The sequence below is a fragment of the Ipomoea nil genome, unplaced genomic scaffold, assembly GCF_001879475.1.
Source record: "Ipomoea nil cultivar Tokyo-kokei standard unplaced genomic scaffold, Asagao_1.1 scaffold0848, whole genome shotgun sequence".
NCBI lineage: Eukaryota > Viridiplantae > Streptophyta > Magnoliopsida > Solanales > Convolvulaceae > Ipomoea > Ipomoea nil.
In genome coordinates, this window is record NW_017617276.1 from 437149 (window position 1) to 509237 (window position 72089).

General features: G+C 41.3%; 1 protein-coding gene and 1 pseudogene across 1 annotated transcript; one reads left to right on the forward strand and one right to left on the reverse strand.

The window, feature by feature from the left end:
* Positions 1-19662: 19662 nt before the first annotated feature.
* Positions 19663-23003, reverse strand: LOC109178448 (annotated as a pseudogene).
* LOC109178483 (cytochrome P450 CYP736A12-like) lies at positions 20856-30826 on the forward strand. Its single transcript, XM_019328115.1, has 5 exons — positions 20856-20859; positions 21345-21353; positions 23997-24547; positions 29682-30012; positions 30132-30826. The coding sequence occupies exons 3-5, from the start codon at positions 23997-23999 to the stop codon at positions 30744-30746; spliced, it is 1497 nt and encodes a 498-aa protein (XP_019183660.1). The 5' UTR covers positions 20856-20859; positions 21345-21353; the 3' UTR covers positions 30747-30826.
* The last annotated feature ends 41263 nt before the right edge of the window (positions 30827-72089 follow it).

Here is a 72089-nt window from a genome sequence, read left to right on the forward strand (position 1 = left end):
TTGACTTCAACTGCACTTATTTTTGTGCAACATAAACATGAGGAAAAACAGGGAATTTTCCATTACACATTTCTTCCCTGATATTGCCTTTTGAAGGAATTTTTGATTCCTTTATTTTATAGTCTCAACATGATATTCGTCACTACGAATACAAATTTCTATGAGACTTTGGAGAGAACAATGCATTTCAATTTTCAATGCATTATAAATTTTGTTCCTCCAGGCAATAATATATTGGCTCTACCGGAGCTCAATTATTTTTGTACTACCAAACTTTGTAGTAACAAATTTCTCATTCTTTTCAATGTGCATAAATAATTTACACATCGATTGTATGTGTGGTCACATTATCCACAACACATACATGTTTCTCATTTTTCTTGAATTCAATCAAGAGTGATGATGTATTCATTTGCTTCTTTCAAGCACATAGCCTTTAGGCATCACATGAAAAATCATGACTCACATCCAATCCATATGATATTTGAAAATAGCATATACCAACATAAACATAATTATACATATTTATCCCATGATTTTGATAAGCATATCAAAATAACTTTCATTTATAATATATGGGATATATTCAACATTTATGGCATATAGCAAATAATTATTATGATGATTCACATGATCATATTGCCTACGAGAGCAAATTGTGACACAAAAACAATTGTCATATAATGTTCACAATATTCACCATATAATATGTGAAATGGTGATTTTGTCATAATATTGTATATTTCAAATGCTCTCAAAATTTAAGCACAATAGTATGCAAAGACATAGGGCATAATTTATCTAAGCTCAATCATCCAATAATGATGCTTTTAATTAATGTCCAAATATATGACTAGTGCATAAAATAATTATTTGCACATAGTAGTCACTATCACATGAATCGTATTAAAATATGAAAGAACAAACCTCTTCGGAGTACGGTCAAAGCTCCGATATGAATCCAGTAATTATTTTACGTTGTACTCCCATGGTTAGAGGTTTCCACGTATAGCAGTCCACGTTGGGTTCGTTGCCACCAGGGATCTTGCTACTGCTACTTAATTACAATTGCAAATTAATGCAAATTGCAATTAACCGCCACCGTCCAAAGTTAGTATAATATATATATAATAATTTCATTCTTGGCATGTGAAATGGATCCCTTTTGTCTTTCTCTCCATTTCCTGTGAAACAACACTGCAGCCATTCTCTCCTCTCTTTGTTTGTTTTTTTTTTTTTTTTTTAATTTTTTATTTTAAAATTTTTTTCGTTCTTTCTTTCTTTCTTTTCATTTTGTTTTTGTTTGAACGAAAGAACAACACCAGCCAAGAGATCTTTCGCCTTGCGTGAAGGAGACGGGAAGTCGGCAACGTCGATGTTGGGAACCAGCTCCGCCGCCGTCTAGACCCAACTCCCCAGTCTGCCGGATCTCTCCGTTTTCTCTTCCAGTTCGTTGCCGGCGTCATCCTTTTCCAACTAGGAGCCAAGCCGGATTAGTGTAGATCGGAGGTCTCCTCCGTTATAGCCAGCGCCACTAACGGCGTCGCCTCCAAGATTTCGTCGTTGGAAAAATTGACCGCCGCCTCTGCTTTGCCGGTTGCATTGCCTTCATCTTGTTCATGGTGAAATATTGCTACGAAGAAGAAATGAACAAACAAAGTTGTGCCAGCCGAGAAAGACAATCTATAAAAGAGCATTATCGTGCTGATAACGTGTTGTGAATTTAATAATAATAACAATGTATATAATATGTAAGAACTACAGAATGAAGAGGGGAAGACAGATGGACTTTATATATATTCATTCGTGTATTTTACAGGGAGAATGGGGATCACATTTATAGGATTGAAGGGAGATTAAATAAATATATCTTTTACAAGATAAGGATAATAACAATGCAAGCTAGGCAGAATGGCTTGTCACTTGCTCATAGCATCCAGCATTGCAAGGAAATATGTGTTCAATTTTCAGCACCTACTTCCTTGAAACTTGTAGTCAACTTTTTGGAATCTGTAGTCTAGCTGATTGAGTAGGAGAAAGAGCATGCATGCATTCTCATGCTGAGGGGTCTCATGCTCCTCCTACAGCATCATCTTTAACCTGTACAATCACATTTCCTTTTAGTTCATAACAAATTTATTATATTCACTACATTGTCCATTGCCTTCTTTTTACATTATCTTGTAATTAAATATCAAAGTTATAATACAAAATATGTTATATATATTTATTTACCAAGTATTTTATAAAAATGTAATAAATATTACGGAGTAATATTTTGTTCAATACTTTCACGTGATAACCTACGACACACATCTCACAACGCATGAAACACGTAGGGGGAAAACTACAACTACCAAATATCAATATGTGTTTCTAAGGTAAAGAGTTGTACAACTCAGATCCTATCATATATGTGACACCCCAAAAATCCACACTCCAAACCATGAATTAATTGAGTAATTAATTCTATTTCTTTTGAGGAATTGATTCCTAAAATCCTGATTTTTGATACTCAAGGACTAGTATTTGACTAGTCAATCTTTAAGTAGTGTTGTACCTTGAGCTTTGAGAGGAGTTCCCTTGTTCCTTACACTTTCTAAGAGTTAGTAAGGGTATCCTTATCTTTTCACCAAGAGCTAGTTTTGTAACCTAAACCTAGAAGACTTCTTCATTTCATTCCCTTACATTTCCTAGAAAATATCTCTACCTTCTCTCTAGAAAACATGAGTAGCTTGTTCTTCAAGCCAAAAGAAGCCTTTGTCAAGATTCCAAGTTTTGCTTCCAAAATTCAATCTTTCCTCTATTTTGGCATCTAGAAGGGTAAGATCTAAGCTTGTTTAGTCTTTTTGGTTCCATCTTAGTTGTCTTTTTCTTAAAGGTTGGATCTTTATGATCTTTTGGTTTGATCTTGAAGTGGGTTTGGCTAGTGAGCTTAGTGGAGAGCTTGTTGTGGTGTAAGAAGAGTCTTTTGGTCTTCAAGAGGTAACCCATGCTCTACAAAACCTATTTTGCTTACCTATATATGATTTCTTGGCTTCTACTTGTTCTTTGATATGAAATGTGAGAGTTTATGCATTTATCTTGTGATATTGCATATCTAGAGCTTGTGTTTAGGTTTCCTTTGTGCCATTGCTTGGCATTTTCCTTGGTTCAAGTCATTTTGTTGTGCTTGGTGAGATTTGGCATGTTTTGGACTTGAATTTGTGTTTGGAGGAGAAAATCCCCGAAGGGATTTGTTGTGGTACAGGGACGTACCCGCGGGCGGAACGGCGGGCGGGGCATCACCCGCCGGCCTACCCGCGGGAACGTATGCCTTGTGGGTATTGTACCCGCGGGCGGGACCACGGGTGGGGCACTACCCGTGGGTCCACCCGCGGGGAACACAGTGATGTTGGAATGGGATTTGTTCCCCGTGTTTCGTTTGTCTTGGTCTTTGATCTTTTGGCCTTCCGTTGTTCTTTTGTGGAACTATTTGAGCGTCTTCTTGATGTTTCATAGGTCTAGAGCTTTATGGTAGGTATCCATGTAGGATCTTTGGTGTTGTGTATCGTGCTAAGTGTTCAACATTGTGTTTCGTTGAACCGTGTGGTGTCTTGTGTGTTCCTCGGAACTATCTTGAGTTTCCTCGTTGTTGAGCTTGCTAGTTATTATCCTAATGCTAGCGTCGTTGTTGTCGATGGGTGGTGACCTGTCTCTTATTTGAGTATGTTTCGTACCTCTGTTGCAATCCGTTGCTTGTTTCGTGTGAGTGGTGGTGCGTGTGTGGCTTTACCTGGATTGCACGATTAGTGGTATGGGACGCTAGTCACCAAGGTATTGCAGCGGTCCTCGTGGTGGCCGTGACGTGATTTCATGGAGTTGTGGCTGAGTCCACGTGTTTGGGGGATAACATTGTGTTATCCGGGCATGTGTTGCCGTGAATTGGTGGGTTTTCGTTGGTGGTTATAGGTGGGGGACGACGGTCCCGGAGGAATAAGGTTGGACTTGGCTGTACAGGGGCTTTCTGGAGGTAATGGTTGGCACCGAAGGTACAAGGTTGGGGGTAGCCATAAGGTTGGAACAGGGCATAAGGAAGGCATATCAACTCGTGATGGGTGATGTCACGAGGGCTTGTGAAGCCGTTGTTGTGGTGAGTTCTCTTCTCTCGTGACGTGTGTAGTCACGGAGGCTTGTGGTGTGGTGTTTTGACATGTGTTGCCGTTGGGTGAGTCTTTATCCTTGTGTGTGGTTAACCTTTGTGGTTTGGGATGTGTTCCCGGTTTTGTCCTTGTGAGTGGTGAGTCTTGTGTTGTCTTTTGATCTTGGTTTTGACTTATATATATGTATTCCGTTTCGAAAATGGTTTTCATATTATATATCTACCTATTTATGATACTTAACGGTATTGGTGGGTTACCAGCATCTTTCGCTGACCGGGCGTCGCCCCGATGTTTATCTTTGTATCTTTCAGGTGATGCGTAGTCGAGCGCGATGTCTAGAGCCGGTAGCTTAGCACCTGTATCTTTAGACAGTGTTGTTGAGGCCTGTGTGCCAATGTCTTTAGATTGTTCTAGTTTGGTTGTTTTTGGGATAGTGTTACACTTGCAGATTGTCGCCGTAGCGTTTACCTAGTGTGGTATACGTGACATAACACCCCGTTTTGGATTCCTTTTATCCAGTTATCTTTTTATCTTCCGCTGTGCTAGTTTTGTGCTTGATCTGCAGGTGTTAAGACTCGTTTTAAGTAGTCTTGTTTTGGGGGTGTTACAATATACGCAACAAGGCAAATCTAAAACTTCCTACACCATAATCTCATTGCACGATGAATCCATCTATGCTACCACCAGTAACCCAATTGCACATGACAAACTACTAATTAAAAAAAATAAGAGGACATGTACTGAAGATGAAGACAATGACAATGCTATCCAAAAGAGAATTAAGAAGAATAAGAGAGATTAAAAAACCAAAAGTAGTATTTATTTAGATTATCGTTTTTAGACTAAGTATTTAAATTAGCGTTATTACAAAGTTGCAAACATTTATTTTAGTGACAATATAATCAATTTCTCATATATTATCTTGCATTTATATACTTTAAATTATCGATTTAAATAAACAAATTCAATATTTATTTACCTATGCATGAACATCTCCAATATAATATTCGATACAGTGTGTATCTATATCTGGGGGATGATCATCGAGGTGTCCAATCCACTAACTCATAATCCAATGTACAAAGGTAGAGAAACAACAATCTTACCCAAGTGCCCCACACAAGGTACGTACCCAGTCTACAAAGGTTTAGTGGATTGTTGAAGTCGGAGAGCCACGCATGAAGAAGTCCAATGAAATCCCTTCAATTGGAGAGCTAACTCTGATGCAGTCCGCATCAATGACGCAGTCCCACGTTGTTCCCACAACTGAGTGATCTTCGCGTCCTTTCGTTTAAGCAACGATAGTTCTTCTCAAGTTCTTCATCATAATCACCAAGAACTTATTGTCTTGAGAAGAGGCATGATAATCAAAGATATATGTCTCTCTGTAGCATGAAGTGTTTTCGTCTTCTTAAAACCGTAACCCTAATTCTTGACTGAATAAGGATACTTATACTTCCTTGGTAAGAGCACTCTCCAAAAATATCTTTGATTGTAGATGGTAGGACAATTTGTGAAGAATGAAATCTTACAAGATTCGGTCCATACCTTCCAAAACAGATCCGTTGATATTCTTTCCAAAACTGTCTTCTCAAACCGTGTTCAGCATTTTGGAAACATCTCCCTTTATCAGATCTTCAGTGTCAATGCGTCTGTTGATGAACTTGATCAATCGGTCTTCTGTAAGAGTAAACAGACACCAAGCTAAACCCTATCTTAGTTTGCCATAATAATATTGCCAATTATATGTTGGGGGTTTTTGGACAAAAATAAAAACACTAACAAACTCCCCCTTTGGCTATTATTTGGCAAAATAACTCGACTAAGTACCAAAACGTTTAGCTAGAGATATAAAATATAATAACTGATAACTGTCGCATAAAAGGGAAAAAGTCTGAAATACAACCCATAAAAGAAATAACAGCACACAAGCTGTGCTGGATAAAAGCAAGTAACATTCTTCACAAAACATGGGGTCATCACAAAAAAAACACGCCTAGACAGGGCCAGAAGATACTAGCAGTCATACAAAAACTCCCCCTGAGTTTAGGCACTCCCCCTTTTTGCCAAAGATAGACAAAGGAACGATTAAGCATTCGAGGGACCTTCACTATCAGACTTCACGTTCTCAGCAGCAGCAGACTCAGTCAAGCTTAATCGAAGCAGAACAGTCGCAAGTTCAGTACGGGCTGCATTGAGCTGATTTGAGATAATGCCATTAACAGTCTCTAGCTCAGACACCCGAGCCTTCAGTCGTAGGGACAGCTGAACATCTTTCGCATGTGGCGAGTCCTCAACAGTAGGGTCAGTGTAAGATGATGGAGGAGCATTAACTGGTGTAACATCACGGATATGCTTGCCAATCAAGAGCCGCGGATCAACAGTATAGAGCAGAGACGGAGTAATAACCTCACTTGGAGTTGGTACTAGGCCCTGTGATGTTAGAACACCAAAGATAAGATTAGGATAAGGCAGTCGTACCTTCTGTTCCCTCGGATGAATCAAGGTAAGAAAATGATAGAAGATCCACTTCCCCAAATCAATGGACATTCTGGTGCCAATGCGAAACAAGAGAGCAGCCAGTTGTTTCCCAACAGTATGAAAATGTGCAGAGGGAAGCCAATTGTGCAGTGCAATACGGTGGAGGATAACATATTTAGAGGTAAGCACCAATCTGGACAGAGTGTCAATATCACTTGTAGGCCATACTGGAGTCTGACCACCAATAAGAGTCCTTGCAACCAAATCCCAATCTGTAATTTCTTCTTCGTCAATAGCTTTCAATGATCATGTCTGGACCAAAAACATACCACTTTCCTCTGATGAAAATCTGCTGGCACGTGGTCCCCGTAAGGTTGTCAATTTCTTCATTCAGATTGCAGTAAAACTCGTAGGTCAACAGCTTCGAGTAGGGGCAAATTGATGTTACAGTCTTTAGGAGGCCAACCTCACTCAGTAAGGGTAATATATCTTAGACAGAACTTAACTGATTCTCATCAACTAATCGCTAAACAATAAGCTCTCGTCTCACCATAGTAGACCACTTGCATTGAGCTGTAGCAAAAACAAATTGTGGCTGGTAAATGGTGGTGTCAGTACTATCAGAGGCAGCTTGCACATTAGGAGTCACACTCCTTCCTCTTGACCTTGTTGAAGCTTTCAACTTTCTGGTAGCAGTGGTGGTAACAGTCGCAGGGGCCTTATTCTTGACAGACGATCTCAAGGTTTTAAACACTATCACTTTCAGCCTTCACCGACTCAGCTGATCTTCGTCTTTTCTCTGGTTGAACAGTGTCAATATTATCATCACCAGTTTCCACAACCACTCTTTCTGGAACACCTTTGCGTTTTGGATTTTCTTGTTTCTCTGGCAGGAGAATGATCAGTAGGACTTGGTGAAACCGAATTTCTTGTCTCAGACACAGGAGCAGATGAAGATGCAAGAAGTTTGGAGACTTCTCTAATTTTGAATGTAGTGGAGTCTGGATGTGCTGTCTCTTCCACTGTAAGGGGTCTAATGGAGTCAGACGATGAGGCTTGTGAACTATACACTTCAGCCAGAATTTTCTCATCATCACTGTCTATCTGCACAGTGGGATCATTAGGATGAATAACTCTGTATGGCTCAGGTACTGAGGTAGAGGGTAAACCAGCAAAGTGACGAATGTGATCAAGACTTTCAGCCAAGGTAGTGGATGTATAAACTGGAACTCCATCAATCGAACCAGAGGGACGAGGGCTTGTAGATTTTTCAGCTTCAATCTCAGCAGATAACTTAGGTGGATCAACAACCGGGAAAACCTCAACCGAGGACTTAACAACATCAGATACAGGAACAACAGAAATTACAGATTGCTCAACATCAGCAGAGTAAGCAACTAGACTCAAATTATCTATCTTATCAGATTGTTTAACTTTTTCTTCAGACTCACTGTCAAGAACAACTTTTGTAGACTCAAAATTTTCAGAAGATAAACGGTGTGGATCATCAGACAAAGAGGACTTCGTAGACAGTAATGCATTCTCATTATCAGATTGTGCAATAGGCAGAGCAGACTCAATATCATCATAAAGTAAATCAGCAGGCTTATCAGGGGAAATCTCAATAGGAGTTTCAGAAGTATTAGACCTGGTTCGTAGAATCTCAAGACGATGTTTGGCTTCGTCCTGTGCAGCTTGAAGGTAGAGAGGTCGAGCTTCTGCCATTCGACGCGAGACTTCTTCCGATTCCAGAGCTCTTTGGGCAAAATATTGGAGGAAAGCCCCAGCACAGTTCCCATATTCAGGTTCAGCAATGGAGGCAGGGCTAACATCGTCACTCGCTTCAGAGGCCAACATAAGAAGATCGCTTGTATCATCGTCCGGCCAGTCCGCATAGAACTCCGGGTAGTCTGAAATCACCGTGACTATGATCTCGTCGCGGAGAGCAGAGTCTAGTTTCAGCTTCTTTTTCATTGCGAGTTGGAGGAGTGTTTTCACATGCTTCGTTGCAGTTTCTGGTGAATGGATTTTCCTTCCCAACTTGATGATAATATTCCTCACTGCATCAGCCATAGTTGTGAGGTTTTGGAATGTGAAGAGAGAAACCCTAGGTAGAGAATCAGTAAGATATTAACTGAGAGCAAAGTAGTGTTTAGGACTCTTTTCCTATCAATAATGACCTGATGAAATATATAATCCCAAGGGTGATGAACACTATTCAATGCGGCTGTCAGAATCCATGCAGCTGTGATGTGATTGACGCAACGGTATAGCTCCTTTTTAGGGATTAAACGGAAGATTTGAATTTTGAATGGCAAATTAATTTTGGTAACCAAGGTTAAGATATTATCTTAACAGAAACAGAAGAGAGATTAAAAAGGAAGTCAAAGATGTAATTTTGACCCGAGATTGAGACCATCATACAGTTCCTTCTGTATTATTATTCTGCCTTACTAATCAATCCTGCAGATTCCCAGAGCAGATCTGAGAATCTCAAACCGATTTGCGTCCAGAGGCTTAGTTAGTATGTCAGCCAATTGCTTGTCTGTTTGAATATATTCCAACTCTATCTCCATTGATTCTACCAAATCTCTGATATAGTGATGCCTTATATCAATATGCTTCGTTCTGGAATGTTGAACTGGGTTCTTTGAAATGTTTATTGCACTGACATTGTCACAGTAAAGTGTCATTGTCCTTTGAGTGAGACCATAATCTAGAAGCATTTGCTTCATCCAGACCAGCTGAGTGCAACATCCTCCAGCTGCTATATATTCTGCCTCTGCAGTACTTCGAGAGATAGAATTCTGTTTCTTGCTTAGCCATGATACTAAATTCTTACCCACAAAGAAGCATCCACCTGATGTACTCTTTCCGTCGTCAATATTTCCTGCCCAATCAGCATCACAATATGCAATCAGACTGAGTTCACTGTCCTTGGAATACCATATCCCATATTGAATTGTTCCCTTGATGTATTTCAAGATCCGTTTAGCAGCTATCAAATGTGACTCTTTGGGATCAGATTGATATCTTGCACACATTCCAACACTGAACATTATATCTGGTTGATTGGCGGTTAAGTAGAGCAGACTTCCAATCAGACTTCGATAAACTGTGTTATCAACTGATGGACCAGTATCATCTTTTGATACCTTTGTGGAGGTGTGGAAATAGGAGTCCTGGGTGTTTTGCATGATTCCAGATCGAACTTTTTGACCAAATTCTTAGCATACTTTTCTTGTGAGATAAAGTAGCCTTCAGGACTCTGTTTAACTTGGAGTCCTAGAAAATAAGTCAGTTGACCAACCATGGACACTTCAAATTCTTCCTTCATAACCTTCACTAAGTCATCAGTATATTTCTGTAGGGTAAATCCGAAGACAATATCATCTACATAAATCTGAGCTATAGTAACATGACTTCCAGTGGTTTTAACAAACAAGGTTTTATCGACACTCCCTCGATTATACCCATGATGCAACAGATACTGTGTCAGACGTTCGTACCATGCCCTTGGAGCTTGTTTGAGCTCATAGAGAGCTTTTCTGAGCTTGTAGACATGCGTTGAATGAACTGGGTCTTCAAATCCTTTAGGTTGTGCTACATAAATATCTTCATGCAGGTACCCATTCAAGAACGCTGTCTTAACATCCATCTGAAACAGTGTGAATCCCAGAATACACGCTACTGCCAATAAGATTCTGATTGACTCCAGTTTTGCAACAGGAGCAAACGTTTCATCATAGTCAATTCCCTCTATTTGGGTATATCCTTGAGCAACTAAACGAGCCTTGTTTCTTGCAATGTTACCGGCTTCATCAGTTTTATTTTTGAAGATCCACTTTATTCCGATTATGTTAACACGGTCAGGTCTTGGTACCAGATCCCATACATGATTTCGTTCAAACTGATGTAGCTCCTCTTGCATTGCCTTAACCCATAAGTCATCCTGCAAGGCTTCCTTCACATTTTTTTGTTCTATTTTTGAGGTGTAGCAGGCAAAGTCGGATATTTCTATCAGATTGCTTCTCATCTGACTCCTAGTGTTCATTTTATCTGATGGATTACCAATTATGTTGTCTGATGGATGATTTTTCTGAGTTCTGGTGGGCTTATTCTTACCATCACCATCCGAGAGAGAGTTCTCCTGTTCAGGGCTATCTTTATCTTCTTCTGATGAATCATGTGTGTCAGACAGTTTGGTTTTCTCAGTTGTTTTTAACGACTCACTGATAGGGAGATCTGTCTCTGGATCAATCACCGACGTTTCATCTGATTCTTCTGGATTATCATCTACAAAAACATTCACAGATTCCATGTCTGATTGAGTTCTTTTGTTGTAAGCTCTATAAGCTCGACTGTTTGGAGAGTATCCAAGAAAGATGCCCTCATCACTCTTGGGTTTAAACTTTCATCTTTGTTCCCTATCGATTAGAACATAGCATCTTGTTCCAAACACATGAAAGTACTTCAAATTTGGCTTCTTCTCTTTCCATATCTCATATGGTGTCTTAGACGTACCTGGTCTGAGATAGACTCTATTCACTGTATGGCATGCTGTGTGCACTGCTTCAGCCCAGAAACGCTATGGCAGATGCGATGCGTGTAACATCACTCTAGCCATTTCCTGCAAGGTCCGATTCTTTCTTTCCATCACACCATTCTGTTGTGCTGTTCTAGGAGCCGAGAACTCATGAGCTATCCCATTTTCGGAACAAAAATCTGAGTATAAGGAGTTTTCAAACTCTTTCCCATGATCACTTCTCAGTCTTTGGATTTTTATAATGGGCTCGTCCTTTTCTTTTTGTACTCTTATGCATAGAGTTTTGAAAGCATTGAATGCCTCGGATTTTTCTCTCAGAAAGTATATCCAACTGAAACGAGAGAAATCATCTACACACACAAAGATGTATTTCTTTCCGCCAATGCTTTCAGTCTGAGTTGGTCTCATAAGGTCTATATGAACCAGTTCTAGACATCTCTCAGTAGTGATTATCTTTACTGCTTTGTGAGGAGCTCTTATTTTCTTTCCAATGGCACATGCACCACAAACTCCTTCCTGTTCTATTTTGAGCTTAGGTATCCCACGTACAACATCTAATTTGATCATTTTGTCTATATCTCTGAAGTTTATGTGTCCCAATCGTCGATGCCATAGTTTTGATTCGTTTGTTTTAGATATTAGACATGCAGATTCATTTGTCAGAACATAACAATTGTCAGAAGATCGTGTTCCTTCCATCACCACTTGATCTGCTTTATCACGGACTCTGCAGCAGTCACGATTGAAGCAAACATTCCAATTCTGATCACACAGCTGGCTGATGCAAATAAGATTTGCTTTTAGACCACTGACTAAGAGAACTTCGTCCAGATGTGGCAAACCTGGTACATTTAGGATACCTTTTCCAACTATCTTTCCTTTTTGTCCGTCCCCATACGTGACTGATCCACTGCTAGGTTGAATAGCCATGAGACACTTGACATTCCCAGTCATATGTCTGGAACATCCACTGTCGAAATATCATCTTGCTTCAGTCATAGAAGCGGTCAGAACTATTGTGGGATAGCATATTACTTCTGATTTCCTGACCCAAACCTGTCTTGTGAAGGGGGTAATAGACTTGTTCTGATATTTCTCCTTCCTATGATCTCTGTAGAAGAAGTAACATTCAGGTCGAGTGTGTCCTTTTGTTTGACAGTAGTGACAGATGGGTACGTATTGTCTAACTTTTACAAATGTAGTCTTGAACCTTGAGTAATGAGATTGAAATTTGACTATGTCAGACTTAGTCTCAGCAATCCGAGTGTGCATGATTCCTTTCTACTTTATCTGTACTGACCATGATGACTGACTTTGTTCATAACTATGAACCGGTTTACCAACTGATGTACCTTCTTTGATAAACACAGGTGCTGTCTTCGAGGACTCTCCTCGTTCAAAACTGAGTCCCTTTTTATCATTGGAGTTTCGACCAAAATCCAGAATTTTGTCTAAGGTAGAAGTGGTATCCCTCATCTTGATGTTCTTCTTTGGATCCTCCAGTTCTTTTATCAATTTTCCCTCTCGAGATCTTATCTGAGTAATAAGATCTTCTTTTGTGACTAGTTCAGTGTTTAGTTTCTTCAGGAGCTCATATCCATGCTTCAGATCTTCATTCAGATTCTTATTGACTTTCACCAGTTGTTCCCAACTTCCAACTAGTTTAGCAAATTCCATTTCTAGTTGAGTATGCCTCTCTTCAAAGTCATCTGATGATATGTACGATTCTTCATCGGTTTCATTCTCTTCTGATTGATTCTCTGTAGCTGTGAAGAAGGCCACGAAGTTTCCCACATTGTCATCGGACTGGTCATTTGATGCTTCCTCCTCATCATCACTTAGGGTTGCCACAGACATATCTTTCTTCCTTTTGAGATACGTTGCACATTCAAATTGTATATGTCCGAATCCTTCACACTCTCGACATTGCACTGATTGGTTCAGAGGTCTAACTGTGTCAGTTGAATTACTTCTGATTTGTCTTGTTCGACCAGTCTGGGACTGACTATTCTGTGTGAAGGAGGGCGTTTCTGTTTTCTGATAGGAGGAGTTTCTACTTTTGTACTGTGTCCTGTTAGGTTGTCCTTGACTCCTTCGATTGAAGCCTTTCAATATTTTCTTAAAATTCTTTGTTAGCAAGGCCAAAGCTTCATCATCTATGTCATCTGTGTCAGATTCTCGATCAGCTTCAGCAACAAAGGCCACTAACTTGCCTTTTCTACTGACTGCAGGTTCATCATCAGCCAGCACTTCAAGTTCATAAGTATGTAAACTTCCCATAAGTTCTCCCACACTCTTCTTCTGCCATCCTGTGTGTTACTGAATTGCAGTCACTTTCATTCGAAAACGTTTTGGTAGAGATCGAAGGATCTTCTTGACCACTCTTTCATCAGTAAACGGTTCACCAAATATTGAAGCTCTATTCATCAAATTCTGAACCCGACTGTGAAAAATTGAGATCGTTTCCTCTTCACCCATTCTGAGAGCTTCAAACTCTGATAGTACCAACTGAAGCTTTGACTGCTTGACATCACTGGTACCCTCGAATCTGGTTTCAAGGATTTCCCATACTCGTTTTGCTTCTTTTATCCCGGTGACTAAGGTAAAGACTGATTCATGCAGAGATCCTACAATAGAATTCAGTGCTTTATTGTTCAGATCAGAGGACGATATCTCATCTTCAGTCCATGTCTCTATAGGTTTGGCCCCAACAGTTCCGTCAGCATTCTGAACAGTCGGAGGACTCCATCCGGTGAGAACAGTACGATAAACTCTGGTACCTTGTGCCTGAAGGTAAATCTCCATTCGAGCCTTCCAGAAAGAATAGTTGTGACCATCCAATTCTGGTGGTTTTATACTTGCATCCATCCTGAATCAAAAGACAACTAGCCAAAACACACAAGCAGAGAGCAGACAAACTGCCAACAGACAGCCAAGTAAACAACTTCTTAAAGAGAGAACAATGCAAAAAGTTGTTCCCACAAGGATCAAGTCACTGTGTAGACTTAAAAGCTCTGATACCACATGTAATTTTGCATTTCCTCAGTTTAAGATTATTATTAGAGATAATCGACTGATGTATTGGACTGACTGATTCGGAGACCTGAATTGTCAGTCAGTTAGATAGATTGCAGATTAGTTTGTGGAGGAAAAACTAGAGCAGATAATAAAACAACACATACAATGTTTACCCAGTTCGATACAGTGTGTATCTACATCTAGGGGACGATCACCGAGGCGTCTCATCCACTAACTCATAATCCAATGTACAAAGGTAGAGAAACAACAGTCTCACCCAAGTGCCCCACACAAGGTACGTACCCAGTCTACAAGGGTTTAGTGGATTGTTGAAGTCGGAGAGCCACGCATGCAGAAGTCCAATGAAATCCCTTCAATTGGAGAGCTAACTCTGATGCAGTCCGCTTCAATGACGCAGTCCCACGTTGTTACCACAACTGAGTGATCTTCGCGTCCTTCTGTTTAAGCAACGATAGTTCTTCATCATAATCACCAAGAACTTATTGTCTTGAGAAGAGGCATGATAATCAAAGATATATGTCTCTCTGTAGCATGGAGTGTTTTCGTCTTCTTAAAACCGTAACCCTAATTCTTGACCGAATAAGGATACTTATACTTCCTTGGTAAGAACACTCTCCAAAAATATCTTTGATTGTAGATGGTAGGACAATTTGTGAAGAATGCAATCCTAAAGATTCGGTCCATACATTCCAAAACAGATACACTGATTTTCTTTCCAAAACTGTCTTCTCAAACCGCGTTCAGCATTTTGGAAACATCTCCCTTTATCAGATCTTCAGTGTCAGTGCGTATGTTGATGAACTTGATCAATCAGTCTTCTGTAAGAGTAAACAGACACCAAGCTAAACCCTATCTTAGTTTGCCATAATAATATTGCCAAATATATGTTATGGTTTTTGGACAAAAATAAAAACACTAACAGAATTAAAAAATAAAAATAATGATAATTGCTAATTACCAGAAGGTCCCGGTCAAATATGCTTAATTGTTATTTGAGATTTTGAATTTGAAATTGTCATTCTTAATTAACAATGGTACTTGTCAAATGAGATTTAGGAATTAGGAACCGTCAAAAGTAGAGAAGGGAATCAAAGGATTATGAAATATATATATATATATATATATATATATATATATATATATATATATACACACACACACACACACACACACACACACACACACACACACTTTTTTTTAAAGCAATTGCTAATTGAGCTCAATTTTACATTATCACAAATTGGTCCAATCTTGTTGCACTTAGTCTGAAATCATGTATACTATATATACATATTATTTTATTTTTTTTAAATATGGAGCCCCCAAAAATTGGGGGCCCTGTGTGGTCGCACATGTTAGACATGCTCAGAACCGGCCCTGCTAGAAAACATGCAGAAAAATGGAACTTTCAAATAATACGATGCGGCTTTAATTTCCTTGAAAGAAGAAACATAATATTTTGATAACACCATACATCACTTTTACAAGAGATTATGAAGTTATATATAAGTTGTGATTAAATCTCTACTTATAAACTAACTTTTGTAGTAGAGTTAAAATTTTAACTTGAACATAGTATCATTTGGGCTCTCGTTGCGCCAATGCTTAGCAAGAACAGTCGTTATATCGTAGATCGCGGTGTACATGCAGCACCGCGGTAAAAAACGACGCCGTTTCTTTAAGTAAAGAAACGGGCTGACATTACCGTTAACGGAGTCTGCATGTTTGGTGTATTAAACACCAACTGACACTATAATACATCTAAACCGACATTCCCTTACGTATTATTTTTATATTATGAAATAAAACTGCAGTTATATCGAAATGATACTGTAGTTGTGGTGAAATGAAACTGCAGTCTATATAAAATGAAACTGAATAACATTTCACATATTTTAGTATATATTGTAAAATGAAATCGTAATTACATCAAAATGATCATGTAGTTGTGTTTTAATAAAACTATAGTGTATATAAAATAAAATTAAATAACATTTTCACATATTTGAGTCTATAAATATCGAATGAAACTGTAGTTATATCGAAATGAAACTGTAGTTGTGTTGAACTGAAACTGCAGTGTATACAAAATGAAACTGAATAACAGAGTTACTTTTTGCCGAAGGGTGCGGAAAACAAATGCCGTTTCTTTTCATTTAACAAAACGACGTCGTTTTGATGCGCGGTGCATAATCGATTATGCACTGCGGTGCATGATATAATTTGCTGTAAATGACTACTTGACAAAGGCAAATTATGGACCAAGGTTCACCTTGCATGGTGGACCTTGGTCCAAAACAACGTCATTTTATAGAGTGTCAACTAGTGCAACATATTTAATAACATCATTATGTACTATGTTCATAATATTTGTTCTATATGTCTATAAACTTAAACCTTAATGTTCATAAACATTAAACTAAACATATATCATATGTATTTTCGTTCACTCTATAGTAGGTTCATAATGTTTATTTTATATGTTCATAAAAATAAAGTTTAATGTACATAACATTATGTTATTTAAGCATAACGTTCAATAACAATCAACTTGTACTATATTCATAATATTTGTTTTATATGTCCATAAACCTAAGTCTTAATGTCCATAAACACTAAACTTAATGTACGTAAACATTATACTGTGGATGCGTCACATTTAGTAACATTTATTTTATACTTTGTTCATAATAAACTTATTAATTCGTTTAGAACTAAAAATAATAAGAAGTTCTATAAATTTGTATAATTAACTACTTACTAGTACTTATTTGACACACACACAGACATGGTGGCCCGGGTGTGTTTCTAGGTGGGTTTTGTACATAAAACCTGAACCCAACCCAACCCACCACGGGTTTAATTTTTTAAGACCCACCCTGACCCACCCCACCCACCAATCAAAAAAACCTAATCCATGTGAGGTAAATTCGGACGGATTGAAATTGTCATCCATACTCTTGAGAAATATGGATTGAATCGGCCTTATTGCTTGCTTGTTTGTCATGTTGAAAGGTGTTCCATGTGAAAAGTTGAGTGGTCTTTGGAGTTATTTATTTATTTATTTATTTTTTTAGGGAAAGAAATTAATTCATTAAATCAGAAAAAAAGAACAGCAACAAGGTAATGGGGAGGATAATCAAACTACTCCCCGCAACCTGATAAAGAAACGGCTTCCCTAACAAGAGTGTGGGCAACACGATTCGCAGATCACTTAAAAAACTCAAAGTCAACCCCATTAATCATAGAGGCAACTTCTTTAACATCATCTACTAAAAAACCAAAAGCAGAATAAAAGGAGTTCAAATGTAAAGCATAAAAACATAATTGCGAGTCCGTTTCAACATCTACATCCCCAAGTCCTGTATCTTTAAGCCAAGTTAGAGCTTCTTGGATACAAACCACCTCCGCTTCCAGCACACTATATTGACCAGGGATACGAAGACTTTTGGCCGCCAAGAAGCGACCACCGTCATCCCGTAATATCCAACCAAGACCCATAACATTATTCTCCACATCAAAGGCAGCGTCCGTATTCAACTTCAACCTTTTTGCGGCTGGCAAATTCCATCCAGCCGAATTAACTTGCATTCCACTGTTATTGCTATCCACAGTATTCACCACTTTCCAATTTGCCCAAAAGGATAGAGCAATATGAACAATTGGATCACTGGCAAAAGGTACTCCTTTCCAAACCCAATCATTTTTGCTACCCCAAAGAGGCCAACAAAGTATTACAAACTTGCATCGCCTATCATCTTTTAGCTTAGTCAAAAGGTCAAAAAACCAATCCACTATATTACCTTGAACATGCAGAGTATTCGGCAGTTGGAAATTGGACCATATGGCAGCGGCATAATGACAATCTGTAAACAAGTGGGTAGTTGATTCCTCTTCAAGACCACACATGTGACAAAAAATGGTGCACGAAATATGCTTCATGCTTAGAGCATTCCGCGTTGGCAGAATGGATGAGCCAAATTGCCAACAAAACATTTTTACTTTAGGTGGTACCTGCAGGTTTGAAACAAGATGCCAAGGCCTAATATCATGGATCTCATCGGCCAACATACGATAGCATGACTTAACTGAATATTCTCCCTTAGTTTCCCCCTTCCAAACCCATGTATCAGGGGGTTGTCATGTACTTACTGGGATATTAAGAATGCAGTTTACATCTCGCTCATCAAAAACATCTTTAACACAATCAATATCTCAACCGGAACCTTGGTCATTAAAAAGGGAGCTTACCGGAGCCTCCTTAATTGAATGATGCAAATCAGTTCGGACATAAGGATCATCAGCAAATGCGAGCCAGGGATCATTACCAATTATTGTAGTCCTACCATCTCCAATGCTTCTTCGACAAGCCCTCTTAATCATATTTTTCGCTTCTAGAATACTATGCCATATATACGATGGATTACTCCCAGGGGCTGCATAAAAAAAACGAAGAATGAGGATAGTACCTGCTTTTATAAACACGAGCAACAAGCGAATCCGGGCGAGTAAGTACGCCAAGCCTGCTTACCTAAGAGAGAAAGATTCATTTCCCGTAATTTCCGGAAACCCATACCTCCTTTCAGTTTTGGTGCGCACAATCCATGCCATGATTTCCACCTCAGGATCCTCTTGTCACCCATCGTGCCTGTCCACCAGTACTGATTAAGGATTGATTCGATTTTCTTACAAAGACTGACTGGTAAAAGGAAGACCATCATTGCATAACACGACAAAGCTGTAAGACATTCTTCAATAACACTTCACGGCCAGCTCTGGAAAGGAATTTAGAGTTCCAGCTACGGACACAGTTCAAAAATGTATTCTTTAGAAAGCCCAGAATCATCTTCTTATTTCTGCATGCCGACTAACGAAGGAATTGAAGCCGAAAGTACTTCCCCGCTGTGTCCCCTTGACTAACACCAAGAATACGGACTACATCATTTCTACTTCTTTGGTCAATGTTAGAACTGAAACAGACCACGGATTTATCGAAATTAATTTGTTGTCCCGAAGCTATACCATATGACTGCAAAACCCCTTTCAATTGGTAGCTTTCCACACTGTTCGCACATAGGAAAAGGAAGCAGTCATCTGCAAATAAGAGGTGTGATATTGGTGGTGCCCCTCTCGCGATACTTACCCCATGCAACAGCCCTCCGCTCATTTTATTGTCAATCAACGCCCTTAACCCTTTGGCAACCAATAAAAAGAGATACAATTATAAATGGTCGCCCTGTTGTTGGCCCGTCCTGGAATGATCGGCCCCAAATGCCTTTGGTCATAGAGAATAGGATTTTTGACTGAAATGGGAAGGGACAAATGGTTTTGGATAATAATGGAAAGCCTTTTTTTTTTTTTTTTTTTTTGACAGGAATAGGAAAAACGAGTTTGGGAAACGCGGTTGGGGTTAAAACCACATTTCCCAAACTCGGTTGGTTTGCGAATATACGGTCATGACAACCGCATTTGGGAAATGCGGCTGTCGTATAATATACGACAGCTGTATACGACAACCGCATGGCTGTCGTATACGACATTCAAGTTTGCTATCTCACCCACAAATTCTTCCACCTTTTCTTTCTCATCTATCCCTACGCAACCCCTCAGCATCGGCGTCGCCACCTAGTACGGCGACACACAGTTCACTCTCACCCCATACCTCCCCATCTCCACCCCCAAATTCTTCGCCAACCCCACCACGGCGTGCTTCGACGCCGAGTACTCGTGCGGCACGTTGCCGTACGTCACCGAAGCCACGCTGGAAGTGAAGATCACGCTGCCGTTCTATGAAGATATCTATCCCTATAAGGGAAATATTTCAGGAGTCAACAGTGAGTCTCAACATTTTAATCCCTCTCTGCCTTTAATTCCTGTTTCAGTTGATACAGATGCTACAGGAAGGCAAATGTATTTCAACACTCAAAATGTGGAACCACACTCTGTTGAGATGAATGACTCACCACCAGATATTGAGCTACATCCAGCTGACTTTGATCAGGTTTCACCAACTCTTGAATTCAATCAGCCTTCACTTCCTGATGAGCCACATCCCACTGAAATTGATCAACCACCAGTGGATGTTCAGCCACATTCTATTTAAGTTGATCTCACCAATGGAACAAATGAGACCACAGAGATCAGACTGACACATCCTAGAAGGTCTGGGAGAACCAGGAACATCCCCACTAAGCTGCATGACTACTATTGCCAATCCATGGTGAAAAATAAGGACAGCACATCCCCACATTCATTAGACAAAGTCATATATTATGATCATCTCCCTCCTGGTCATAGGACATGTGCTATGTCTATTTCTTCTACTCATGAACCACAGTCCTATCAAGAAGCTGTTCAACATGAACCTTGGAGAAAGGCAATGCAGACTGAGATAGATGCATTGATTGCCAACAACACTTGGACCCTAACAGATCTTCCAGCAGGAAAATCTCCTATTGGCTGCAAGTGGGTATACAAGGTTAAACATAGAGCAAATGGCTCTATAGAAAGATACAAGGCTAGATTGGTTGCAAAAGGGTATACTCAACAATTGGGAGTTGATTACACTGAAACTTTCTCACTTGTGGCTAGGATGACCACCATTAGAACATTCCTGGCTGTAGCAGTTGCTAAGAATTGGGATATTCAACAGTTGGACATCAACAATGCCTTCCTACATGGGGATCTAAAGGAGGAAGTTTACATGGTTCCACCTCCTGGTTTCCAGATTGATAGTCCTAGACAGGTTTGCAGGCTTCTAAAGTCATTATATGGCTTAAAACAAGCTAGCAGGCAGTGGAATGAAAAGTTAACACAGGCATTAATGCTAATTGGTTTCCATCAGTCCACAGCAGACCCTTCTTTGTTCACAAAGACTTCAGGCAACTCTTTTACTTCCTTACTTCCTTACTTCAGGCAACTCTTTTACTTCATCACAAATCAATGAGCTGAAAAAATTCCTGGACATGTCTTTCAAAATAAAGGACCTTGGTAGTCTGAATTATTTCCTGGGGATTGAGGCTCTCAGAAATTCTGATGGCATCAATATTTGTCAGAGGAAGTATACTCTAGAGATCTTGAGAGAGAATGGTTTTTTGGAGGCCAAACCAGCCAAAACTCCTGCAACCACAGGTCAGAAACTAACCAGTACAGAGGGGATTCCATTGAATGATCCAGAGGTTTACAGAAAGTTGATTGGGAAGCTCCTTTATCTGACTAATACCAGGCCAGATATTTCACATTTAGTTCAACAATTGAGTCAATTTGTTGACAAACCTACACACATTCATCTAACAGCAGCTCATAGAGTACTCAGGTACCTCAAGGGATCTTCAGGAAAAGGTCTATTCTATCCCTCTTAGGCTGCAAGGCTTTTCTGACTCAGATTGGGCTACATGTTCAGAGACTAGAAAGTCCATCACTGGCTACTGCATATAATTTGGAGAAGCCTTAATTTCCTGGAGAACTAAGAAGCAAGCTACTGTCTCAAGGTCTTCCTCTGAGGCAGAATACAGAGCTTTGGCTTCTACTGTATGTGAAATCCAATGGCTGCATTATCTGCTAACAGATTTGGGTGTGCCATGTGATAGTCCCACTTCCCTCTTTTGTGATAATCAATCTGCAATTGCCATTGGTGAGAACCATGTCTTTCATGAACGCACCAAGCACATTGAGATTGATTTCCATGTTGTCAAACAGAAAGTACAAGACAGAGTGATCAGATTGCTCCCTATTTCATCACAGAAGCAGATTGCTGATGGATTTACAAAAGCTTTATCGAAACCAATGTTTGAAATTTTTCATTCTAAGCTGGCTTCAGAATGTCCATTCCCCAGCTTAGGGGGGGGGGGTGTTGGAGATTACAAGCTGATGCAGTCATAAGAGGAGTCAAGGCAGTCAAGGGATCATGGTTGTTCTTGTCATCTTAAGCCCAAAGGGCATTCTTGTCTTTACACTCATATTTTCTGTTATAACCATTTTTTGAATAGACCAGGCTTTCATATATAATGCTTCTTGCTGCTGTAATGAACGACTGACACACAATAATGAGAGTACTTCTTCTTCTTCTCTGCAATGTGTTCAGCTATCAATCATCACCATCTGTTTTTCACATAATCTAACAGGGATCATGACCCGCGCCGCGTGTTTCACGCACAGGAAGGCTCCGAACACGTTGTCGTCGAGCACGGTTCTGAAGTTGTCGCGCGTAGTCGGCGTCGAGGATCGACCACGACGACGACTCTCCACCCTTTCCGGGAACTCCGGCGTTGCTGAACATGATGTCTAGCTTCCCTTGCTTGGACACGGCGGTGTTCACCGCGTTTTCGACATCGGCTTCGCGTCTCACGTTGCAGTGCACGTAGGACACGTAGTCTTCCCCTGGATATCCGCAATGATGACCTTCGCCCCGTGCCGGACAAAAAGCCTCGCCGAACATTCTCCGATGCTGCTGGTGCCACCCGTTATCACTGCAACTTTGGGAAATGCAGCCAGCGTATGATATACGACAGCCGCATATCCCAAATGCGGCTTTGTGTATATGACAACCGCATTTGGGAAATGCGGTTGTCATGACCGTATATTCGCAAACCAACCGAGTTTGGGAAATGCGGTTTTTACCCCAACCGCGTTTCCCAAACTCGTTTTTCCTATTCCTGTAAAAAAAAGAAGGCTTCCCATTATTGTCCAAAACCATTTATCCCTTCCCATTTCAGTAAAAAACCCTAGAGAATATGATATTTGATAGAACTGACCGTTTCTAAAAGAATATTTATCCATTTTTGCTTGAACCCCATTTTAACCATAATAGCTCTTAGAAACCTCCACTCAACTCTATTATATGCTTTGCTCATGTCAATCTTAAGGTCTGCCACACCATCCTTTTCCCGAGTCTGCGTTTCAGATAGTGTGGTCTTTGGAGTTTTTATTTCTTTAAATTTTCACTTAAATGAACTTGCCACATTCACTTCACCACATTTTCAAGATAAAAAGAGTAACAACACATTCTTGGTTTTGTTTAATTTGCAAAACCTAATTACATGCATGACCATTTGACTTGTACGATTATTGCTCTATGGGTTGCATATATACGAAGAAAAATGTTGGGTTATATATTTGGCTACTAGAGAGTTTTTAGGTCATTGGTCAACATTTCTTTACAAACCTCAACTGGAGACTGGGGTAATATTTGCGTCACAACAACTAAATAATGTTTTCCATGACTTCCCCTCTATTTTTCTTTAATTTGTTAGTAGAAAATATGAGTCTGGATTAACATATAAATGTTTTGATCATATCACTTTTAATAAATGTGAAATATATTATTAAAAGATTTGTTATGACATGCATAACCAACAATTAAGTTACAACATAGATCAATTTTGATTTTCAAGTTTTTCAAATGTGCGGATGTACCTATTACATGAACCCCATCTTGGCAGATCTCAGCCGCTAGTCGGACATGTCACATGCGTGGATAGCAAATAATAACGTAACTATGTTCACTATTCAGGACAATTAGGAATACCAACAAACATATATGCAAAAGCGAATAAGCAATGTTGACAGATCTACGTACTGTACGTATAGTACATGAGTGGTTGTTGAAGACTTACATAGAATTATAACTAAGCAATATAATATAATGTTGATAAAATATAATGAATTACTATATACACATTATACTTTAATTACTTGAACAATTTATGTTTGATAGATGACAGTAGTACAGCTATAAATCTCTTCCAAGCTAAGCCACTTGATGATACATAAACACATTTAATTTGGAGATGGCATGGCTTTGGACAACACTTGCTGTGTTTGCAGCTGTGTCTCTCATTCATGGCCTTGTAAAGAAGATGAAAGCCAAGAAATTACCGCCAGGTCCAAGAGGGCTTCCCATTTTGGGACACCTTCACTTGATGATTGGTAAAAATAATCCCCATCGGCATTTGAACAAGCTAGCCAAACAATATGGTCCTATAATGTATTTGCGATTTGGGTACGTCGACAATATTATTGTTTCATCTTCTCAGGCTGCAGAGCTCTTCCTCAAGACTCATGATCTTATTTTTACAAACAGACCACCCAATGAGGCAGCTAAGTATATATCTTATGATCAAAAGAATTTGAGCTTTAGCCACTACGGTCCTTATTGGCGCAACATGCGCAAATTGTGCTCATTAGAGTTGCTTAGTAATCATAAGATCAATTCATTTCAAGCAGTGAGAAGAGAAGAATTGTGTTATCATATTGAGTCACTCAAGGAAGCGGCTCTGAATCATGTGCCTGTTGATTTGAGTGCTAAAGTTTCTGAATTAGCTGCAGATATAAGTTGCAGGTGTTGAAATGGTTCAATTCAAGCAAAAGTGATGGTGAAATTCATTGATTGAAGATGGTGGTTACAGAGAGAAGATGAAAAATGAGCTGTGATATTTGTGATAGATGAAAGCCTAGGCGGGAAGTTCATTTTATATGAATATACACTGAAGACTTGAAGCCTTTATAACTAAAAATGGGAAAGGACAAAAAGGCCCCTGGCCGTTATAACTGTTTGATATCCTTCACTGTGTTGCCTTCACTGCCTTCTTTACTGATGGTGTTGGTGAGAGTTTTAGCTTGCTTCATCACCCCCGTAAGCTGGAGCATGGAGGTCCTGCAAGCCCAGCTTAGCATGAAATCTATCAAATAAAGGTTTTGATAAAGCCTCTGTGAATCCATCTGCTGTCTGATTTTGAGAAGTGATACTCAACAGTTTAAGGACTCCTTCTTGAATCTTTTGTCTCACAACATGGCAGTCGATTTCAATGTGTTTTGTACGTGTGAAACACATGATTTTCTCCTATAGCAATAGCAGAACTGCTATCACAAAACAATGCCACAGGCTGGATTACTTCTACCCCCAAATCTGCCAGTAAATACAATAACCATTGTAGCTCACAAGTTGTTGATGCCAAAGCCCTGTACTCTGCTTCTGAGGAAGATCTGGAAACAGTTACTTGCTTCTTGGTCTTCCATGAGATTAATGAATCTCCAAGATAGACACAATAACCAGTCAAGGACTTCCTAGATTCAATGCAAGATGCCCAGTCTGAATCAGAGAAACCCTGCAGTCTAAGATGGTTGTTAGAGGAGTAAAAAATGCCTTTTCCAGGGGACCCTTTAAGGTATCTCAATACCCTATGACCTGCCATTAGGTGACTATTCCTTGGTTTATCCACAAATTGACTCAGCTGCTGGATTGAATATGTTATGTCTGGCCTGGTGTTGGTTAGATAGAGGAGCTTACCAACCAGCCTTCTATAATCCTCAGGATGCTCAAGGAGGTTGCCTTCACTGGAATTGAGTTTTTGGCCACAGACAGAAGGTGTTGGTGCAGGTTTTGCTTCTAAAAAACCATATTCTTGCAAGATGTCCAGGGTATATTTTCTTTGGCATAGGTTAATGCCCTTGGGAGTTCTAAAGGCTTCAATGCCTAAGAAGTAGTTCAGATTGCCAAGATCCTTGATCTTAAAAGCATTATCCAATAACTGTTTGAGAGCTTGTATTTGAATAGAGTCTGTCCCTGCCACCAGAATATCATCCACATATATTAATAGGGCCATGAAAGAACTACCTGTTTGTTTAGTGAACAAAGAGGGATCTGTTAAGGACTGAGAGAAACCCATGTTCTGCAAGGCTCTGGTTAATTTTGCATTCCACTGACTAGAAGCTTGTTTTAGACCATACAATGATCTCATAAGTTTGCATACTTGATTTGGCTTGCTGTTCTGGAATCCTGGTGGTAAAACCATGTAAACCTCCTCTTCTAGATCACCATGGAGGAAAGCATTATTGATATCTAGTTGCTCAATTGCCCAATTACTAGCAACAGCTACTGCCAGAAATGTTCTGATTGTAGTCATCCTTGCTACAGGTGAAAAAGTTTCAATATAATCCACTCCAAGCTGTTGAGTGTATCCCTTGGCCACCAATCTAGCCTTGTATCTTTCTATGGATCAATTAGCTTTAAGTTTGACCTTATACACCCATTTGCAACTAATTGGAATCTTTCCTGCTGGCAGTTCTGTCAAGGTCCATGTATTATTGTGGACCAAGGCTTCTATCTCAGCTTCCATGGCCTGCCTCCATTCAGCACTCTTGATGGCCTCCTTATAGGACTGAGGCTCATGTACATAGGTTATGGAAGAAGCACAAAGCCTATGATTGGGATGTAAGTTGTCATAGGATATGACTTTCTCAAGATAATGTGGAGATGTTCTGTGTATCAATTTTGACTGGCATAAGTAGTCTTGGAACTTAAGAGGAGCAACCCTCTCTCTTGTTGATCTTCTAGGTTGTGGCCGATCAACATGATCCATAGGTAAGAGAACCTCAAGCTGCAAAGATTCATCAGAGTCCCTATCATGGGAATAATGTTCAGCAGTTTCCCAGGGATGGTTTCCAGTGTTTGACTGATCTGGAGAACCTGAGTAGTGATCATGATTGGTTTCCTCAAAGATGTGACTATGGTCTTCCTCAATAATGTGTCTATCCACCTGTTCCAGACTAGTGGTGTCCATTTTAGTAGAAATGGGGACCAGAGGCAATGGGAGATTGAACATCTCTGATATACTCTTATCATCATTATTTCCTGAATCACCATTGTTGCAAGGAAAAATATGCTCATAGAATGTAACATCTCTGGATACAAAGGTGACTTTGTTATCCAAATCATGTAAAAGGTATCCCTTCACATCAGCAGGAAAGCCCAGGAAGATACTTTTTCTAGCCCTTGACTGCATCTTGTTTCTACCTTGTGATGGTGTAGCAGCAAAGCATAGACATCCAAAAGACCTTAGCTGATTATAATCCACCTCCTTATTAAATAAGATCTGAAAAGGAGAACTGCCATGGAGAACCTCAGTGGGTAACCTATTGATCAAATATGATGAATGCAGAACACAATGACCCCAAAACTCATCTGATAAACCAACTTGAAATTTCAAGGCTCTGGCAGTGTTGAGAATGTGCTGATGCTTTCTCTCAGCCACCCCATTCTGTTGGGGAGTATAGGCACAAGACCTCTGATGGATGATGCCCTTCTCTTTAAACAAGTTGTCTAACATGAATTCTCCTCCATTATCTGTCCTGACCATTTTGATTCTGGTTGTGAACTGAGTCCAGACATAATTGTAGAAGTTCTGGAAGACAGTTCTAACTTCTGACTTATGCTTTATCAAATGTAACCATGTGAACCTACTATGATCATCCACAATGGTTAGAAAGTAATGGCTTCCTTGTAGAGATGGCACAGCAAAGGGCCCCCAAACATCCATTTGTAGCAAATCAAAAGGCCTTTCAGCTTTGCTCAGACTAACAGGAAAGTTGGACCTCTTATGCTTAGCAAAATGACAAATGTCACACACAAGAGCAGGAGATTTATGAGGGGAAGCAATTTTTATTCCTTTCAACAAATGCAACTTGTTCACAAGATAATGTCCTAGTCTATTGTGCCACAATTCTATAGAAAGAATGTTACAAAAAAAAGTTGACAAAGTTTTCTTCCTGGAAGGAGGTTTGGTAAGCAGGTACAAGCCATCTCTTTCCCTAGCAAAACCATCCACTATTCCATGCTGCCCCTGAAGCACACAAGAGTCAGCCCTCACAACAATCTCATAATTGGACTGTCTTGTTAGCTTACTTGCAGAGATGATATTAAAAGTGAAAGCTGGGATGAACAACACATTATTCAACACAAGATCCATGTGCAATTTGACTTGTCCTATGTGTGTGACTTCCACATTTTCTCCATTTGGCAGTTTAACAAGAACTCCACACACATTATAGAAATAATCAAAATAATCCAAAGAACACACAATGTGATCAGTAGCACCTGAATCTACTATCCAGACATCAGGTGAATTTAGCACATTATTAGCAAAAAGATTAGAAATAGACTTGCCTTTGTTGCCTTTATCCCAATTCTTGAAGTCTGATCTGAGACCAGTGTTATTCATTGCCACAGCTGCACTAGTTGAAGCATGTCCAGGCTGGTTTTGGCCTTGCAAGAGAGTGAGAAGTTTCTGAAACTGCTCAACAGACAGCCCTGCTTCCCCAATCTGATTCACAGAAGCATTGAGAGACTGTTGACTGTCCTGATTATATTTATTCTTGGATTTAAAACCTGGAACCCACCCAGGAGGGTATCCATGTTTCTTATAACATTTCTCAATTGTGTGTCCCATCATTCCACAGTAAGTGCATTTAGGCACATTTCTTCCTGAACTACCACTAAACTTCTTCTTGTTATTTGAAGTTGCTATTGCCACCATGACCTGTTCTTCTGCTTCTTGCTGATTATTCACCACTGCATTTGCCTGAACCAGATCAGTACTCTTGGTGTTAATTGAGCTCCTGAGCTTCCTCTCCATTTTCAAAGTCATGTTCAAGACTTTCTCCATAGCTGGCGTGGGATCCATAACCAGGATTCCAGATTTGATGTTCTCATAGTCCTCATTCAGACCTTCTAAGAACCTGATAATCTGATCTTCCTCTTTCTCTTTCTGAATTTTGCTTACAAGATTACAACAACCTTTTGGTACGCATTCATAAGCAGGAATAGGCCGCATAGCATTCAACTGCACCCATAAACTGTTACTTTTAGTGAAGTACTCATTTATGGATAGATTACCTTGAGAACAACGGTAGATCTCGTTCTGCAACTCAGCGATCCTATGAGGATCAACCTGGGAGTATCTCTTCCTGAGAGCGTTCCAAATATCCGCATCATCTTCCAAATAAAGGACTCCTTCTGCGATGGTAGGACTTAGGGACTTATATATCTAGGAGCAGACGATATTATTACATTGCCTCCAAATTGGATACTTACGATCAGTTTCAGCCGGTTTCATGATGCTTCCATCCACAAAACAGAGCTTATTTTTGACTTCTAAAGCCATTTTCATCGAACGAATCCAGGAAGCATAGTTAACTTCTGAGAGAGGTGGGGAGACTAGAACCAAATTTGGATTCTCAGTCACATGTATGTAATACGGATCCTCTGATTCACCAGTGCGCTGAGCTAGATCTGGATTCATCGAACTCTGAATCGGTGGACCTCCTCCTTGCTGTCCAGACGAACTTCTTGCATCGTTTTCAGCCATTACCGCTGCGGCATAGCTTCGATGCAGCTCTGATACCATGTTGAAATGGTTCAATTCAAGCAAAAGTGATGGTGAAATTCATTGATTGAAGATGGTGGTTACAGAGAGAAGATGAAAAATGAGTTGTGATATTTGTGATAGATGAAAGCCTAGGCGGGAAGTTCATTTTATATGAATATACACTGAAGACTTGAAGCCGTTATAACTAAAAATGGGAAAGGACAAAAAGGCCCATGGCCGTTATAACTGTTTGACATCCTTCACTGTGCTGCCTTCACTGCCTTCTTTACTGATGGTCTTGGTGAGAGTTTTAGCTTGCTTCATCAGCAGGATGGTGTTTGGGAAGAAGTACGAGATTAAGGATATTGATGAGAGGGGTTTTAAAGCTGTGATTAACGAAGCTACACAGCTAGTATTTAAGCCAAATCTTGGAGATTATTTTCCTTATCTTGGAAAGCTTGACCTTCAAGGACTCACTGCACCAACCAAGGCCATTGCCAAAGTCTTTGATCGGTTCCTTGAGAGGATCCTTGATGACCATGAACACAGTGGAAGCAGTGGTAAGAAGACAAAGGATTTTGTAGATATCATGTTGTCCATCATGAAGTCTGAAAAAAGTGAATTTCAGTTCAATCGTCAACATATCAAATCTGTTTTGTTGGTAATCATTCATATTCATTTATCTATATATTTTCAAGTATGATAATTGTCATAATTTTTTCACTTTTATTTAGAGTAATTATTATTATTAATTTTTTTTAAATGCTTATATGTATGTAGGATATGCTTGTGGCATCAATAGATTCTTCAGCAACCGTTATTGAATGGATAATGTCAGAACTATTGAGACACCCACATATAATGAAGAATGTTCAACAAGAATTAGAAAGTAAGGTAGGTTTGGATCAGATGGTGGTGGAATCAGATTTGGATGGCTTGAAATATTTAGAAATGGTAATTAAAGAATCATTTAGACTTCATTCTCCAGGACCGTTACTTATTCCTCGCGCAGCAAGGGAGGATTGCATAGTTGACGGCTTTCACATACCAAAAAGAGCACGAATTATTGTAAATGTTTGGGCAATTGGACATGATTCAAATGTTTGGGTTGATCCTGATAGATTCATTCCAGAGAGGTTTGAAGGGAGCAATATAGACTATAGAGGGTGTAATTTTGAACTCATTCCTTTTGGTTCTGGTAGAAGAAGTTGTCCAGATTTACAACTTGGAATGGTTGTGGTTCGACTTGTGGTGGCACAGCTAGTATACTGCTTTGATTGGGAACTTCCTAATAGCATGTCTCCCAAGGAGTTGGACATGACAGAGGAATTTGCTCTTGTGACAACTCGTGCTAAGCACTTGGTGACTATTCCCAACTATCGGTTAAATATTTAAGTGAATGAGTGTTAGAATGCTGCTTTCTTTATATATATATAATAAATAAGTAAAATACCAAATTTATTGTAATGCTGTCAATATGGGAGTCATAGTTAATAATGTGTATATTTGATAAGGTTAGGACAAAACATTTAGTTGTTTTATGTGCACAAAGAAGGCAAATGTATTGCCTTCTTTTCACTTTCTTTTTTCAAGTTAAAAGAAGAAGGTAATAGTATTGCCTTTTTTTCACTCTCAATTTTTTAAAAGTTGAGAAGAAGGCCGGCAATAATATGAAATTTTTATCAATTCGAATTTATTTTTTAAAATTTTTATTTTATTAAATATTAATTAATAAAAAAAAGTTTTCAAAAAAATAATAATAACATAAGCAAAGATTTTTAAATTTTAAATAGTACGATGGATTGTATGATACTAATAACATATTTTTAAATATTTTTACTATGTATTTATTTATTTATTTCGTTATTTGTATTGTGGTGAACTTGATAATTATAAATGTGTAATCAGGGGCGGACCCAGCATGGGGGCAGCTGCTCCCACTCCCCCACCCTACCCCTATATTATCCTTGTATGTATATATGTATATATAGAACAGGTTTTAAGTATAACTACAATAAAACACAAAAATATTAACAAGTGTTGAATTGGTTTAGTTGGTAGGGCGTGTATTAAACCTTTGGTTAAGTCAAGTGCACAAATATTGGTTTAATAGTTAGCCTATATATATTGAGATGTGTAATTTATAATGCATTTTCTATTCTAATTATTTTATCAAATTAATTATGTTTCAAATTTTATTATGAATATTTTTATAAAGTTTTGATATGTTTTATTTTTTACTCATATCTAAAAATATTTATGATTATATTTTTTAAATGTTTCATCTTTTTTTTTTTCAAATTATCTTTTCGTTGTAATGTTCCGTCCCCACTGACGAAAAATCCTGGGTCCGCCACTGTGTGTAATTAGTGCAACTATATGGTAAATTTTCATGATATTCATATTAACAAAGGAGCAATAAATTACATAAAGGACATATCGTCATCAACAAGGGTGACTACCAAAGTCCATTTTCATTAGGAAATCGACTTTTATGTTGCTTTTCGACGGGCACTTGAGGGTGGCAAATATGCGAGCGTTGTGGTCAGCTGAACTTCGTCATCTGACAATGGATTCAAGTCTCCTGCATATAACTCGTTATGTAATACTCTAATGAGAAGACTTGTGGCACAAAGGAGTCCGCGATAGTCTCTCTATAATGGCATGCGACAATGACATACGCACAAGGTAAGCCATCTACTGCCCAACGACCGCATCTAGACGTAGTGGTATTAGCCACTGGGGTGGAGGGTTGTGGACCACCAACTTGGATATCATTGTCTTTAAGGAATTGTAAGCTTCCTGCAAAATTTTGTGTCATGGCTAGGATAATCACGGAAACGACAATACCTACCATTCCTAGCATTGGAGTTGTTGGATCGATTTGATGCTCCAAGAACCACGATACCTATATGACCCAGCAACAGCTCCATTCGCACGGTTCCGAGAGGACGGTTTCTGCAGTACATTCGCAGGAAGGTCAGACTTTCCGCATTTTGCTTTAGGGACCTCTCAAAGTCGACAAGCATTTCCATTAGATCAGCATATGTTAACAAAGTCTCACGTACACGGATTTCCACGACAATAGGATGAAAATATCCCCTAACGGTGTGATCACATGGACCACGAGATCGTCATCAGAAACGGGGTTTTGCGCCAATGCCAAGTCATCCGCAATGGCCTTCATATCTTGGAGATATTCAAAGACGGACTTGCTACCTTTTGGATTTTGAGCTAGCTTAGCTTTGAGCAAATGATGCGTCATTTTAATGAGTTTGCATATCTCTTTGTGAGCTGATCCCAAGCTGTAGCAGCGGTGGGAGCATAAGAGATCACCAGTTCAATCAACTTGGTGCAGCTCCCTAAGAGAATGCTAACAGTAATATGATCTTGACGGTACCAGATTTGATGAGCCGGATTTGATGTTGTACGTGCTGCATCCAGAAATGCAGCGAGTTTGGGGACGGTGCCGTCAACATGGCCAGTAGGCCGAGACCAACCAGTGTGGAGTGAATTTGATGAAGCCAAACTAGAAAGTTGGTAGGATTTAGACGGATCGGGAGATGGATGGCAGCAGTAAGATAAACAATCCAAGCTGTGTTTCAACAGTGATTTCCATTGGAAATAGTGGAGTAGAAAAAAAATTAATTCTCGTTGGAGTAAAGGTGAGAAAATCATATGTATTAATCATAGCAAGTATTGGCTATTTATAGTCCAGTGATGACGTTACATACAACAGAAGAGGAAAAGATGGAAACCAAGCTTAAAGGAACTATTCTAAAGGAGAGCTACTGCAAACCCGAAGACTAAATAATACAGCAAATATAAAAAGACTAATACAATTAATCTTTAATAAGAGGCTTGAAGGGAGCAATAGAGACTACAAAGGGTGCAATTTTGAACTCATCCCTTTTGGCTCTGGTAGAAGAAGTTGTCCTGATTTACAACTTGAAATGGTTGTGATTCAACTTGTGGTGGCACAACTAGTACACTGCTTTGATTGGGAACTTCCTAATAGCATGTCTCCCAATTGGTGACTATTCCCAACTATCGGTAACATATCTAAGTGAATGAGTGTTAAAATGCTGCTTTCAACTTCCTTATAAAATGGACTTATATATATAATGGTGCAAATCCACTTCTTTTTCCAATATAATGTGGGATAAGTATTTTTTCGAAGCCTTTTTACTTTCATTTTCAAACTCAAATGAGTCTACTTGGAGAATTAATTTTTAATTAATTCATTATCCGTTTTGAGCGTACAATATATCGATCTCATCGTCTCACTACGAATCAATTCCACTTTGACCCGACCCAAATTAAAAATGAACCCCACATATTTGTACTACAAAATAGTCACTTAAAATGTCATTTTATGATATTTTCCCAACATTTTATAAATAAATACTATTGGTCCCGAAAGGGTGGCGAGAAGCCTAGAGGGGGGGGGGGGTGAATAGACTTCTCTAACTTTTTCAACTTCTTTTTAAAACACACAAGGCAAATAACACTTTGGTAATTTCAACTCTAAATAACAAGCATCAACAAGTTAAACAACTTAGAGTGTGCAACGGAATAGATAGTGGTAAAGTGTTATGCTTGATTGTGTAGTGCTCAAAGAGAGATTCTAAACATGCAACACGTTAGAAACACTTGATATAGCTCAAGGATGATGTATGTAAACTTTGGCTTAGCTTGCATGCAAACGTGGGAACTATCAAAACCAGACAGTTAAAGATATGCGATAAATCGTAATCAGGTAAGTTCGCAGTTAGAACAAACATGCACAAAATAAATGAGCAGTAAGTAAAGAGAGAGAGAGATTTATAGTGGTTCGGAGATGGTGTAATTCTCCTACTCCACTCTTCTCCATTTACTCCAAGGCGGGAATTCACTATTCTTCGATCACCCAGATACAATAGTGAATAAGTGTCCACCGACACTTCTCCGAGTGCTACGCACAAAGCTACACTCCACCAAGGGTTTTCACAAGCTCCTCTTGTTACTCCATCTTCCCGAGTACTTCGCACCAAGCTATACTCCTACACCACGAGAACTACGCACAAAGCTATGCTCTCACAGGGTTTTCACAAGCTCCCCTTGTTACTCTACCCTTTACAACGAGTTCTACGCACAAAGCTGCACTCAACCAGGGTTTTTCACACTCTCTAGTTACTCGGCCCTCTTTCTACACTCAATAGAGAAGATTACAAAGAAATAAAATATTTCTCCCTCACTCAGACTTGAATATTATTCTATGAAGCTCAAATTATCTTCTTGGTTGATTTGAATATTGCTTGCTTTTCTCTTGCTTGTATATCTTAATCAATCAGCCGTATTCAAAGTTGGTGCTTGTCTTCAAGTCTGTTTGGACAATTTATAGCCAATCAAAGCTATTTGTCCATTGATCAACTTTCGATCTCGATCGTCCATCTTCGTATGTAGTTGATCAAAATAAAGTTGTCAACTTGATCTGAAATGTTAGGCAGTAGTCTTTCACCTTTTGTCAGATGATTTGAATATTTTGCCTATTGCCGTCTCTTGAGAAATGTAGCCTCCAAAATCTAAATAAGTTCGGCGCGGCAAGCTGGACATTTCTTGCCATTCATAAATGTTTTGACATATCAAGTTGATCAAATAATTCATCTGCTGATTCTTGCTTGAGTATGAAAATATATCTCCGTGAATCAGCCTTCTTCGAGCGTCCCCGGTTCTATCGTGAAAAGGTTGATCTTCAGATAAAAATATATCAGTTATTTTCTTCTTCATAATCCATGTAGAATGATATATTGGAACCTCTGTAAAAACTTCATGGTTTGTGCATGGTGAGATTCTCTGTTTCGATTTTGTGCTTGGTTCACCTTACATGGTGTGTTTCTTCATATGGTGCAAGACTTTTGTGAGACTGGTGCATTCCTTCATTATTTGATGCTTAGTCTCCAAGCTACATAGTCTCCAACTTGGTTAGTCTCCTTCTTGCCTAGTTTCCAAGTTGGTTAGTCTCCCAAGCTAGCTAGTCTCCTTCTTGGTTAGTCTCCCAAGCTTACTTAGTCTCCCATACGGTGTCGTAGTCTCCCAAGCTAGCTAGTCTCCTTCTTGGTTAGTCTCCCAAGCTTACTTAGTCACTTAGGATCATTTGGCATAGCTCACACGCGTATCATCCAACTCTTCTAGCATGATTCTTGGTGATTTATACGCATCATAATTGTGTTAAGCTATAATCCCGCTTAACTCTTCAAATAAATTATGATCTTCAAGACTTGTACATGGGTTGCATGATATGGGTGCACCATACTCTGTGGACTCAATACTAACTCAAATAAAATACAATTAAGGACTACTTGATTTTTCAAAAATACATTCGGCTCATAAAAATTTTACAATTTATTCCTAACAATTTCCCCCTTTTTGATGATGCCGAAACTTATACACAAGTCATTTTGGCTTTGTCAATTTTTGAAAAATAATTTACTTTTGATTGATTTTATTTCGACTATCTATTTGACGGGTTTAACAAAATTGAGACTTAGAGATTTTTAAATTTGGACATTCCTAATCATATATATGAGACCTTGACCGTGGGGATGACAATTTTCATTTTAGCTTGAATTTTTTCTTTTCTTCCCCCTTAATTTTATCTTCTCAATTATACGTGACATAAAGCACTAGGTCCAAATTAAAATCTTAAGACATACAAAAAAAAAATTAAATAGCTAAGACACAAAAGATAAGTATGGTACTAACTTGTCATGCATAATTAACCCATTTAGCTTAGCATTAAAAATGTACCAAGAGATAATGTGCTAGCGAAATATTATGTACATCAAAAAGAATGTATCAAACATTTTTTACCTTCCTCTTAGCTTCGCATTGATGTACGCCCTTAGCTTCTTGAAATCATTTTCATGACTTTTGTTCTGGTACGGGGCTGTCACCTGTCCAATCACGTAGTTGCCGTAAGCTGCCCTTATGCTTTCTCCTCTCAACACGCCTGCTTCGTGCCAGGTGATGCATTCATCAAACGATCGGCCATCACACATTTGTTCACTCTGATGTCCGAACTCGGTTTGTAGCTCTTGCAATTTCTGCATTCTAGTGGCAATTGGCTTCGGCAATGGTGCAATCAGCGTGGGCTGTGGAACACCTTGTGGGGTTGAGCTTGAGCTAGCATGTGTACCTCTAAGATAGTCAATCATGCTTCCTCTTCGACCTCGGCCTTGACCTCTATTTAATTCTCCTCCACGAGATCCTCCTTTAGATGTTGTTGGCCGAATGAGCTCAACAACAACTGGTCCTTTCTGTTATGGTGCATAGGATGGAGGTACAAAATTATTTGCTAGTCTTTCCCCCTTTTCTACAGCATCAACAAGCTTTTGAAAGCTTTCCGAAGCGGTGCCTTGATTTTGTCGAACACCATCTAACAAATCCTTGTTGGCATTTGTTTGTTGTAGGAGTCCCTTCATTTGTTGCTCCAACAACTTAAGCCTAGAATTTGTTTCGATACCCAACTTGTCCATTTCAATAAACATCTTCAAAATTTCATTCTTTAATTCCTCTTTGGCCGTGTCAATTTCATTCTTAAAGAGTCCTTGCCTATTGAACAATTGCGTGGCATAATCAAACATGGCTTTGTGATAGTCATCAACTTTGTGGTCTATGTTGGCAATCTTGCTATCCAATCCTCCTGTTAACTCTTGAACTATCAATTTAACATCGCCCGCAATTTCCTCTCGCAAAGATTGGGCATTGAAAGGTACTTCGGGTTGTGTTGGAGGCGTGGGATTCGACAAATAGTGAAGAAATTCATCATGCGGAGTGGTAATCATTGTATCGGCTAGACTCGACTCGGCATTCTCATTGGTGTAGCAAATCATCAAAGGTGTAGTGTTTCTTCGATTTTCTTGGTCATAGATATCACACCTTGTTGGCAAAGTTGGCAAGTTGTTTGCTTCATCCAAATTCAAAGATACTTGGTGGGTTGGTGCACACACATCTTCTTGAATTGATCCCGTAATCTCCATCGCGGGATGAGGAAAGTAGGATTCATAGTTCAAATTTTCATCCCCAAAAGTAGCAGGGTACGGGTCTAACTCCGGCAAGCCTACATCATCAACTCTTGCCATTGATCCTCCACCGGGAGCTCTTCGAGTTTTTTCTAAGGAATTAATAGTATCTCGACGAATATCATTTCGATCAAATTCTCCAATAGGTGCATCCGATGCAGCTTCAACAAGTACACTCTTTTCGGTTCTTCTTCTTTGCGCAAGCTTAGTCACAAAACAAGTATTAATCACAGATAATCTCGTGGCCTGCGCAAGGTCAGGAGTTCCTAGCCAACTTAGAACAAGCTCTTCTCTTTCCAAGGTATCCGACCCAATGGTTTCAGCCAGTTTGTTATGATCAGATAATCTCCAAGCTCTCCATGCTCTAGCACGCTCAAACTCCTCAAGTAACTCACTATCCGCCCCAAGAGTTGGTACATCATCAACACTACCAACCTCAATTCTGTCAACCGGCAAAGGTGGATTATTTGGGTTTAGGGAATTTACGATGGATGCGGGTACATATGGTATAGGATGGCTTGAAGCATCTTCGTTGGATCTCATGGCGGGGGTGTAGGATCCCTCATTACTCGCCTCGCGAATAATGGATCTAAGAGTTAGGGAAGGGTTAGGAGGGTTGAGGGCTTTTCTTTTTCGGGTAGGTTTGGGTACGGTCGGGGCTTTGGATTCGGTGGTGTTTGGTCTAAAACGGTAGTTATGGTTTAGAACAAGTCTAGCTTTGGATAGGGTTACATTTTTTGTTCTTAGGATCTCCTCAACTGCAAAACCATATCCAACCTCCTGTTGGAACCATCCCTCCACCAACGGCTTGGCTTTCACAAGTTGATCACACAACTTCTCAAACAAGAATGCTCCCCAGTCAACACACACATTGTTCACAATAACATTCATAATCATGAGCTTTTCCTTAGATAATTTATCACGACAATAATATCTAGACTCAACACACTTGTGTACAATATCCAACAAGAGTCCATATTCCTTTTTAAGATCATTTTTCTTGCCGTTTAACTTCGGAGTTAGCGGTGCGTTGGCATCGCGTACCTCGGCCCGAATAGCATTCACATCAAAATCATGAGTCTCAACTCTTAAGTTAGACTCTACTAGATTAAATACCCTCCAAAAATCATGGACATTTATTTCCACCTCTACTCCTTTCACCATAGACTTGATCGAATTATCATCAATTTTAGCATGCAAATAAAATTCGGTCACTTCATCTTTGTAGAATCCAATATACCTAAAGGTGCAAAAATTTAAGAACCCACAATTTTCAAGAGTTGATAATTTTTACCCCCAAAGCTTTGTCTTGAACTTGATTGGTGAAGTCGGTGGTGTCGAGAATCATCCCACTAAGCACACGGCTTGATCTCCTTGTTCCTCCGGTGGTGATTGTCTCCGTCTCCAATTGATCAACCTCCATTGATTAGAACTTGAGTTGAATGATTTTGGTGAGGTAATTTATGGGTATTTCGGCGGTGATGTCCGAAAAGGTTGAGGGGTTTGGGTATTTGGTTTTAGAAGGTTTTAGGGTGTGATTTTAGGTTTGGGTGATGGGTATTTATGGGTAGAATGATTTAGAATGGAAGGTTTTGGATGGGTGTGGAAGCAATGGAAGTGGTTTGAGCTCTTCTTTCTTCGAGAAATCGGCCGGCGAGAGGAAGAAGATGGAAGAAGTTTGATTTTGAGTCTTCTTCTTCTACCCATTAGAATTGAGGGTAATTCCCTTGTGAAATTACGCTTTTGCCCCTTAGTGGATGGAGAGAGAGTATCGATCTCTTTGAGGATAAATTCGACCTTCCACATGATTTAAATTTGCCAGCTCAGATTTAAATACTCCATTTGTAGGTACATGGCGCCAAAAATTGTGCTTCAAATAACCGCCAACCTGGAGCAAATCAGAAAAAAAAAATCTCGAAAATAATCTGTTAGTGCAATAAATATATTCCAGACAAGTATTATCACCTCAATTTCATATTTCAATAAGGCTTATAATTTCTCTGAATTGTCAAATAAATGCCTAACAGACTGAAAAGGTCTTCCAAGTTCCAAAACAAATTAAATGAATTGATTTTTACTGACATGAACTTAACTTTTTCTTTGACTTTTGAGGATACAAATTTATGAGAAGGGTTTGGGCAAAAAGCAATTTCATCAGATTAAGAGAAATTCCTCCTATATATGATAGCCCACTAAATATGCTTATAAAAACCCATCTAAGTTCCCCCTTAATATATGCTTATCTAAATAATTAATTCCCCCTTAAATGCATATTCTTAAAACACAAAGCTTAAATTAATTAAAGCACACTTATAGATAATATAGCAATTAAATGACACAAATTAATTATGCTAACGATGTGACAAATATGTAAGCACATGTAACACAAATTTCACATAATTAAATTACGAAAACATGTATGCAAATTTCGTAAGACACAATTAACACATTTAAACACATAAACATATATATTTTACATGTACCCAAATTTAATAACACATGTACACGAATATAACATATGCTCCAAAATATTATTAAAACACATAGATCACATAAACAAAAAAAATTAACAGAAAGTGCGAACATATTTCAAAATTAAGAGTTTAGAAATACTTAGCTCATTTCGATCATTCTCATTTCATGCCTTAGAGTTGCAAAACGAGATTCACACAACGGTTTTGTGAGAATGTCGACAATTTGATTTTTCGTGGGAACATGATCGATTCTTAAATCCTTCTTTTCGACGTGGTATCGTATAAAATGGTGTCGAACGTCGATATGCTTTGTTGGTTTTATGACTTTTGGGCAGTCAACGGCAGGCCAACACTACCGTTAGAATAACGAGAATATAGGAAAAGTTTAGGTGAAATATATGGAGAGAAATATAGGTATTTTGTATTGATGAATATTGACTGTGAATACTAAAAGTTGTCCCCCTCTCCATTATGTGAGAGGTCTATTTATACATATTTTAGGCCTAGAGCCCTACAAGGAATATGAATTTTAGACTGCATCATATTGGGAGTCTTAGTTACATAATGAGAACTAATTCTATTATACTATAAATAATGAGTCCAATTCTAATTATATGGGGAATAATAGGCCCAATCCTTGACAAAGTCTTCGATTGCTCCGTATCGTGTATCTTTCTTGGGCTTTCTTATCCAATTGCTTTCTTAGGCCGGTCCATGTGGCCCAGGCCTAGTATATAATCCATCATCCAGTCCCTCACTTTTTTGGAATTTCGCAAAGTCGATGTCTCAAGAAAGTATCACAAAATATTCACTAATTAGCTAATAATAATAATAATAATAATAATAATAATAATAATAATAATAATAATAATAATAATAATAATAATAATAATAATAATAATAATAATAATAATAATAATAATAATGCTCTATCGGGTCGGAGTGTGGGGGCCCTTAGGATTGGGATCAACCTTTGGAAGAATAATAATAATAATACCAACAAGAAGCGGCTTTAGCTTTTCCTCCTTTTCCCTATTTCTTTTCTTCTTCATTATATTATTATATATTTTTTTCTTTTATTATTTTTTCTTTTTTCTAATTCCTTCCGCCTTCTTTCCTTTCTTTCTTCATTTTTCCTTCCGATTAACTTTTACTTTTCTTCTGCCTTGTATTTTCTTTCCTTTTCTTTCTTTACTCCGTATCTACCTCTTTCTACTTCCCGTTTTTCTTCTCCTTTCTGCTACTTCCCTTCTCCCTTTTCTTCTCTTTCCTTCCTTTTTATTACCTGGGAGAATTATCCATATATCTTCATCTTCAACTTCCCTTCTTTAGTGGCTTTGGCACTCTAATTTTTGTAGACAACAAGTAGATCAAGAACAACTACTTCTCTTGGCTTGTTGTGGTAGGCAGAACCAGACTGATCACTGGGTGGAACGCCATCGCCGATTTCTTGCTCGTAATCGCAGCTCACCGTCGACGCTCATCGCCTCCATTGCTGCAGCATGCTGCCCGCTCAGTCGGCAAGCCATATACATATATATATATATATATATATATATATATATATATATATACATATATATATATGTATATGTATATACATATATATATATATATATATATGTATATGTATATAAATATATATATGTATATGTATATTAATGCGCGTGAGATTTGTACTCAATGTGCGTGAGTGTTGTGCTTAATGTGCCTGAGATTTGTACTTAATGTGCGTGAATGTGTAAAATGCAGCAGAAAATATTGATGTCAGCTTCTTCCCCATCCCCAGTAGCCATTTGCTCCATCCCTGATGATGATGATGCGGAGGCGAGCTATGGTGGTTAAGAATTATGAGAATAATACAACAGAAATCCACACTTAGCTGCTGTGCAAATTTTACTGTGCGTGCGTCATTTATACAAACATTCAACTGCATTGAAGGTAGCTGATAATCCAAAATCCATGGCCAAATTGAAGGAAGAAGTAACAAGAAGCTTGTGCGTTAATGTGCGTGAGTTTCTGTTCTGCTTCCTTCTAAGCTCATAATTCTGAAATACTCACGCACATTAAGCACAAATCTCACGCACATTAAACACAATACTCATGCACATTAAGTACAAAACTCACGCATATTAACATGACTCACATTAAGTACAAATCTCAGGAACATTGAGTACAAATCTCACGCACATTAAGTATAAACGTCATGCACATTAATCCACCGCACATCCGCACGGAAAGCCACAAATGCACCTGATCCCTTCCCTATATATGTGTGTGTGTGTGTGTATGTATACATATATATATATATATATATATATATATATATATATATATATATATATATATATTATTTTCATTTTTGTTTGTCTTGTTTTATTTTGGTCATATTTAGAGGCACATAAATAGAGGAGCATTAGTATATATACATTCATGTATGACCTGCAAAGTAAAGAGGCAATCTATGTAGAGGTGTTTCCACATGCTAGAGGGAGGAAACACGTGAAACTTCCGGGAAACAACATACACTCGCAGTACGTGCAAAGTACCCAATGGACACTGTCAATATACTTTGTATATGCATACATCCCCTCTTGCAAAGCCATTGGATTATATGGGTTATGGACAGCTGACAACGCCTATATATGGATACTATGTATGCACCTACGCAGACGGCAGCATAAAGAAGAAAGTCAGCCACCCACAAAGGGCTTTCCCTTTATTTATTTCTCTTCCTTTGCGTTTATATATACCCCTCCATCTTCTTCATTTCTCCCCTTATTCCCTTTCTCTCTACTTTTCTCTCCAGACCCTCTACCTTTAGTTCGGTTTTCTCCTTCCTTTTGCTTTTCTGCTCCGCGCCCTTGACTACCACGGTAGGCTCGGTATATTTTTTTTATTTATTTTTTTTGGCCGGCAACCGTCCGTTGCTCGTATTTGATCGGTTGCCAGCGGGGTCCAACTAGTTGGCCGGACAGCCCCTTGGGCCCTTTATCCTTTTTTTTTCTTGGGTTTGGCCGGCAATCGTCCGTTGCTGGCGGTTGACTGGTCGCTGGTAGGGTCCAGCTGCCTGGCCGGACGCTGGCCTGACCCTGGCCTGACCCTGGCCGGCCAGCCCCTTGGGCTGCTCTCGCTCTTCATCTTTTTTTTTTTTCTTGGGATGCCCCCTTGGGCTGCTCTCGCTCTTCATCTTTTTTTTTTTCTTGGGATGATGAAGAGTGACGTGCCGTCGGTGCTGAGTGACCGGACGGTCACTGGGGGTGGTTGACCAACTGGTCACCTGTTGATTGGTCGGTCAGTCCCCCAGTCTTGATCTCCTCTGTTTTTATGCCATCTAGTGTTTCTTCTTTTTTCTGCCTGACATCTCTCAGTTAGTCTTTTTCGAGCTATTTATTTATTTGTTGTTTCTTCCAGGTCAATGATGTGCCCAGGTTACTTTAATCGTCTTCTTCTGATTTACAACGTGCACTTGACTCTTCTTCCCAAGATCCGGACTGTCGCAACGCTTGAGTTAGCGGTGAGAGATTTCATTTGGACCCATGGTTATATGGGTTTGACCGCCAACCTTCAGGTGCTAGTTGAACTTTTCGAATACTGATGTGTCTTTTCGGCAGTTGGATTATGTAGGTCTAAGAGCTGATGATTTTGGTTGCCAAGATGGGCCGAGCAAAGGGATGCTATTGTCAGTGAAGTGATCCTGCTTTTTTTTTTTTTTTTTTAATTGGACCCCTTGGGTCTTGTAATGATGGTTTCTAATATGCTCATTCTGCTTTTTTATTCGTTGTCCCGCTCTCAGATTTGTGATTCCATACTCCAATTTAGTTATCTCGTATTCTTCCCTGCATAAGATTTTTGAGAACGTCTGTAGTTCTAACCCAGTACGTCCAACCACCAAAGATTTTTGTGAACATCGCCTGTTCACAATAGTATGCCCAACTACCAAAGGTTTTTGTGAACGTCGCCCATTCCCAGTAGTATGCCCATCCGCCAAAGATTTTTGTGAATGTCGCCTGTTCACAGTAGTATGCCCATCCGCCAAAGATTTTTGAGAATGTCTCCCGTTCTCAGTAGTATGTCCAACCGCCAAAGGTTTTTTGTGAACGTCGCCCGTTCACAGTAGTATACCATCCGACAAAGATTTTTGTGAACGTCTCTCGTTCTCAGTCAGCATGCCACTCTGCCAATGGCTATTGAGAATGTCTCCCGTTCTCTACCAAGAAAGATACACGATACGGAGCAATCGAAGACTTTGTCAAGGATTGGGCTTATTATTCCCAATATAATTAGAATTTGGACTCATTATTTCTAGTATAATAGAATTAGGTCTCATTATGTAACTAAGACTCCCAATATGAGGCAGTCTAAAATTCATATTCCTTGTAGGGCTCTAGGCCTAAAATATGTATAAATAGGCCTCTCACATAGAGGAGAGGGGGACAACTTTCAGTATTCACAGTCTCTCCATATATTTCGCCTATATTTTTCCTATATTCTCGTTATTCTAACGGTAGTGTTGGCCTGACATTGACTGCCCAAAAGTCATAAAACCAACATTGGCGCCGTCTGTGGAGATCGATACGAAAAGTTTACGTTCGTTCCTCAAACTTAAAACACACGATCGAAACCCTAATCATGGGGAGCACTCGACGTAACATCCACAGTGGCCAATCTATTCGGCATACTTGTAGAGAATGGGAGACGTTCTCAAAAGCCATTGGCGGAGTGGCATACTGACTGAGAACGGGAGACATTCACAAAAAACTTTGGCGGATGGGCATACTACTGTGAACGGGTGACATTCACAAAAAACCTCTGGCGGTTGGACATACTATTGAGAACGGGAGACATTCTCAAAAATGTTAGGTGGATGGGCATACTACTGTGAACGAGCGACGTTCACAAAAATCTTTGGCGGATGGGCATACTACTGGGAACGAGCGACGTTCACAAAAACCTTTGGTAGTTGGGCATATTATTGTGAACGGGCGATGACAACAAAAATCTTTGGTGGTTGGACGTACTGGGTTAGAACTAGAGACGTTCTCAAAAATCTTATGCAGAAAAGAATACGAGATAACTAAATTGGAGTATGGAATCACAAATCTGAGAGCGGGACAACGAATAAAAAAGCAGAATGAGCATATTAGAAACTGTCATTACAAGACCCAAAGGGTCAAACAAAAAAAAAAGAAAAAAGAAAAAACTGCTACATATCATTTAGAAAGCATGATCACATCATTGACAATAGCATCCCTTTGCTAGGCCCATCTTGGCAACCAAAATCATCAGCTCTAGGACCTACATAATCCAAGACTGGGGGATTGACCGACCAATCAACAGGTGACTAGTTGGTCAACCACCCCCAGTGACCGACCGGTCACTCAGCACCGACGACACGTCACTCTCCATCATCACAAGAAAAAAAGATGAAGAGCGAGAGCAGCCCAAGGGGCTGGCGGGCTGGGGTCAGTCCAGCATCCAGCCAAGCAACTGGACCCTGCCAGTGACCAGTCAACTGCCAGCAACGGACGATTGCCGGCCAAACCCAAAAAAAAAAGGATGAAGGGCCCAAGGGGCTGTCCGGCCAACTAGTTGGACCCCGCCGACAACCGATCAACTGCGAGCAACGGATGGTTACTGGCCAAAAAAAAAAATCGAGCCTATCGTGGTAGTCAAGGGCGCGGAACAGAAAAGCAAAAGGAAGGAGAAAACCAAACTAAAGGGAGAGGGTCTGGAGAGAAAAGTAGAGAGAAATGAAGAAGATGGAGGGGTATATATAAACGCAAAGGAAGAGAAATAAATAAAGGGAAAGCCCTTTGTGGGTGACTGACTTTCTTCTTTGTGCTGCCATCTGCGTAGGTGCATACATAGTATCCATATATAGGCGTTGTCAGTTGTCCATAACCCATATAATCCAATGGCTTTGCAAGAGGGGATGTATGCATATACAAAGTATATAGACAGTGTCCATTGGGTACTTTGCACGTACTGCGTGTGTATGTTGTGTCCCAGAAGTTTCACGTGTTTCCTCCCTCTAGCATGTGCAAACACCTATACATAGATTGCCTCTTTACTTTGCAGGTCATACATGAATATATATACTAATGCTCCTCTATTTATGTGCCTCTAAATATGATGTAACACCCCCCAAAACATGCTATATAAAAAGCCTTAACACATGCAGATATCACAACAAAACACTAGCACAGGGGAAGATAAAAGGTAACTGGATAAAAGTAAATCCAAAACAGGGGTGTTATGCCACGTTTACCAACAATGATAAACGCTACGGCCAAATCTGCATGGTATACAACTATCCCAAACTCATAAGTCTATCACTACATCGGCTCACAGGCCGTAAAACCAACAAAAGGTACTATACTATCGGGCACTAGACTCCGCTCTCGTCTAGACATCACCTGATAGATCACAAATAAACATGGGACGACGCCCGGTCAGCGAATAATGTTGGTAACCCACCAATACATGTGAAATAACATACATAGGTAAGATATAAATTGTAAAACCATTTTCGAAACGGAATACATATATATAAGTGTAAAACCAAGAGTCAAAGCCAACATAAGACTCAACACTCTCAACAAACAACACGGGTACACATCCCAAGACCACAAGAATAGCACGACTCACAAAAGAGTCAAGGCATGATCTATCATCACTCAATAGATCAAAACCCGACAAGTACAACGCAAAAGAATAAGACTTACACAACCGGCAACACATGCCAAGGCAACACATGCCTCTGTGACTACACACGTCACAAGAGAAGAACACACAACATCGACTACAATAGCCCTTGTGACATCACCCATCACGAGTTGATATGCCAGCCTTATGCCCGGTTCCAACCTTATGGCTACCTCCAACCTTGTTTCTTCTTTCCAACCATTACCTCCAGGACCCCTGTACTTCTTAGTCCAACCTTTTTCCTCCGAGACCGTCGTCCCCCACCAACGACCACCAACGAGACCACCAATTTCATAGTACACAAGGTACCGTACACACACACGGCAACACATGCCACCCAAGAATCACGTGGACCCATCACTCAGGCCAAAACTCCATAATCACGTCACGGCCACCACGAGGACCGCTGCAATACCTTGGTGACTAGTTTCCCATACCACTAATCGTGCAATCCAGGTAAAGCCATACACGCCTCACACGTCAACAGGAATCAATCAACGGATTACAACGGAGGTTTGAAACATACTCAATCAAGGAATGGGTCACAGCCCAGAACAACAACGATGAATAACACAAGTTATCATCAACCAATCGGAAGGTACAAACAACACACACGCTAGCATTTAAACACCGAACTAGCATGCTTATCAAACAGGTAAACCAAACGTAGTTCTAAAGAACACACAAGACTCACCACGGTTCAACGAAACACAATGTTGAACACTTAGCACGATTCAAGACACCAAATCCTACATGGATACCTACCATATAGTTCTAGACATACGAAACATCAAGAAGACACTCAAATAGTTCCACAAAAGAACATCGGGAAGTCAAAAGACCAAATACCGAGTCAAAAGAATCACGGGGAACAAATCCCATCACAACACCGAAGTGTTCCCCGTGGGTGGACCCACGGGTAGGCCCTTACCCGTGGTTCCGCCCGCGGGTACACTACCCACGAGGCCAATGTACTTGCGGGTGGGCGGCGGGTAGGGCTCTGCCCGTCGTTCCGCCCGCGGGTACGTCCCTGTGTCCAAAAATAATCCCTTCGGGGATTTTCAACTCCAAGCTCAATTTCAAGTCCAAAACATGCCAAATCTCACCCAATACAACAAAATGACTTGAATCAAAGGAAATTCCAAGCAATGGCACAAAAGAACCCTAAACACAAGCTCTAGATATGCATTTTCACAAGACAAATGCATAAACACTCACATTTCATAGCAAAACACATGTAGAATCCAAGAAATCACATATAGGTAAGCGAAATAGGTTTTGTGGAGCATGGGTTACCTCTTGTAGACTAAAAGACGTCACTTCACACCTCAACAAGCTCCTTACAAGGTCCACTTTCCAAACCCACTTCAAGAACAAACCAAAAGATCATAAAGATGCTACCTTTAAGAAAAGACACCTAAGATGGAACCAAAAACACAAGATAGGCTTAGATCTTACCCTCCTAGATGCCCAAATAGGTGAAAGGTTGAATCTTGGAAGCAACTCTTGAAGTCTTGGCAAGGTGTCAACTTAGCTTGGAGGAAAAGCTACTCACCTTTCTAGAGAGAAGGTAGAGCTAAATTTTAGAAAGTGTAAGGGGTAGAATGAAGATGTCTACTAGGTTAGGTTACAATACTAACACTAGGTGAAAGGTCAAGAATGCCCTTACTAACATTAGAAAAGTGTAAGGAACAAGGGAACTCTCTTCAAAGCTCAAGGTACAACTTGACTTTGGAGTTGACTAGTCAAATACTAGTCCCCAACTATTAAATTTCAAGATTTTAGAAATTAATTCCTCAATTGAAATAGGATTAATTACTCAATTAATCCATGAATTGAATTTGGATTTTTGGGGTGTCACATATGATCAGAATGAAACAAGACAAACAAAAAAGAAAATAACATATATATATATATATATATATATATATATATATATATATATATATATATATATATATGGCTTGCCGACTGGGCGGGCAGCATGCTGCAGCAGTGAAGGCGATGAGCGCCGACGGGAAGTTGAAAGAGGTAGAAACGGAGTAAAGAAAGAAAAGGAAAGAAAATAGAAGGCAGAAGAAAAGTAAAAGTTAATCAGAAGGAAAAATGAAGAAAGAAAGGAAAGAAGGCGGAAGGAATTAGAAAAAATAAAAGAAATAAAAGAAAAAATATATAATAATATAAGGAAGAAGAAAAGAAATAGGGAAAAGGGAAAAAAGCTAAAGCCGCTTCTTGTTGGTATTATTATTTTTATTCTTCCAAAGGTTGAATCCAACCCTAAGGGCCCCCCACACTCCGACCCGATAGCGCATTATTATTATTATTATTATTATTATTATTATTATTATTATTATTATTATTATTATTATTATTATTATTATTATTATTATTATTGTTATAATAATAATTATAATTATTATTATAATAATTTTAATTATTATAATAATTATTATTATAATTGTTATAATAATTGTTATTATTATTATTATTATTATTATTATTATTATTATTATTATTATTATTATTATTATTATTATTATTATTATTATTATTAGCGAATCAGTGAATATTTTGTGATACTTTCTTGAGACATCGACTTCGCAAAATCCCAAAAAAAGTGAGGGACTGGATGATGGATTATATACTACGTGTGACACCCCGAAATCCGAATTAGATTAAGGGATTAATTAAGTAATTAATCCTATTTCAATTGGTAATTTAATTCCTAAAAATCCTGAAAATTCAATAGTCGGGGACTAGTAATTGACTAGTCAACCCCAAAGTCAAGGTTGTACCTTAAGCTTTGTAAGAGTTCCCTTGTTCCCTTACACTTCTTCATGTTAGTAAGGGTATTCTTGACTTTTCACCTTGTGTTAGTATTGTATGCTAACCTAGTAGAACACCCTCATTTCTCTCCTTACACTTTCCAAATTCTAGCTCTACCTTCTCTCTAAAAAGGTAGATAGCTTTTCTTCCAAGCCAAGTTGAAGCTTTGTCAAATCTTCACGAGTTGTCTCCAAGATTCTACCTTTCATACATTTGGGCATCTAGGAGGGTAAGATCTATGTTCATCTTGTGTTTTTAGTGTTTTCTTAAGTGTCTTTTCTTAAAGATAGAATCTTTATGATCTTTTGGTGTGTTCTTGAAGTGGGTTTGGAAGGTGAGGCTTAATAGGAGCTTGGTGAAGTGTTAAGTGAAGGTTTTTGTCTTCAAGAGGTAACCCATGCTTTACAAAATCTATTTTGCTTACCTATATGATGATTTATTGGATTCTACATGTGATTTTGCTATGAAATGTGAGTGTTTATGCATTGTCTTGTGAAAATGTATATCTAGAGCTTGTGTTTAGGGTTCTTTTATGTCATTGCTTGGATATTCCTTTAATTCAAGTCATTTTGTTGTATTTGGTGAGTTTTGGCATGTTTTGGACTTGAATTTGAGCTTGGAGTTGAAAATACCCGAAGGGAATTATTTTGTGCAGGTATACGTACCCGCGGGCGGAACGGCGGGTAGGCATCCACCCGTCGCCCACCCGCGGGGTACAAGTGGCCGGTGGGTAATGTACTCGCAGGCGGAACCGCGGGTTGGGGCCTACCCGTGGGTCCACCCGCGGGGTACACTTCGGTGTATGTTTGGGATTTGTTCCCTGTGATTCTTTTGACTCGGTATTTGGTCTTTTGGCTTCCCGATGTTCTTTGTGGAACTATTTGAGCGTCTTCTTGATGTTTCGTATGTCTAGAACTATATGGTAGGAATCCATGTAGGTTTTGGTGTCTTGAATCATGCTAAGTGTTCAACATTGTGTTTCGTTGAACCGTGATGAGTCTTGTGCGTTCTTCGGAACTACGTTTTGTTTACCCGTTTGTTAAGCATGCTAGTTCGGTGTTGAAATGCTAGCGTGTGTGTTGTTCGTACCTTCTTATTGGTTGATGATAACTTGTGTTATTCAACGTTGTTGTTGTTGGGCTGTGATCCATTCCTTGAGTGAGTATTGTAACACCCCGAAATTTTAAAACTTTTGAAACTTATATAATAAAGGTAAATTCTCATTAAATCCCAAAACATAATATAATAGAGTACGGGGTGCTATGCCACACCTGGGCTAGAGAACCCAGGTGCACAGGCTAACTAACTAATATCCTCGATAATGTAAATACATAAGCATGGCACGCAGGCCGAAAGGGAAAACTATCTACTCTACGCTCCAAATCTCTAGCGCGCTCCAGTGTTTACTTCTCTGTGCCTGAAAGCCAAATATATCTGTTCAGCGAGAGATGCTGGTAACCAACTCCAACGCGTTGAAATACATTATAGATAGATATATATAGATATACGAAAACCATTTTGAAGCAGGAAGATATATACTTAGGAGACACTAGTTTTAAAACCAAGAATAGACTCGACAGATATGGATAAGCACATTCAACAGTTATAATCAAGCATATAGAGATACTAGCATATATCCTATGGTCACAGATTCACTTCATCTCATTCATATCATCATCCAAATTCGTATCTCATCACACACAAGCACACTTTGGTGGCGCCACAGGACCAATAGCATGCCCATATTTGAGGTTCAGCGCATATAGCTCTGACACGGCCCCGCAGCACCCTACCTCGTATCGCAATACGAAGGGGTCGATTGCAACCGACCGATGAACCGCAGCTCATCATAATGTTTGATCGCAACCAAACAGTGGACCGCAGCCCAAGAGTAGTCATCTGACCGCAGCCAGGAATATGAACCGCAGCTCATGTAAAACGTTTGATCGCAACCAAACGGTGGACCGCAGCCCAAAAGTGATCATCTGACCGCAGCCAGGAATATGAACCGCAACTCATGTAAAACGTTTGATCGCAACCAAACGGTGGACCGCAACCCAGGAGTGTAATTCTGACCGCAGCTCAGGAATAACTAATTTGATCGCAATCAAATTGGGGTATCATGCACACATAACACATAGCAAGCACATGCAACTCATATTAGCACATTGGGAAAGGGGAGAAAACGTATAAAGAAACCTATGCGTGGTCATCCATAAACTAGAAATAGTCCTAAGGGGTTCATACTTCTTTCACCTAGGCCAACGGGATACTAATTCAACTAGCATGCGATATATAAGACTCATTTATCCTACCAACGGTACCCGAAACATCAAACTAGACTTAGGCACGATAAACGGAGTCTATTGGGACACCACGAGGGTTCGGGAAACATCAAACGGGGAAGCCGGAGTCCCGAGTTGGACAATTTCCAGCGGGTAGCCGGTGGGTGGAAGGCCACCCGCCGGCGACCAGTCTCCGGGCAGCGGGTGCCTGTTGGGCAGTCGCCTGCCCGCTGCCGGCGACGCCCTTTTCGGGCAGCGGGTAGGTGGCGGGTCCCCCTACCCTCACTTACCCCCCACTGACTTTTTTCCAAAATAAACGTCCCGGGATCCGTTGTGGAACCCGAAACCATGCTTAGACACTTTTAAACGCAATTGATGACACCTTGTAGACAATTATCGGATCAAAAACAAGAATCATATAGCACATATCCTATCATGACTTCTAAACATAATCAACACCCGAACATGTGAAATCCCACCCAATTATATCAGAATGACACCATATGAAATTCCAAATTTTAACCTAGGGCTCTAATCATATTCGAATCAATAAAACCATAGTTCATCTTTTAATCATCAAAACATCAAGATTCATCAAGAACATCACATAATCATCAAGAACCTCTTATCATCATCAAGATCACACATAAAATCATTTCACAATCATCAAGAACTCATTATCAATATCATAAACGATTCGTCAAGACACAAGTATAGAGAGGAGGCCAAAGAAGATAATTATAGCAAGGAAAATAGGTTTTGTTGAGACATGGGTTACCTCTTAGCCTTAATTAATTTCCTTGGTTATGAAGGGTCTTTCTTTAAGATTCCTTCTTTCTTGATTTCTCCTAGGGGGATTCTTGGAACTTCTTGTGTGGTGAGGGATTATTGTGTTGTGGGTTCTAGGTGCCTCCTATGCCCCCTATTTATATACCTAAGAGTCCCTAATTAGGGTTAGTTCTATTCCTTCTAGAACTAGGGGATTGGGTTTAGGGATCAGGGCCCATGGACTATGGTGGGCCTTTTCTTAATTAATTATTGGAATTTAGTCCTTTCTTTTGGGTAATTGATTAAATGATTAATTGGTTTTAGGGGCCATAACACGGGGTGTTATACTCTCCCCCCTTAATGGGAAGCTTTGTCCCCGAAGCTTTGGTCCTCGTAAAGTGCCCTCGTCTCTTATCCTATGTTTTCGCCCTGGTTACCTTGTGTGAAGAGTTCGGGATATCGTTCTTTCATTGTGTCTTTGAGTTCCCATGTTGCTTCTTCGGTCCCATGGTTGGTCCAGAGGACTTTTACCATTTCTATGGCTCGTCGGCGAGTAGTTCTAGTCTTGGTGTCCAGGATTCTTACGGGTTTTTCTTCGTAAGTTAGTGTGTCGTCGAGGCTCACGGCCTCGGGTTGTAGCACGTGGCTTGGATCGTGTACATATTTCTTTAGTTGGGATATGTGGAATACGTTGTGTACCCGTTCCAGTTCGATGGGTAGGGCGAGGCGGTAGGCCAAGTTCCCGACTCTTTCTATGATTTCATAGGGGCCGATAAACCGGGGGCTGAGTTTCCCTTTCCTTCCGAACCTCATTACCCCTCGCGTGGGTGAGATTCTCAACCAGACCTTGTCCCCGGTGGTGAACTCGGCTTGTTTTCTCCCTAGGTCGGCGTATGATTTTTGGCGGTCTTGGGCGGCCTTCATTCTTTCTTGTATGTGCTTGACTTTAGCTATGGTGTCTTGTAAGTATTGGGGTCCTAGTGTCACTGCGCTGACCATGTCTTCCCAACATAGGGGGCTTCTACATTTTTGACCGTACAGAGCTTCGTAGGGAGCCATGCGGATACTCGCGTGGTAGCTGCTGTTGTAGGAGAACTCGATGAGGTCTAGATGTTCTTCCCATGTTCCTTGGAAATCTAACATGCAGGCCCTTAGCATGTCCTCGAGAGTCTGGATGGTTCTCTCGGTTTGGCCATCAGTAGTGGGGTGGAAGGCAGTGCTCAGATTCAGGTGGGTCCCTAGGGCTGTTTGTAGAGACTTCCAGAATTGTGAGAGGAACCTGGGATCCCTATCGGACACAATGTTTCGGGGAATCCCATAGTATTTTACTACTTGGTTCAGGTAGGCCTGAGCTAGCTGCGTCATGGTCTATGTTTCTTTCATAGCAATGAACCGTGCTGTCTTGGTTAGCCGGTCCACTATCACCCAGATTTTATCCTTGCCGGTTGGTGTTGTGGGCAATCCCCCGACGAAATCCATGGATATGGAGTCCCACTTTCCTTGTGGTATCTCCAGGGGTTGGACGAGTCCTTTGGGTTTGCATCGTTCAGCCTTCACTCTTTGGCAGTTCAGGCATTTGCCCACGAAGTCTGCGACTTCCTTTTTCATGTTGGGCCACTAAAACATCATTTTCACATCTTGGTATAGTTTGTCGCCTCCAGGGTGCACTGAGTATGAGGAGTTGTGTCCTTCTTTTAGGATTCGTTGCTTTAGGTGGGGGTGTGTTGCGGGCATGCACCACCTTCCTTGATAGCGGAGGCTGCCATCCTTGCTTATCTCGAAGGGTCCGCCTTTTTCCTGAGTTAGGGTGACTCGAATTTTATTTAGTTCTGGGTCTTGATGTTGTCCGGCCTTGATTTCTTCGAATAGCGTGGGTATGACTCTGGCATTGAATAAGCGGATCTCAGAATTGATTTGTCCTTTCTCTACTACCTCTAAATTCAACTTCTGGAAGTCCTTGTATAGCTGGTCAGGCAGGATCCAGGTGGTGTTGAGGGAGTGGTTAGTCTTTCGACTTAGGGCATCTGCCACGACGTTAGCCTTGCCTTCATGGTACTGGATGTCTAGGTCGTAATCTTTTATAAGTTCCGACCACCTTCGTTGTCACATGTTTAGGTCTTTCTGGGTGAAGATGTACTTTAGGCTTTTATCATCCGTGTAAATCTTGCATTGTACTCCGTATAGGTAATGTCTCCAAATTTTCAGAGCGAACACGATGGCGGCTAGCTCGAGGTCGTGTGTGGGGTAATTTTCTTCGTGGGTTTTGAGTTGTCTAGATGCGTATGCTATTACCTTGCCTTTTTGCATTAGTACGCGTCCCAGCCCCTTTTTGGAGGCGTCGCTGAAGACTTCGAATCCTTCCGTCCCGGATGGAAGGGCTAGGACGGGGGCCGTGGTCAGCTTCTCTTTCAATTCTTGAAAGGCTGTGGCGCAGCTGTTGTCCCATTGGAAAGGGGTTTCCTTTTTCATGAGTCTGGTGAGAGGCTGGGCTATCTTGGTAAAGTCGGGTACGAACCTTCTATAATAGCCCGCTAGTCCTAGGAAGCTTCTGATCTCCGAAAGTGATTTTGGGGTGGGCCATTCCTCGACGGCGTGGATTTTGGTGGGGTCCACCTTGATCCCTTCTTTGGTTATTACGTGGCCCAGGAAGGCTACGTTGTCTTTCCAGAATTCACATTTGGAGAACTTGGCGTATAGTTGGTGTTCTCGTAGGGTTTGTAAGGTTGTGAAGAGGTGCCTCTCGTGTTCCTCCTTGTTTTGGGAGTAGACCAGGATGTCGTCGATGAATACAATGACGAAATTATCTAGGTGGGGTCGGAATACCCGATTCATGAGGTCCATGAATATAGCGGGTGCATTGGTGAGTCCGAAAGGGCATCACCGTGAATTCATAATGACCGTAGCGTGTTCGAAAGGCCGTTTTCTGAATATCTGGGTTGGCCACTTTTATCTGATGGTATCCAGACCTTAAATCAATTTTTGAGAACACCCCGGCTCCTTTAAGTTGGTCGAACAGGTCGTCGATTCGGGGAAGAGGGTATTTATTCTTTATCGTGACTTGATTTAGTTCCCTGTAGTCGATGCACAGGCGCATGCTCCCATCTTTCTTTTTAACGAATAATACTGGTGCTCCCCATGGTGAGGTGCTGGGGCGGATGTACCCCTTATCTAGTAGTTCCTGAAGTTGTGTTTTCAGTTCCTTCATTTCCTTTGGTGCTAGCCTGTAGGGTGGTTTAGAGATCGAGGCAGCGCCTGCTATTAGGTCTATTGTGAACTCGACTTCTCTGGTTGGGGGTGCCCCGGGGATTTCGTCTGGGAAGACATCGGTGAATTCGTTTACCACTGGAATGGTTTGGGGTTCGGCTATTTCGGTGTTGAGGTCCTTGACCGAGCGTAGGAAGGCTTCGTTCCCTTGGGTTAGATATTTCTTCATTTTTATCATGTTTACCAATTTGATTTCTGGATCCTTGTGGGTTCCATGGTAGGATACCCTCTTGTCGTTAGGTCCCCGTAGGACCACTTTTTGTTCACCGCATAGGATTTGTGCTTGGAATTTCCTTAACCAATCCATGCCCAAGATCACTTTTACCCCATCTAGTCTGAATTGTATTAGGTTGCTAGGGAATTCCACTCTTTTGATGGTGATTATTATGTTTTTGTACATGCGGTCACATTTTATGATTTCACCAGATGCCACCTTGACCTGGAGTTGTACTTTGGTGCCGATGCTGAGACCAAGGTGAGCGGCAAATTCGGTGGCTATAAAAGAGTTGGTAGCTCCTGAGTCAAATAGTACGGTGGCGGGGGTGGCGCGTACAAGGAAGGTTCCGGAGACTATGTTACTATCTCCGATTTTGGCTTTGCTTATGGTAAGGATCCTTCCTTGAGTGGCCGGTGTCGCGTTGTTGTGGGGCGAGGTGGTTTTGGCGGCTTTAGGCTCCCGGAGGGAGTCTGTGTGGTTCTCTTTAGATTTCCTTTTGTGTCTTAGGTGTGTTTCCCGTGGTTCGTCTGGTATTCGTTGTAGTTGGAGCGCCTTGGCAAAGGCTTCTTTGAGAGTTCTCAGTTCTTGTATAGTTAGGGCCTTCTAGTCTTCGGGATTGAGGCCTTTTATGAATCTCTTGACTTTGATTGTTTCCGTAGGTACTAGTTCGGGGGTAAGGCGAGCTAGCTCGAGGAACTGCCAGTGGTATTCTGTAATTGGGGTCGCTTCCTGTTTTAGATGGAGGAATTCTTCGTACATGGTTGCTTTCGGGTGACTGGGGAAGAATTGTTCTCGTAGCCGTGTCTTTAGGGCTTCCCAATTGACCCCGGGGCTTTGTTCGCAATTGGGTTTCTCGTGGACCCACCAGGTGTCGGCCCCGTGTCTGAAGTAGAAGGAGTCCGCCTCTACTTGGTGGCTTTCCGGGCATCCCGTTGCACTGAATATTTTGTCAAAGGTTCCGATCCATTCTTCGAGGGTCGTGGGATTTTCGTCCCCTGAGAAGGTGGGCGGTTGGTGTTCTGAGACTTGGCGGTGGATCTCCAAGTTTCTGTTTGGTGGTAAAGGTTGGGGGACTGCATTGTTTAGTGTCTGGGCAATTTGAGCCAGACGTTGTAGATTTTGAGTCAAGAACTCCTGGGTGGGAAGTTTCGGAGTCGTTGTCTGTTTCCTCCTTGGTGCCATCCTGGGGTTCATAGGTTGATATTATTTGGCATCCTTACCTTGATGCTATGTGTGTAGAGAGAGTTTATTAAAATCACGTGTGGGTTAGGGTGAGGGAAAGTGTAAGGTTTCACAGTTTCACCGCGCGTCCTATGATTCCCTAAGTCCTATCTTCCTAGTGTTTTAAGCCTATTGTTCTAAGGTTTTGGTATCCTAGGGTCAAACTTAGGCTCTGATACCAACTGTAACACCCCGAAATTTTAAAACTTTTGAAACTTATATAATAAAGGTAAATTCTCATTAAATCCCAAAACATAATACAATAGAATACGGGGTGCTATGCCACACCTGGGCAAGAGAACCCAGGTGCACAGGCTAACTAACTAATATCCTCGATAATGTAAATACATAAGCATGGCACGCAGGCCGAAAGGGAAAACTATCTACTCTACGCTCCAAATCTCTAGCGCGCTCCAGTGTCTACTTCTCTGTGCCTAAAAGCCAAATATATCTGTTCAGCGAGAGATGCTGGTAACCCACTCCAACGCGTTGAAATACATTATAGATAGATATATATAGATATACAAAAACCATTTTGAATCAGGAAGATATATACTTAGGAGACACTAGTTTTAAAACCAAGAATAGACTCGACAGATAGGGATAAACACATTCAACAGTTATAATCAAGCATATAGAGATACTAGCAAATATCATATGATCACAGATTCACTTCATCTCATTCATATCATCATCCCAATTCGTATCTCATCGCACACAAGCACACTTTGGTGGCGCCACAGGACCAATCGGATGCCCATACATGAGGGTCAGCGCATATAGCTCTGACACGGCCCCGCAGCACCCTGCCTCGTATCGCAATACGAAGGGGTCGATCGCAACCGACCGATGAACCGCAGCTCATCATAATGTTTGATCGCAACCAAACAGTGGACCGCAGCCCAAGAGTAGTCATCTGACCGCAGCTAGGAATATGAACCGCAGCTCATGTAAAACGTTTGATCGCAACAAAATGGTGGACCGCAGCCCAAAAGTGATCATCTGACCGTAGCCAGGAATATGAACCGCAGCTCATGTAACACGTTTGATCGCAACCAAACGGTGGACCGCAGCCCGGGTGTGTAATTCTGACCGCAGCCAGCTTCTGAACCGCAGCTCAGGAATAACCAATTGGATCACAACCAAATTGGGGTATCATGCACACATAACACATAGCGGGCACATGCAACTCATATTAGCACATTGGGAAAGGGGAGAAAACGTATAAAGAAACCTATGAGTTGTCATCGACAAATTAGGAATAGTCCTAAGCGGTTCATACTTCTTTCACCTAGGCCAACGGGATACCAATTCAACTAGCATGCGATATATATGACTCATTTATCCTACGAACGGTACCCGAAACATCAAACTAGACTTAGGCACGATAAACGGAGTCGTTGGGACACCACGAGGGTCGGGGAAACATCAAACGGGGAAGCCGGAGTGCCGAGTTGGACAATTTCCAGCGGGAAGCCGGTGGGTGGAAGGCCACCCGCTGGCGACCAGTTTCCGAGCAGCGGGTGCCCGGCGGGCAGTCGCCTGCCCGCTGCCGGCGACGCCCTTTTCGTGCAGCGAGTAGGTGGCGGGTCCCCCTACCCCACCCTACCCCCTACTGACTTTTTGTAACACCCCGTGTTACGGCCCTCAAGTTAGAATTAATTTGATTGTCATTCGCCCCATAAAGGGAATTAAAATGCATTAAGAGAGGTCCGCGATGGATCGTTAGCCCTAAGCCCTAAAATCAAACCCCTAGCCCCATAAGAATTAGAGTTAACAAACCCATAACACTTAGACCCTAATTAGGATCCTTAGGTATATAAATAGGGACATAGAAGGCACTTAGATCTTACATCACAATAATCTCTCACCACACAAGAAGTTCCAAGAATTTCCTTAGGAGAAATCAATAAAGAAGAAAGTCTAAAGAAAGACCCTTCATAGCCAAGGAATTAATTAAGGCTAAGAGGTAACCCATGTCTCAACAAAACCTATTTTCTTAGCTATGATTTCCCTTTTAGGCCTCCCTCTATATTCTCGTGTCTTGATGAATTCTTCTATGATATTGTGTTATGATCTTGGTGATTGACGAGATGATTTATATACTTTCTTGATAATCTTGGTGATCTTGATGTTGGAAAGCAGTTCTTGATTTTGATGTGACGATTCGTGACGAATCTTGATATGTCTTGATGTTAAAGATGAATATGTTCTTGATGATTTCGGTGGGATTAGAGCCCTAGGATGGATTGGGTATTTGTATTGTGATGTTCTTGATTAATATTTGGGTGGAAATTCGCATGTTCGAGTGTTGTTTATATTTAGAAGTCGTGATAGGCCGAGTCATATGTGCTACTTGCTTTCGATCCATTATTTGACTACGTGGTGTCGTTAATTGCGTTTAAAATGTCAAAGCATGATTTCAGGTTCCACGAAGGTTCTCGGGACGAATTATTGATGTATGAGTCAGTGGGGGGTAGGTGGAGGTAGGGGTACCTGCCACCTACCCGCTGCCCGAAGATCACGGCCGGGCAGCGGGCAGGCGTCCGCCCGTCGGCAACTCGCTGCCGGGAAGTGATCTCCGGCGGGTAGCCGGCGGGTGATCCCTCACCCACCGGCCACCCATTGGTTCGTGACCCACCCCGGGTCCCCGGCTTCCCCGTTTGATGTTCCCCATTCCCCGTGGCGTCCCAACGGACCCCGTTTATCGTGCCTGAGTCTGGTTTGATGTTTCGGGTGCCGTTCATAGGTTAGGTAAATCTTAGGACTTGCATGCTAGTTGGATCGGTGACCCGTTGACCTAGGTGGAAGACGTATGAACCCCTTAGAAGGATCCTTAGTATGTGAATGATCACACGTAAGCTTTATTTTATACTTCCCCCTTCCTAATGCGCTATTATGTGCTCCAAGATGTTATGTGATGCATGATTCCCCAACTTGGTTGCGATCAAGTTGGCTATACGGGCAGTTGGATGGGTTGAGAACCATACCAGCTGTTAACCAGTCCGGTTGCGATCGGTCTGGTATATAAATATTATATAGGGCTACGGTCCACTGATGGTTACTTATGAGCTGCGGTTCATTCTCCTGGCTGCGGTCAGTGATTCACTTCTTGGGCTACGGTCCATTTTGGGCCTCGGTGCTATGACCCACCGGACCTGAACGCACCAGGACGGTGTGTAGGGCCAATAAGCCGAGGAAGGCTGTAGTCCACCGATCCGAGTAATCGGGGCGGTGTGTAGGGCTACGGCTGGCTGCGACCCACCGGATTTTGGGACGACGGTGTGTAGGGCCATAGTCTGCGAGGATCTTCGCCAACCGACTGAGTATAGCTCTGCGGTGTGTTGGACTGGATCCGCTATGGTCCACCGGCGTACCCATTGGCGGTGTGTAGGGTCGTATGTCCCCCCTTGTAAAGGGGATCGGGGTCCACCAACTGGGTGCGTCAGCGGTGTGTAGGATCATGATCCGACGTTGAGTTCGTCAACGGTTCTAAAAGGGTTGGTTGCGATCAACTCCCCTCATATCGCGGTATTGAGGTAGGGTGCTGCGGGGCCGTGTTAATGCTATATGCATTGACCCTCATGTTCGGGGCATGCGATTGGTCCCGTGGCGCCATCAATGATGATGTGATATGTGATGTTGTGTGACTTCATGATGATTCGGTAATAATGCGTGATGATTGATGTGTTTGGAATTGAGAAGTGACCTGTGTTGTGTTTTCCTCACGATGTTACCTCTATCTAAACTACTTGTTGTATTTGATGTGCTTATCCCTATCTGTCGAGTCTATTCCCGGTTTTAAAGCTAGCGTTCCTAGGATATAACTTCATGCTTCAGAATGGTTTTCCTATATCTATATATATTTATATGTAATGTATTTCAACGCGTTGGAGTGGGTTACCAGCATCTCTCGCTGAACAGATATATTTGGCTTTCAGGCACAGATGAGTAGACACTGGAGCGCGCTAGAGATTTGAAGTGTAGAGTAGACAGTCCCCTTTCGGCCTGCGTGCCATGCTTATGTATTGACATTATTGAGGATCTTAGTTAGTTAGCCTGTGCACCTAAGTTCTCTAGCTTAGGTGTGGCATAGCACCCCGTACTCTTATGTTACGTTTTTGGATTTAATGAGGATTTACCTTTATTATATACGTGTCAAAAGTTTAAAATTTCGGGGTGTTACAATTGGTATCAGAGCCTAAGTTTGACCTAAGGACAAGACTCTTAGGAACAGTCTTTAGGACATTAGGCTTGAACTCTAGGAACATAAGATCTAGGAATCATAGGACATGCGGTGAGATTGTGAGACCGCCCCATCACTCGTTAACTTAAAAAGAACTCCTCTTCGCTTATCACACCCAAGTAAGGGAACGACCCTCTAAATCAGTGTAAACATTAAATTCTATAGATCAGCAACATGGCACCAAGCAGAAGACAATCAGGAACTCCAGAACCCGCCGCATACGATCCCCTGACTCAGACCCTACAACAACTAACCCAAGTCACCCAGACACTAAGAAACGTAGCCCTCCGCAACAACCGCACACCACCAAACACATACTCGGAGGTCGCCCGACAAGTCTCAACCCATAGGCCGCCCATTTTCTCAGGAGAAGAAGATCCTGCCGTCCTCGACCTGGGATTGGTGGAATGCCCTGAGGAACGTCATGTGGAAATAGCCTCGTTCTACTTCGGACACGAAGCAGACCTTTGGTGGATCCACGAATGGCCCACTTGTAGACAAGAACCAGAATTTAATTGGGAAAGCCTAAAAACACGCCTGCGGGAACGATTCTACCCAACACACATAAAGGCCTCTATGCACGAAGAATTCCTCCACCTAAAACAAGGAACGACCACCGTCACAGAATACCATAAGAGATTTCTCGAACTGGCGCGCTTCGCACCTGAGTTAGTTCCCACAGAATCAACTAAAATAGAAAGGTTAATCTCAGGCCTTAACTTCGAAGCCCGAAAAGCACTAATAGTAAGCGGACCCCGGACCCTCAACGAAGCTTACTGCAGTGCTGCCAACCTCTACCGAATCCAACTACTGCAATGCGGAGTCCAAGACCAAATTCGGAAAAGGAACACGGGAAGGGGAGCTCCCCTAATAAAGAGAACAAGAGTTGACACCAACACGAGGCCAAACAACCTAACAGGACCGAGACCGCCCCCAAGGAACAACGAGGTCAATATGGGGGGCTTCCCTTGCCCGAGATGCAACCAAAGCCATAGGGGCAGAGACTGCATGGGAAACCCCTTACGGTGCTTCAACTGCGGGAAGGACGGACACAAGGCCTTCCAGTGTCCACAACCTTCAAACTCACACCCCACGAATATGGGGCAAAACAGAGGCACCCGTAACCAAGGGAATCATGGTGTTCCCGGAAAGGTATTCATCATGAGCCGCACGCAAGCCGAGCTAGGAGACGAGGACAACCCCAACGAAGAAAACATGACCCCGGAAGACGAAGAACACGCAAATCCACCAGGAGAAAGCCAAGAGTTCTGTCTAGGATAGACTAAGAAATCCCTTGTAACCACCCTTGTAGCCCACTATTTGTTTAGTTTAGCCACCTCGGGATCTTTCCCTTCTAATAAAATTCAAAAAAAATAGCCTAGCACAAAGGAAGCTAAACAAACAACAAAACAAAAGGGACCAATCAAATTCCCCCCACCACAAGAAAGGAAGAACCAAAAAGAGGGAAAAGACAAAAACTATACAGCAAGGAAAAACTAATGTCACCAATAGGAATTAAACTCTAAACCTCACACTTACAAGATTAAGCTCCTAACTACTAAGCCATGAGCATTTCTTGAAATGTCAAGGGAACACCTCTTTCTTAAACCCTCTCAAGACCCTAAAAAAAAAAAAAAAAAAAAAAAAAAAAACAACCCAAAAATCCCCAAATAAAAAACCCTTCTTCTTCTTCTTCCACACCCCCTCTCCCTCACTCCTCCTCTCCCTCTCACTTTCCCGCCGGCCCAGCACCACCCCAGCAACCACCCCACCGGACGACATCACCAGCCGATCCACCGCCGACCCAGGCGACGTCCCACCGCCTGCCACCATCGCCGCCCGGAAACGACCCGCGATACACCGCCGCCCGTCGCCCACCTGAACCCACCCCACTGCCGCACACACCACCACTGCCCAGCCCGTCCAAAAGCCTCCACCAACTCGCCGAGCCATCGCCAGAACCCAGCCATGCCGCCGCCCTATCGCCGTCGAGAGGACCACGCCACCGGAAGCTCGCCGGAGCACCGCCGGAACCCCGCCGGAAAAGTTCACCGGAAAAATAACACCACCAAGAAAAAGCTTCACAATGCCAAAGAAACCCCTCGGGATCCGCACCCCGAAGTGGAGCAATACCGACTACACCGTGATCGGAGATAAAGCCCTTGAACCCGATCAATTCTCTCCGGAATTGGTCGATATGCTTAATCACCATGGGCTATTGGATACCTATCTCACCATTAAAGGGGATACATACCCCGAACTGGTGAAGGAATTCTACCAACATTTGGTAGCCATCAAGCGAGGTGATAAAATAGAAATCACCACCAAGGTCCGGGGCAAGGAAATCATACTTTTCGAGGGCCGCTTGGCCAAACTCTTGAGATTGACCACCACAGGGGTGTCGAACTACGACCTAAAAGGGTGGATTGTTACCCAAAATACTGGGTACAAAGACTACCTCGGGTACCTACTCGGAAAAGAAGAAGGTTTCACCTCGGCCACACGGCCAAATAGGAAGTGGCTGACCGCGGAACAAAAGATATTAGTTATGATTGTGACTAACAGCCTTTTGCCCACAAACAATAAAATCAAGGACGTGTGGAGTTTAGAGTGTGCCTTCGCCTACCTTTTGAAACACAAACTCAAGTTCAACCTACCGGCCCTCATGCTAAAACGCATGGAGTTTTGCAAAACTAGTAACCGGCTTAGCCTGCCCTACGGGATGATCCTAAGTTGGATCATGGAGAAAAAGGGGGTGGATCTGAGCCACACTGAGGTTAAGACTGCAAACGACATGGTTTTCAACGCGCAGAATCTCCATCGCAATGATATCTACTACGTTGAAGGGAGACAATACATCACCCTCGAAGAGGTTTGCCTTAAGCCCGAGGTGGAACGAAGGGAACTGGTTGACCAACTGGACATCTCCAACAAAAAGCTTAAACGGGCAATGCAAGAATGCGGGGAACCAGGGGGAGACGATGAACAAGAAGAAGATAGTGAACCCAATCCACCAGCACCCGCGCAAGCAAGGGGAATCCCACGGAGGGGCCAAAACGAAGAATCCGTCAATGAGCGCATCCTCGCACAGCTCACTCGGCAGAACCAAATCATGGACGAAGGGTTCTTATCCCTAATCCGCACGACACGCGCTTTGGACCAAAGGGTGGCAACTATTGAGGTCATGAAGGGCACCCGCGGTGCGTCCAGCTCGGGGGCAGGAAACCGAGGTAGACTCGAACCCTCCAAACCACCACTTCACCAAAAATCCAGTCTACCCCAACAAAGGACAACACGTGGAGCCACATCCCCTAATCAGGAGGCCAAAATACGTGATGTCTTGGGGTGAAAGAATGGATCCACGCACCGGCTTCGGGGACGAAGCCTCTTGTAAGGGGGTGAAAGAATGGATCCACGCACCGGCTTACGGCCCTCAAGTTAGAATTAATTTGATTGTCATTCGCCCCATAAAGGGAATTAAAATGCATTAAGAGAGGTCCGCGATGGATCGTTAGCCCTAAGCCCTAAAATCAAACCCCTAGCCCCATAAGAATTAGAGTTAACAAACCCATAACACTTAGACCCTAATTAGGATCCTTAGGTATATAAATAGGGACATAGAAGGCACTTAGATCTTACATCACAATAATCTCTCACCACACAAGAAGTTCCAAGAATTTCCTTAGGAGAAATCAATAAAGAAGAAAGTCTAAAGAAAGACCCTTCATAGCCAAGGAATTAATTAAGGCTAAGAGGTAACCCATGTCTCAACAAAACCTATTTTCTTAGCTATGATTTCCCTTTTAGGCCTCCCTCTATATTCTCGTGTCTTGATGAATTCTTCTATGATATTGTGTTATGATCTTGGTGATTGACGAGATGATTTATATGCTTTCTTGATAATCTTGGTGATCTTGATGTTGGAAAGAAGTTCTTGATTTTGATGTGACGATTCGTGACGAATCTTGATATGTCTTGATGTTAAAGATGAATATGTTCTTGATGATTTGGGTGGGATTAGAGCCCTAGGATGGATTGGGAATTTTTATTGTGATGTTATTGATTAATATTTGGGTGGAAATTCGCATGTTCGGGTGTTGTTTATATTTAGAAGTCGTGATAGGCCGAGTCATATGTGATACTTGCTTTCGATCCATTATTTAACTACGTGGTGTTGTTAATTGCGTTTAAAATGTCAAAGCATGGTTTCGGGTTACACGAAGGTTCCCGGGACGAATTATTGATGTATGAGTCAGTGGGGGGTAGGGGTACCCGCCACCTACCCGCTACCCGAAGATCACGGCCGGGCAGCGGGCAGGCGTCCGCCCGCCGACAACCCGCTGCCGGGAAGTGATCTCCGGTGGGTAGCCGGCGGGTGATCCCTCACCCACCGGCCACCCGCTGGTTCGTGACCCACCCCGGGTCCCTAGCTTCCCCGTTTGATGTTCCCCATTCCCCGTGGAGTCCCAACGGACCCCGTTTATCGTGCCTGAGTCTAGTTTGATGTTTCGGGTGCCGTTCATAGGTTAGGTAAATCTTAGGACTTGCATGCTAGTTGGATCGGTGACCCGTTGACCTAGGTGGAAGACGTATGATCCCCTTAGAAGGATCCTTAGTATGTGAATGATCACACGTAAGCTTTATTTTATACTTCCCCCTTCCTAATGCACTATTATGTGCTCCAAGATGTTATGTGATGCATGATTCCCCAACTTGGTTGCGATCAAGTTGGCTATACGGGCAGTTGGATGGGTTGAGAACCATACCAGCTGTTAACCAGTCCGGTTGCGATCGGTCTGGTATATAAATATTATATAGGGCTACGGTCCACTGATGGTTACTTATGAGCTGCGGTTCATTCTCCTGGCTGCGGTCAGTGATTCACTTCTTGGGCTGCGGTCCAACTATGGGCCTCGGTGCTATGACCCACCGGACCTGAACGCACCAGGACGGTGTGTAGGGCCAATAAGCCGAGGAAGGCTGTAGTCCACCGATCCGAGTAATCGGGGCGGTGTGTAGGGCAACGGCTGGCTGCGACCCACCGGATTTTGGGACGACGGTGTGTAGGGCCATAGTCTCCGAGGATCTTCGCCCACCGACTGAGTATAGCTCTGCGGTGTGTTGGACTAGATCCGCTATGGTCCACCGACGTACCCATTGGCGGTGTGTAGGGTCGAATGTCCCCCCTTGTAAAGGGGATCAGGGTCCACCGACTGGGTGCGTCAGCGGTGTGTAGGATCATGATCCGACGTTGAGTTCGTCAACGGTTCTAAAAGAGTTGGTTGCGATCAACTCCCCTCATACCGCGGTATTGAGGTAGGGTGCTGCGGGGCCGTTTTAATGCTATATGCATTGACCCTCATGTTCGGGGCATGTGATTGGTCCCGTGGCGCCATCAATGATGATGTGATATGTGATGTTGTGTGACTTCATGATGATTCGGTAATAATGCATGATGATTGATGTATTTGGAATTGAGAAGTGACCTGTGTTGTGTTTTCCTCACGATGTTACCTCTATCTAAACTACTTGTTGTATTTGACGTGCTTATCCCTATCTGTCGAGTCTATTCCCGATTTTAAAGCTAGCGTTCCGAGGATATATCTTCATGCTTCAAAATGGTTTTCCTATATCTATATATATTTATATGTAATGTATTTCAACGCGTTGGAGTGGGTTACCAGCATCTCTCGCTGAACAGATATATTTGGCTTTCAGGCACAGATGAGTAGACACTGGAGCCCGCTAGAGATTTGAAGCGTAGAGTAGACAGTCCCCTTTCGGCCTGCGTGTCATGATTATGTATTGACATTATTGAGGATCTTAGTTAGTTAGCCTGTGCACCTAAGTTCTCTAGCTTAGGTGTGGCATAGCACCCCGTACTCTTATGTTACGTTTTGGGATTTAATGATGATTAACCTTTATTATATACGTTTCAAAACTTTAAAATTTCAGGGGTGTTACACTTTATACCAAAATAAACGTCCCGGGATCCGTTGTGGAACACGAAACCATGCTTAGACACTTTTAAATGCAATTGATGACACCATGTAGATAATTATCGGATCAAAAGCAATAATCATATAGCACATATCCTATCATGACTTCTAAACATAATCAACATCCGAACATGTGAAATCCCACCCAATTATATCATAATGACACCATATGAAATTCCCAATTTTAACCAAGGGCTCTAATCATATTCGAATCAATAAAACCATAGTTCATCTTTTAATCATCAAAACATCAAGATTCATCAAGAACATCACATAATCATCAATAACCTCTAAATCATGGGTTTTGTTGAGTCATGGGTTACCTCTTAGCCTTAATTACTTTCCTTGGCTATGAAGGGTCTTTCTTTAAGATTCCTTCTTTCTTGATTTCTCCAAGGGGGATTCTTGGAACTTCTTGTGTGGTGAGGGATTATTGTGGTGTGGGTTCTAGGTGCCTCCTATGCCCCCTATTTATATACCTAAGAGTCCCTAATTAGGGTTAGTTCTATTCCTTCTAGAACTAGGGGAATGGGTTTAGGGATCAGGGCCCATGGACTATGGTGGGCCTTTTCTTAATTAATTATTGGAATTCAGTCCTTTCTTTTGGGTAATTGATTAAATGATTAATTGGTTTTAGGGGCCGTAACACGGGGTGTTACAAGTATTGTTTCATATCTTCGTTGTGATACGTTGATTTATTCCTGTTGAGGTGTGATGTGTGTGTGGCTTTACCTGGATTGCACGATTAGTGGTATGGGACACTAGTCACAATGGTATTGCAGTGGTCCTCGTAGTGGCCATGACGTGATTATGGAGTTTGTGACCTGTGTGTCGGGTTCACTTATATCTTGGGAGGCATGTGTTGCCAAGGCATGTGTAACACCCCAGATTTTCAAGATATTTTAAACTTATAAAATAAAGGTGAAATCTCATTAAATCCCAAAACATAATACAAGAGTATGGGGTGCTATGCCACACCTGAGCTAGAGAACTCAGGTGCATAGGCTAACGAACTAATATCCTCAATAACGTAAATGCATAAGCATGGCACGCAGGCCGAAAGGGAAACTATCTACTTCTACGCCCCAAGCTCTAGCGCGCTCCAGTGACTTATTCTTCTGTGCCTGAAAGCCAAATATATCTGTTCAGCGAGAGATGCTGGTAACCCACTCCAACGCGTTGAAATACAATACATATAGTTATATACATAGGTATACGAAAAGTCATTTCGAAGCATGAAGATATATCCTAAGAGACTCTAGCTTTCAAATCAGGGAACCGAATCGATAGATAGGAGTACATACAATCAACAGTCATAATCAAGCATATACAATTCTCACATAGGGCACAATTATAGATAAGCACAACCAATAATCACAATTAAGCATTACTAGCAAGAGCCCTATGGTCACGTTTCCATAACAGTCATATCATCAATTCTTCTTATCTCATCATATAGCACACTTTGTTGGCGCCACAGGACCAATCGCATGCCCATACATGAGGGTCAGCGCATATAGCTCTGACACGGCCCTGCAGCACCCTGCCCCATCTCACAATACGGAGGGGTCGATCGCAACCGACCGATTAACCACAGCTCTATATAATATTTATATACCTGACCGATCTTTACCAGCCTGGTTAACAGTTGGGATAGTTCTCAACCCATTCAACTGCTCGTATAGTGGACCTCTGTCCTATATAATATTTATATACCTGACCGGTCTCTACCAGCCTGGTTAACAGTTGGGATGGTTCTTAACCCATTCAACTGCCCGTATAGTGGACCTCAGTCCTATATAATATTTATATACATGACCGGTCTCTACCAGCCTGGTTAATAGTCGGTATGGTTCTCAGCCCACCCGACTGCCCGTATAGCCCGATTGATCTCAACCAAATCGGGGTAACATACACACATAACACATAGCAAGCACTTGCAATCCCACATTAACACATTGGGAAGGGGGGGAAAATGTATAACAAAACCTATGCGTGATCCTTCACATACTAAGAATAGTCCTAAGGGGTTCATACTTCTTTCAATTAGGTTAACAGGATACCAATTCAACTAGCATGCAATATATAAGACTCATACGACCTACGAACGGTACCCGAAAATCAAACTAGACATAGGCATGATAGACGGAGTCCGTTGGGACACCACGGGGGTCGGGGGGAACATCAAACGAGGAAGCCGGGATCCCGAAGTGGGGTACAAACCAGCGGGTAGCCGGTGGGTGGGGGTCACCTGCCGGCTGCCCGCCGGCGTTTTACTATTCCGGGCAGCGGGTGCCCGGCGGGCAGTTGCCCGCTGCCGGCGTTGCCCGACTAGGCCACGGGTAGGTGGCGGGTCCCCTACCCCCACCTACCCCCCACTGACTCTATTCACCAAAAACGCCCCGGGAACCTTTGTGGAACCCGAAACCATGCTTAGACACTTTTAAACACAATTGATAACACACGTAGACAATTAACGGATCAAAATCAAGAAACGTATGGCACATAACCTATCATGCTTTTCTAGACATAATCAACACCCAATCTTGCGAATTCCCACCCAATATACCAAGAATAATACCATACAGATTCCACGATATAACCTAGGGTTCTAATTATTTTTAAATCAACAAGAACACAATTCATCTTCCAAAATCAAGATTCGGTAGGAATATCATCTGATCATCAAGAACGTCATATAATCATCAAGAACACCATAATTATCAAGGATGTCATATAACCATCAAGAACACCATAATTATCAAGGATGTCATATAATCATCAAGAACACCATAATTATCAAGAACCTCTCCTCATCAAGATCACCCATGGAATCATCCCATCAATCATCAATAATAATATCACAAATAAGCAATACACAATATAATGGGGAAATCCTAAGAGGGGAATCATAGCTATAAAAATAGGTTTTGTTGAGACATGGGTTACCTCTTAGCCTTAATTAATTCCTTGGCTATGAAGGGTCTTTCTTTAAGCTTTCTTCTTTCTTGATTTCTCCTAAGGGGATTCTTGGAACTTCTTGTGTGGTGAGAGATTATTGTGGTGAAAGATCTAGGTGCCTTCTATATCCCTATTTATATATTAAGACTCCTAATTAGGGCCTGAATGGTATGGGTTTACTAATTCTATTCCTTATAGGACTAAGGACTTGTTTTAGGGATAAGGGTCCATGGTCCATAGTGGACCATATTAATTAATTAAAGAGAATCCTAATCATAATCTGAATAGTAAAAGGCCAACTTCCTTTATTTCCTAATAGGCCTAAGACTCTCATTTAGGCAAGGGTCCACGGTTCATGGTGGACCTCATTAATTAATTAAAGGGAAACCTAACCGAATTAAAACATATTTAATTATTATTAACGGGATTAATTAAATAACTAATCCGGGATTGAAGGCCTTAACACGGGGCCTACTTCCTTCTGCGGGGAAACTGTATAATTGTATGCCTATGTGTGCTGGGTTTTTGGGAACGATTAGGTTTAAAGGGCTAAGAGAGTGGGTTTCAAATCTTAGGGCAAAGTGAATTTAGGAATTTGGATCAAAGTTTTCAAGGTTGCAACTTAGGGTGTGAGGTTGCCACCTTGTATGGAATCGTTAAAATAGGGAATCAAGAATGTGGTTTGAAGGGTAGAAAGGGTTTCGAAATAAGGAGGGGGCCGATTTCCCGAGGGAGGGAAAGGAATTCGGCTTGGATGGGTTAAGGGTTCTCGATTTTAAGTGACTATTCTGGTTTGATGCTTTGATCCCGACGTATTGACGAACTGATGATCCATCTTCCTTGGTGTTGGCACTTGCTTGACTTTAAGATCCTTGTTAGACCTTGCTTCCCAGGCTAAAGTTTCATCCTTCTCTCCTATCTTGAGGGAATCTCCCGTGATGATTTAACACTTACTTCGTTAATGCGTCCAAGGTCTTGACCAAGTTTGGTCAACCAAACCGATCTCTTAGGGCGCACTTCCCAAATTCTTCCCAAAGTCTCTTGGGAGTCGATAAGCTTTGGGTTGACTTTTTCTTATTGAATTTCATCTCTTTTTTAGTGAATGAAATTCTTAGTAAGACTTCATGTCTTCTCCGAGGTTCGGCTTGTTGTGCCCTTTTGTGTTACTTTTAATGATGAAGGTGTCCTTGCATGCTCTTTTTCTTCTTGAAGCGCAGTTGGTTACCTAATCTCGTTGTGGAATGACTCGGTGAGTTTACGAGTCATCTCATTTCCTTGTGGGTCCTTAATGACCCTTGAGATCTTGGCACAAATGTGCTCTTTACTTTTTCCCTAGCACCACGGGCTACGTCGTTCTTGATTCCATACAACTTGTAAGGAGTCCTCTGATTTGCTTGAACGATATCCATGGTTTGGAGGAGTCCTGATCCATCCTTAGCATTTTAACTTTTAAGGCCTTTGTGAGTCCTTAGAACGAGTTCCCAACTCGTCTCCTTGGTCTGCACAGTCCTTTATGCCAATCATCCCTAGTCGGTTGCATCGTAGAATCCAACTTCAACTCCACGTGTAATGCAATTGGTTGTGCTTTTCCGACGGTGTCTTGCGTGTCAAGGTCTTTTACCGATGACACCATGTTTGGGCGACCCATGGTTCCTTACCCAAGACTCGCGTTCATCAATCGAGGCACACAAGTGCGCCACGAATCA

What these genes read in the sequence shown, in the direction of transcription:
- LOC109178483 (XM_019328115.1), top strand. Translation starts at nt 23,997, where the DNA reads ATGGCATGGCTTTGGACAACACTTGCTGTGTTTGCAGCTGTGTCTCTC. An exon ending in GCTGCAGATATAAGTTGCAG is followed by an intron (nt 24,548 to 29,681) that starts GTGTTGAAATGG and finishes CTTCATCAGCAG; the next exon opens with GATGGTGTTTGGGAAGAAGT. An exon ending in ATATCAAATCTGTTTTGTTG is followed by an intron (nt 30,013 to 30,131) that starts GTAATCATTCAT and finishes ATATGTATGTAG; the next exon opens with GATATGCTTGTGGCATCAAT.